We start from the raw sequence: 65,878 nt of genomic DNA, 5'->3' as shown, positions 1-65,878 counted from the left end.
TGCAGAAAGATGATTTTATTTAGGTAGAGAAAGAGAAGGAAAGAAGAGAAAGGCTTCCACGAACAGTGTGGAAGGGGATTCCAGAGGGAAAATCCCAACTTAATGTCTTAGAAGCAGAGACTGTTAAAGCAGAAAGGATCACCTAACGAAGTGTTTGAAGATCACCTAATGAAGTGTTCTCAACCCGGACATGTGTTAAGAATCACCGCAAGAGCCTGTTAAAAATGCAGATTCCTGGACTTTTGGACTTTACCTGTCCTCTACCCTCTTACAGTCCGATTCAATAAATCTGAGTGGACCTTGAAATCTGAATTTTTCATAGGAACGTCCACATTTGCCTGAATAATTCTGATGCAGATAGACCATGGACCACACCGAGAAATACTGATCTATTGGCTTCATCCTTTCATCAGGAGAAACTGAGGTAATGTGAGTCCCCTGGAACTACTCCTTGGAAGTAGAAGGGAGGCTGACCCAGGAACTGATAATGAGCAATGTGAAGTAATGATGCAATGGAAAGAGCATTTGACTGAGAGCTGGGGGCCCTGGGTTCAATTTCAGGCTTTACCATCTTGCAGCTGAGTCACTTCATTTCCATAAATGGATTTTCTCAACTGTAAAATGCAGGACAATATATACTTCATAGGCTTATTGTGAGGACAGGCAATTCAAAAGATTTGGCAGACGACTGGCACTAGAGACACTTAATAAAGAGATTAACGGGATTGTTTTGAATGCCTTTCTACTACGTTTATCTATTCTCTTATTTTCATTTTTATTATCTTGAGACAGAGTCTCACTATCTCGCCCAGGCTGGAGTGCAGTGGAACAATCAGGGCTCACTGTAGCCTTGATTTCCCAACCTCCCGAAGCCCAAGAGATCCTCTTGACTCAGCCTCCCAAGTAGCTCAGACCACAGGCATGCACCACTACAGCCAGCTAATTTTTAAAAATTTTTGTCTCCCTATGTTGCCCAAGCTTGTCTTGAACTCCTGGGCTTCCCAAAGTGCTAGAATTACAGGCATGAGCCTCCATGCCCAGCCTATTCTGTACTTTTAAACAAATACCTGCAATTGCCAGGCACTCAGCTAGGAACCGTCTCACCTACATAAAGTATATGATCTAGTGTGGCAGATAGCCATTAATTATTCAAAGAAGAAGTAATAATAATAGTTGTTATTATTATTATCACTATAATTCTGAGATAAGCTCTCACTCTGTCACCCAGGCTAGAGTGCAGTAGAGCAATAATGGCTCACTGTAGTCTAGCTGGGACTACAGACACACATCACCACAACCAGATAATTTTTAATTTTTCTGTTCTGGAAACAGGGTCTCACTGCTGCCCAGGCTGGTCTCGAATTCCTGGTCTCAAGCGATCCTCCTGCCTCAGCTTCCCAAAGTGCTAGGTTTACAGGTGTGAGCCACTGTGCCTGGCCCAAACAACAAATTATAATTGTTAGAAATGCTACCAAGAGAAAATATAGGGTGTGTTTTGAATAATACGAGGACTCGAACCTAGTCTGCAGATAAATAAAATGTTCCTGAGGAAATGACTCAAAGGATGAGTAGGATTTAGTCTGTCAGAAATTCCACATGAATCAGGAAAGAGCTTGGCAACAGGAGAAATGAAAAGACCAAAAGCCAGCATGGCTGGAGTGGAGCAAGCAGAGGAGAATGGCACAAGCTGAAGCCGATGGTGGTTATTATTTCCAGAGAAGCCTTTCTCTTTTCCTGACTTGGTAATTATTTGAAAATCTGTATCTTTTCCTGAATCCTTATATTATCTGTCAATTTTCTTTCCATTTTAATAGTCAAAAGTCTTATTATAGTAACATTTCCTCAAAGCTAATATACATTTTTCACTATTTTGACATTCAGAAATAGGGATGGTCTAATAATACAGGTTTAAACAAAAACTTGCTATTTAACAAGTTGTTTCAAGCAGGAATGTAAGTTGAACCCTCACAAACTTACCAGTGCTTGGAAAATATCTATTCTAATGTCATCATGTAATTATTTAGCATAATTACATGATGTAGCATAATTTCATTAAATTTTAGTTTGTGTTAGTTAAACTTGGAACACTGCTATTACTTAAAGTGACTTCAAAAATTCCTCTCTGATCCAGAAGTAAAACAAAATATTATAGTTAGGAGGTTCTGATTTTGGGGAAGATGAAATAGATACATTCTACCCTGGCAGTTGTAAAACCTGGACAGAATGCACAGGGCAGGCATTTGAGGACTCTGTCTTCCTGCTACTTGGCCCTGGATACATGCAGTCATGATAAGTACATAGCAGAATGGGGTAAGTGAAACCTCAGGTTTTCGGTGAGAGGACCTAAAAGGGGAGCATCAGGGGACAGGAACGTATCAAACATCACAGAGAGAGACAAGCTCAGGAGAGCAATGCCATAATGCCCGGGTTCACCCCTGAGCTGTGCATGCATGGATCTGATGCTACATAGCATACCATAGGCTTGCGTACTGCGATATGGGATAAAGAGATAAACCATATCCAGATCCAAGACTGTCCACTGAGTATGAACAACTGGAAGAGGTCTGAATAGCATTGCAAAGGCTTTGAAAACTGAACTGACATTGGAACCACAGCCACAAAGACAGGTCACAATTTGTGGCTTTAATCCAGCTGGGTCATTTGCAAGCTAAAATGAAAGTATGAATATTCTCCATATGATTTAAACAAGATCTAGACATGTATAATATTCAAAATGTTTAGTATTTAATCCAAAATTACTCAGCATACAAAGAACCAGGAAAATCTCAATCTTCAGGAGAAAAAGCAGTCAACAGATGCCAATGAAGAGGGAACATAAATGTTGAAATTGTTAAAGACTTTAAGCTAGGCATTATAAAATGCTTCAAGAAGTAAAGGTGAACACTCTTGAAATGAATGGAAAGTATCAACAAACAAATAGAAGACATAAAGAGAAACCAAATGCAAATGTTAGAGCTGAGAGTATAATAACCAAAATAAAAAATTCACTAATGGACTTAATGACAGAATACAGATGACATAGGAAAGAGTTAATGAACTTGAAAATAGACCCATAGAAATTATCTAATCCAAATAAGAGAAAAAGATTTTTTTTTTAAATGAGCATGGCAACATACAGTGGCTCATGCCTGTAATCCCAACATTTTAGGAGGCCAAGGTGTGAGGATCGCTTGAACCCAGGAGTTTAAGACCAGCCTGGGCAACATAGTAAGACCCTGTGTCTACAAAAACAGAAAATTAGCTGGGTGTGGTGGCATGTGCCTATGGGTCTAGCTACTCAGGAGGCTTTGCCAGAGCCCAGAGATCAAGGCTGCAGTGAGCCATGATTGCACCATTGCACTCTAGCCTGAGCAACAGAGTGAGACCTTGTAGAAAGGAAAGAGAGAAAGAGACAGAAGGAAAGAAGGGAGGAAGGAGAGAAGGAAGGAAGGAAGGAAGGAAGAAAGGAAGAAAGGAAGGAGAAAAGAAAAAAAGAAAAAGTCAATTCAGAATTCTACATTCAGTCAAAATATATTTTAGATAAAAGTAAAATAACTACATTCTCAGAAGAAAGAAAATTAAGAGAGTTCACTGCCAGCAGACTTGCCCTAAAAGAATTTCTGAAGATAGTGACTCAGCAATAAAAAAAAACTTCCCACAAATAAAAGCCCAGGCTTAAATGATTTTCATGATGTATTCTTCCAAATATTTAACAAAATATTAACTCCAATCCTTTACAAACTCACCCAAAAATATAAAAAGGAGGGAACATTTCCCCACTCATTTTATGAGACCAAAATTATGACACAAAAAGAGACAAAGATATCAGATAAAGAGAAAACCACAGACCAACATCTCTTATGAACATAGACATAAAAATCCTCAGCAAAATATTAACAAACCAAATCCAACAATATATGAACAAGACTATACATAATGGCAAGTAAGATTTATCCCAGGAATGCAAGGTTGGTTCAACATTAAAAATCAATCAATATAACACATCATGTTAAGAAAATAGGAGTGAACACCACATGATCATCTCAGCAAACGTAGAAAATGTATTCTACAAATTAAAAACATTCAACAAACTAAGAACAGAAGGGAACCTCCTCAACCTGATTAGGGCATTAACAAAAAACCTTCAACTAACATCATACTTAATGGCAGAAGACTGAAAGCTTTGCCCCTAAGATCTGAAATAAGACCAGGATACCTTCTCTTGTCACTTCTATTTAACATTATACTAGAGATTCTAGCCAAGTCATTTGGGCTAAATAAATAAATAAATAAAAAGCATCCAGATTGGAATGGAAGACGTAATCTATTTTCTGATGTTATGATTGTCTATATGTAAAATCATAAGGAATCCACAAAAAACACTTTAGATCCATTAAACAAGACTAAAGGGTTACAAGATTTAAGCTCAATATACAAAAATCAATTGTATTTCCATACACTTGCAATGAACAATCTGAAAATAAAAATAAGAAAACATTTAATTTAAAATAGCATTAAGAAACCACACAAAGCCATTTATATGAAATGCCAAGAATAAAGAAAATCCACATAGATGGAAAGTAGATTAGTGGTTGCCATGAAGGAGTGACTGCTAATGGGTGCAGCGTTTCCTTTTATTTTTTTTGAGATGGAGTCTCACTCTGTCACCCAGGCTGGAATACAGTGGCGCGATCTTGGCTCACTGAAACCTCCACCTCCCAGCTTCAGGTGATTCTCTTGCCTTAGCCTCCTGAGGGGTACAGGGTTCCTTTTTGAGGTAGAGAAAATACTCCCGAATCAGATATTTGTGATGATTTCACAATCTTGTGATAACATTAATACTAAAAAATAACTAATTGTACACTAAAGGTAAATTTTATACTATATGAATTATGCTTCAATTTTATAAAGAAGACTATACTTAGGAATAAATTTTTAAAAACTATATACAAATTTCCTAGCTCTAGCTGCTGAAAGAACCTGGGGGAAGCAGCATCCCCCAGTCACAGTAAGCACATCAGCACCCAAATCTTAGTTTCTAAATACTCTTTTCCATTAAAAGGAACAAGCACTCCTTGGAGAAATGCCTGATTCTAAGACTGGAGCTGGGAAAGAAAGCATAAGATTACCTGGAATACCCTATAAATAACGAAGTATAGAATGAGGGGAATGAAGGAGACATATCAAAAGGACACAAGAGCCATATTGAAGGAGTTAGTCAACTTGTGTTGGCCAGGACAACTCCAGGACAATTTGAGCATCAAAATAAATAGTTAATTATAATTTATTCAAAAAATATATGAATTCATATATATTGATATAAATAAATGAATTAGTTAATAACTGGCACAGAAGAGAAAGCTCTATATTACCACAGAATGCCAATAAGTAGTAATAACCTACTAATTAATAAGTAGAAAATACTTTTTCATTAACTTTATGCTGGAGGAACCAGGCATACATCAGTTATACCAAGTACTGAAAGTTAACACCACCAGCAATGGGACAAAGCAACATACTGTGCCTCCTGACATGATGCACTGAGAAGAACAAATAATTATTCCTGTTGTGTTTCTGCCAAAGTTGCACCTACTCACAAAGAAACAACAGACAAACTCAAATTGAGAGACAGTCCAAAAAAACAACTGGCCTGTTATCTTCAAATGTCAAGATATCAGAGAGTAAGGAAAGATTGATGAACAGTACCAGATGGAAGAACACTAAATAGATATGAAAACTAAGCATACCAATAGTCCTGGATAGGATCCTAGATTGACAACACATTTAATTGGTACAATCAAGGAAATTTGAAGAAGGTATGTGGACTAGAGTTATTAGTATTTTATCAATGTCAGTTGCCTAATATTGGTGGTTATATTGTGGTTTTGTAGAAGGTCTCTAAGAATCTTATGGGTGTACCTTATATTTTAACCATGAAAAAAACGCTTCTAAGAATCTAAGGCCTGGCTGGGCATGGTGGCTCATACCTGTAATCCCAGCACTTTGGGAGGCCAAGGTAGGGGGATTACTTGAGACCAGGAATTCAACACCAGCCTGGGCAACATGGTGAAACCCTGTCTCTACAAAAAAAATACAAAAATAAGCTGTGCATGGTGGCATGTGTCTGTAGTCCCAACTACTCAGGAGGCTGAGGCAGGAGGATCACTTGAGCCCAGGGGTTCAAGACTATAGTGAGTTGTGATCATGCCACTGCACTCCAGCCTAGCAACAGAGCAAGACCCTATCTCTAAAGAAATTAAAAGACTTTTAAGACTGTTGTACCACCACCCTAAGTCTCAGCCCAAGTTAGAGAAGGGCAAATCTTGGGAAGAAATATAGATACGGTTTTTGTCTAACGGAAATAAAATTTTTTTTTTTTTTTTTTTTTTGAGACGGAGTTTCGCTCTTGTTACCCAGGCTGGAGTGCAATGGCGCGATCTCGGCTCACCGCAACCTCTGCTTCCTGGGTTCAGGCAATTCTCCTGCCTCAGCCTCCTGAGTAGCTGGGATTACAGGCACGCGCCACCATGCCCAGCTGATTTTTTGTATTTTTAGTAGAGACGGGGTTTCACCATGTTGACCAGGATGGTCTCGATCTCTTGACCTCGTGATCCACCCGCCTCGGCCTCCCAAAGTGCTGGGATTACAGGCGTGAGCCACCGTGCCCGGCCCGGAAATAAAATTTATAAACCCTCAAAAGTTTTAAGATTATTTTATTAAGAGAAGTACTGCCCACATGGGCCAAAGAGAGAGTTAATACAAAACAGATAACTTTTGGTTCCTTTATCAGTTTCCTACTGTTGCTGAAACAAATGACCACAAACACAGTGGCTTAAAACAATACATATATTGTCTTATAGTCCTGGGGTTCAGAAGTCTGAAATTGGTTTCACTGGACTAAACTCAAGGTGTCAGCAGATCTCTGTTCCTTTTGGAGGCCCCAGAGGAGAACCTGTTTCCTTGCCTTTCCAGCTTCTAGAAGCTGTTCACAATCCTTGACTGGTGGCCTCTTCTTCCACCTTTAAAGTCAGCAATATAGTGTTAAATATCTTTGAATCTTTCTGACTTTGCTTCCATTGTCACATCTCTTTCTACAAATTTTAAGGACCCTCATGATTGCATTGAGACTACCAAGATAAACAAGCATAATTCTCCAGTGTCAAGATCCTTAACTTAATCACATCTGTAAAGTCTCTTGTGCCATATAAGGTAACACAATCATGGGTTTTGGGAATTAAGACATGCACATCTGTGGAGGGAGGACATGATTCTGCCTACCACAGTCCCTAATCTTCTGTGGTGAGAACACCTTCTATAAGAAGGCTACTCAGTTGAAAAGGGTATGTGCAAGCTAGGAGCCTTGAAGCTTAGGCTTCAAAACCTTCTAGGTAAATCTGCCTCTGTAGTGATTAAGAATATGGAATCAGGATCCACATGACCTGTGTTCAAGTCCCTTTTCTCTACTACTTACTATGTATGTTGATTGAATTGATGTTACAGATTGGGTTCTCTAGAAACAGAGGCTCAGATAGAGTTTCAGGTGCAAGATGCTTATTAGAGATCAGCATCTACGAAAGGGAAAGGAAGCAGGAAAAGGTAGAGGAAGAAGTCAAAGAGGCTTGATGAAGCTTTGATCAAGGTAGCAGGCACACTGGAGCTAGTATTGCCTGTAAGAATTGTCTCGTGACGGGCCAAAATTGTTAGGCCTTGAATCCCTTACCTTGCTCCGTTGCTGGATTACAGCTGCCCCAGGAAGGAAATTTCCCTAGGTAAGACTGCTTTCTGCTGTAGGACGGACCCTAAAGCAGCTGACCACTAAAGACTCTTCTGATCACATTCCGTGCAGCTGTGCAACAAGTCCTTCCTTGAAGGGGGATCTGTGTGGTACATCTCCAAGTCCACACAAACAGTGGTGTGCTGGAGCTGCTCACCCCAGCTCATAAGAGCTGTTAGCATCTTAATCTAGCCACAGTCAGTGATGACACCTTCGCATATTGAAATCAGCCGCTGTGGGAGAATTGACACCACAGAAATTGGCAAATGCCACAAATCAGAAATTTTATGTTTTCCTGGAGAGCTGGTTTACCAGCACACCTCGAATGTAATCTACAAGTGATTAAACATTGAGTAGGTTATTGATTGTCCCTACAACTCAGTTTTCTCATCAGCAAAGTAGGGCCAATAATACTATATGAATACTAATGCTACCTAGGCTATAGGGTCAGCATGAGAATTAAATGAGTTAATGCATGCAAAATACTCTGGACAGAAAGTAAATGAGTTAATACATGTAAAAATACTCTGGATGGTGCCTGCCACACAGGAAACACTCAGTAAGTATTAACAACTATGTTTACTGCTGCCATTGTTATTACAATTATTGCCACCTTAAAAACTTTCACTGGATTTTCATAGAGGATGAGCACCTAAATTTCTTAATATGACATGCAAAGACCCTTCACAATCTGATAGTTTCAAGCACAAGGAACTTTTCATCATTTCTGGAACTCAAACTGTTTTCCACCACCTCCAAACCTTGTCACGCACAGGTACCTTCTGCCAGGAAAGCCCACGCCTTCCTTGCCTGTCGACTTCTAATTATTTTCATCCTTTTGAACCAGCGCACATCGCCTCCTCTGTGAAGCCCTCTTCACCCCCTACATCAGGGTCCCTTCTTCATTGTTGCCATAGCACATTGCACAACCCTCAGTTACCCTGACACTACTTTACTGTGATTACTTGTTTACATATCTGTCTCCTCCTTTGAGTCCAGGATTGCATTTGCTATTTCTCTGCGTATTCAGCACAGTAACATGGGTGCTAATAAATATTTGTTGAATGAATGAACATTGCCTGGGAAATGCATGGGGGGTGGGTAATAGAGTAAGTAGCCTAATAGGTTATAATAATAACAATATTTTTGTTTGCTTAAGTGATTCTAGGCATACTGTTTAAAGCAGTGACTTTAGGACCCCAGAGTTTCAGGTTCTGTAAGTCCTAGATCCTGACAAAGTCCTATTCATCCTTCAGATGACTCAGATGTCCGGCCTTTTTTGAGGGTTTTCCTCCTTGCTGCCCTCTTGACGCTCTTTGCCTGCGCAGCTATTCCCATACTCATAATTGACTCTCTTGGAGGTCCCCGTGGGGATCCAGTGGCGTTTGTGTATTCCCACTCCATGGTCCAGAGGGGCGGATATTTTGGGGGATGCTGTCACCATAGTGTTACTATTTGGGGATGGTCAAGGCCTTAGACCTGTAAATTCATCGCTCACCCAGCCCCCGCCTCAATTTCCCCTAGTATGAGGGTCATAGTGGAAATACCTTCCCAGAGTCACGGTTTAGTGGAGGGCGGCGGACACTGAGGTAGCAAGAAGCCCCCACGCATTCCGAGGAGCTGAGGAGAGCTAGGCGAGGCGTCGAAACAGGGAAGCAGTCAGGACGCGTGCAAGGAAGGAGTCAAGGGGCTTCCTCTGGCCCCGACCCGTCGCCTCAGCCGCCCTGGGTGGGGCGAGTCTGGGCTGCTGAGGCGACGGGCCGGGAGGGGGCGGGGGAGGGGGCGGGGCGGGCCAAGGCGGGAGCGTCTGGCGCCGCGGCTAGGACTGTCTGAGGGGAACCCCGCGAGCGCCGGCGATGGGTCCCGGGGCGCGGCTGGCGGCGCTGCTGGCGGTGCTGGTCCTCGGGACAGGAGACCCAGAAAGGGTTGCGGCGCGGGGCGACACGTTCTCGGCCCTGACCAGTGTGGCTCGCGCCCTGGCGCCGGAGCGCCAGCTGCTGGGGCTGCTGCGGCGGTACCTGCGCGAGGAGAAGGCGCGGCTGCGGGACCTGACTAGGTGAGGGCACGGTGGGTGGGAGCGACCGAGGGGCCTCAGTGAGAGACATTGTGCCACAGGGTGGGGGGAGACTCAGGTTGAGTGTGACATTGTCTTGCTGAATGGGACCTCAGACCCACTGTCGCACCATGCGACTAAGACACTGTGGCGTGGGTTGGGGTGTGGCTCCAACAGTGTTACCCCCTAGACCCATTGTCACCCTGTGTGGGACCCCAACGCTCCATGGCATGAGGTAGTAGCAAGGATTGGGTCACACTCTGTGGGACAGCAGACTCCAACACAGTGACACCCTCCAGATCCAGCATCACACAGCAGAGTCGATACACTGTGGAAGAGTGGGGTGGGGTGACACCTCACAAGGTGCTGTGTGAAGCTCTGTGGGCTCCAGGCCCTGTGTCACACTGACACAGACACAGTGGACAGTGCTGTGACAGAGACACTGTGAGAGTGAGGTGGAGAGAATACGGTGACACTGTAGCTACCCAAGTCTTGACCTTTCAAGGGGTGATCGTCAAACACCACATGACTCAGTGAGCTGATGTTTACTGTGAGGAGTTAGGTGACAGTCTTCCACTATGTGTGAAATTTACATGTCATTGGGACTGGGTGGGCACGACACTGTGGATATCATAGTCTGTATGTGAATGATGCTGAGTAACTGTACAGGTCACTACATGAATTATGCTTCAGTTCATTAATTCATACAACACATAATTTTTTTTTTTTGAGTGCCTACTAAGAGCCAGGCAGTGTTCCAGGCACTGGGGATAAAATGGTGAACAAGAGCCAACTCTGCCCTCAAGGAGTTTGGGTCTGTAGCACCATGACTGTTAATCAGAGATGCCCACCGCCCTCTGTCTTCAGTTCTTCCTTCTCTTTACACATGTAGAAGCTCTCTAAATACTAAATAAACGATAACTGAGATGTTACATGTGTGTCAACGTATTTGACATCAGAAAATCACTGTGAAAAAACATACTGGCTGCAGAAGATACTGAGTGTAGCACACAGCAGCAGATTCTCAGCTAATATTGTTTTGCTATACGATCAACAAATTCTAGTGCTGCACACTGTGGCATAAAAGATTATTAGGCTTGGGATGCTGAGGCACTATAGTCATGTATCAACTTTGTCAGTGTCCAACTATGAAAGATAAATGATTGTATATGATACCATCTGTATGAATATGTGCTGTGCCTTCTCTGCTTGGGACATCGAGAAGGCTACAACACTGTGAGAAAGAGTGGTTGTGACCACGTCACTATTTGGATATATTAATATTGTATTTATATCATGTGACCTTGTGGAGCTAAGACAGCACAACACACTGCTTTTAAAACTTTGCATGAGTGTATGTATGTGATAGTAATACTGATTCTAGGGTGACATGAGAAGAAGGTATGTGGAATAGGGAGTGACTCTGAGGCCCAGTGTGACTCCAAATCCATTGTCACCCTGTGTGAAACTTTGAGACCCCATGACTGTGAGAGAAAGCCATGTAGAAGAGAAGCATTTTGTGGGTGGAGGTTTTTGCAAGACATCTTGTTAATAGTGACTGAATGAGGTAATTTGGTGCTTGTCCTTAAGTATGTGGCTTGCATATAAACAATTTGAAATAGTGTGACAATGTACAATATATTTATGTATTAATTTTAACAATAAATGATGATCATTTCAATAATTATTGTCTCTCTTTGGGATAGCATAGCTGTCCAGTTTTCTGTGGGTCCATGTTGACAGAGCCAAATGTTTTCCTTTTGTTCATAGTCCAGAGTCATTGGAGTCCAAGCTTATTGGTGGAAATAGGACAGACCTTGTTCTCTTTGATTTCGGAGCCCAGCATGCTCCCTGCTACCCATGCTTGTTCTCATAACAGTAATCTCTTTCTTTGGGTAGCTCAGATGGAGACAGGAGTAGGAGGTCAGAATCCCTGTGCTGGTCTTTCAGGTAACATTCTCAAATGAGAGCACGCAAAGCTTTTTGGCCAAAGCACCTGGCCAACCCCATTCCCCCATGTTGGTCTCCTTCACTGTCTTTTCACCATTGTCATTGTCACAACTTTGTCAGAGCAGGAAGTCTCGTACAAACCATATCTCATTTGATTCTGTCACACACAATGCTTTAAAATAGATTTGTATTATACTGTTAACTCTTGAGAAATCAGTTAAAACCCAAGAAAACTAACGTTTAGTGGCTTACCCAAGATTGTATTACTAAATTTAGTAGGTAGCAAATCCAGGACTAGAACACAGTTATTTTGATTATTTATCCAACTTTTTTCCCATTATGCTGTGTTGTCCCTACCACTTCCTTTATCTATTATACCAAGACATAGACCAAGCCCATAACTAATTGAGGTTTTATAATTATCACAGTACATGGTGGTTTTCAGGAGTTTAACAGACCTCTCTCTATTTGAATCATTGGCTCTGATCTTGGACAAGTTACTTTGCCTCTTTGAACTTTAGTTTCCTAATCTGTAAAATGATAATAAAAATAGTACCTACCTCCATAGGGTTGTTGGAAGGATTAAGAGTACCATGTAACATTATTTATCATTGTGCCTGGCATGGAACAATTGCTGGACAAATGCTAAGTCTTTATGCTTACTATTTATTTTATTTTAAGACCAACTAGAGAAAATAGGCCCCACAATTGGCCCTAAGTATTAACTAGGATTGTGACAGCCTAGATAATAAACAAATCAGAAAAAGTTCTATTTTCTCAGGTGAGTTATGAACAGTTAATTTTGTAGTTTAGTTTGATATTTTGAAGACTGGCATTCTATCATTCTGTTCTCTAGTGACTTCTCTAAAACCCAGTGAAATGTTCGCTTTTTAAGAGACAGGGCCTTGCTCTGTCACCCAGGCTAGAGTGCAGTGGCTCTATCATAGCTCACTCTAACCTCAAACCCCTGGCTCCAGTTATCCTCCTGCCTGAGTCTACCAAGTATTTGGGACTATGGGTGTGCACTACCATGTGTGGATAGGGTTTTTTGTTTTGTTTTGTTTTGTTCTGTTGGTAGAGACAGGGTCTTGCTATCTTGCCCAAACTGGTCTTGAACTCCTGGCCTGAAGTGATTCTCCCCCTTTGGCCTCCCAAAGTGTTGGGATTGCAAGCATGAGCTACCACGCCCAGCCTTTATGTTTGCTTTTTAAAACAAGAATTTTGGCAGTTCCTGATAATTTTTCTATACTCCCAATCTGGCGATTTTATGTAACTTGAGAGGTTATTTCCAAGGCTCTCAGTTGATATAGAAAAATACAATATTTTTGAGGTTGAAACTACTCCCTACTCCAAGTTAATGAATAAAAATTATACTTGTTAGAGTATATATAGTTATATACTAGCATGGTACATATACTAGTTATATATATAAAGAGAGTTTACCCTAGCTTTTGTTGTTGCTGTTTTTGCAGTTTAAAACATTACCAAGAGTGAAAGAGAAGTGTCCACAGCAATTATTTCTGTGCTAAGGATTAAGCATTAAGAATGTTCCAGAAGAACTGAGACAAAACCATTTCTGAATTCCAAAGACAAAAATGTATTGACATGAAATAACCCATGTATTGTGGTTGGATAACCTGCCCAGGCTATGCTTAATGCAGGGATTGGGTTGCAAATTTTATGTGCAGATTCTTAAAGGAAAGGATCTGATTTTCCATTCTCAGCAGTATTTGTTAAAGCAAAAAGACATTTAGGAAACCCTGAGGTTTGAATTCAGCATCCAGTAACTCAGTTTCCAGTCTCTGGATACCGCTATGTGCTCAAAGGCTGGGCATAGGGCCAACTTCTGGATTCTAAGCCAACCTCAGTTACCCGTTGAGAGATTTTTTTGTTTGTTTGTGTGACAGAAAAATTGCATGTCTAAACACTGGATTGAATTGATGTGCTGCAATAGAGATCAAACCCCTGACCTAAACAAATCAACTCCAGAATGCAAAGAGGGGTGCTAAGAGAACAGGGAAGTAGACAGCACTTTTGATGCATGACTTGGGGAAAATATTCACCTCTCTGCCTTACCACTTTGCCTTTGTGCCTCAGTTTCCTCAGATGTCTATAAATGAGTCCTCAATCTAATAAGGAAATCTTTTTATTCAGTTGTGGAAAGGGCGATGGGAAGAAACAATAGAACATGCATGCTGAAAAGATCCACAGAAATCTTCTAGACTAGACCAGTTCTTTCTTTCTGTTTTTTCTTTTTTCTTTTTTTTTTTTGAGATGGAGTTTTGCTCTTTCTGCCCAGGCTGGAGTGCAATGGCGTGATCTCGGCTCACTGCAACCTCCACTTCCCGAGTTCAAGCGATTCTCCTACCTCAGCCTCCCAAGTAGCTGGGATTACAGGCATGCACCACCACACCTGGCTAATTTTTTGTATTTTTAGTAGAGATGGGGTTTCACCATGTTGGTCAGCTGGTCTTGAACTCCAGACTCCAGGTGATCCACCCACCTCGGCCTCCCAAAGTGCTGGGATTACAGGGATGAGCCACCACGCCCGGCCCCAGTTCTTTCATTTTACGGAGGAAGAAACAGCAATAGTTGAAGGCTGGGTCAAAATTCAAGTCTCCCCCAAGCTCCTTCATATCCAGCTGTCTTATAAAATCACTGCCCTCTGAGCCTTAAGTGTTCCTGGACACCTATTCTTTAAACTGGACTCAAGCCCAAGTCTCCACTTGTAAGTTTTTTCATCTAGCGGTGGAATGTCTTTCCCTAAGTAGTTCCATATGGAGCTGAAGCAGGAAACAGTGGGTAGTAAAGATCCCACACCCTGGAGGCTGGTTTCCTTTCAAAACCCTAGAGCTGCAACTCACAGACTGCCTTGTCTTTGGGATCAGAGACACCCTGGGACTTGACAGGGTTCCCATTTCCCCACTGGGAGACCCAGGTCCAGGTTCTTTTCCCTTAGTTTATGTTGAATTGAACATTCGGCTCCTTGGAAACCTCGAGACAATCATCTTGTATTTCAGGCTTCATTTCATAGTTGAGGACCTTACTCGTTAGAAATCCTCAGATCAGACTCTGCTTGTAGGGGTTGAAATTCTACCACCCTGCCACTTCCTGTATTTTTCACTTTCATCTCTGTCTCTTCATGGAAGGCTCTCACTCTTGCCAAAGGATTCATAGTCTCCTGTGCTCTTGCACACATTCATTTTTTTTCACTTTGCACAAACTCTTTTTTTCTCTACTTCCATTCTTGTTATATTGTTTTTGAAGTTAATAATTTTAAAATGAGGGCGAAAACTCTTAGAGAGCAGAAATAGAACTCTTAGAGAGCAGGAATAGTACCCTGAATCTGCCCTGTTATTGATAATAAATTTCAGTAATATAAATTCCATCGGTGTTTTAGAAATGGAATTAGCCATAGTATACTAGGAAACAGCATCTTTTGCCTATATGAATATTCTTGAAGGACACTGGAGAAGAGAAATTAACTAGAAAGATGATCATTTCAGGCCCTACCATTTCTGCCTTTTTTTGCAATTGTTGCCAAGCTAGAAAAGTTGGAAGTATGCTGGACAACGCTACCTCTTATTCTCTTTTATAGTCATCATAACTTCCTAAACTCCTGTCTTGAACGCAGCCCATTCTCTGCCCCCACTGTCGCTGTCATGGTTCAGACTCTCCTTGTCTTGTGCTTGCAGTTTTGAAGTGGTCTCCTCCCTACCCTCTCACACATTTATATATGTGAGCAAGTCATAGCTTTAACAGCCACTCTCACTTAAAGCCTTCTCTAATCTGCTCTGGCCAAATTAATCATCCCCTCTCTGTCCTCCCCACTAAGCCTTGTTCTTAAATCTGGTATTACATCTATAATGTAATTATTTGTGTCTTTCTTACTAAACTGTGGATCCTTGAGACCAAGATTGTTTCCTTATTCAGAATTTTGTCCCTAGCCCCTAGGAGAGTATATGTCATTCATTCTTTCATAGAAATATATATTGAATTTAGGTATAAAGTGATGAGAAAAAGTTATTTTCTTGTCCTTGAAATTCTTGAGCATTGGACCCCGTCTTGCCTTTGTATCCCTAGCATCTAGTGTGGAGTCTGACATCTAGCAAATAACTAGTGTAGACTGACTTACTACAAATGTATGTCAAGCCTCTGTGCCTTTGTACACAAGGTTCCTGTTGGCTCAAAAAACACTCTTCTCTTTGTTCTAGCTCCACAGGAAACCATATAGCATAATGAGCTGAGAACCCAGGTTTAGGAGTCAGTCAGACTTGGATTCCATCCTGGCTTTGCCCTTTACTGACAGTGGGGCTTTGTTTCAGTTTCCTCTTCTGTGAAATGAGTAAAATTAAATCTACACTAAGGGTATGTCGGAAGGTGGGGGGCAATTAAATGAGACAGTCTATTTAGAGCACTCAACAGGCCAATACATGGTAGGAGCTCAATAAGTAATAGCTTTTCTTTTTCTTTTTTTTTTTTAGACAGAGTCTCCCTCTGTTGCCAGGCTAGAGTGCAGTGGCACGATCTCAGCTCACTGCAACTTCTGCCTCCCGGCTTCAAGCGATTCTCCTGCCTCAGCCTCCTGAGTAGCTGCGACTACAGGCGCACGCCACCCCACCCAACTATTTTTTGTTTTTTCAGTAGAGATGGGGTTCGAGCTCCTGACCTCGCAATCCGCCCACCTCAGCCTCCCAAGTACTGGGACTACAGGCGCGAGCCACCGCGCCCAGCCAGCTTTCAATATTTAAACAAATCCTTCAAGATTCAGATCAAATGCCATCTCTTAGAAGTCCTTCCTTCCCTCCCCCTTCTAACTCCCACCTGGGTGAGCTGCACTGCCTAGACACTGGTGCAGCGTTATATGCTAACTTCTTTCATAGCACAGAGGTCCCCAACCCCTGGGCCAGGGAGCAGGTACCAGTCCATGGCCTGTTAGGAAGTGGGCCGCCCAGCAAGAGGTGAGTGGTGGGCAAGGGAACATTACTGCCTGAGCTCCGCCTTCTGTCAGATCCGCGGCAGCGGAGCGTGAACGCTATTGTGAACTGCGCATGCGAGGGATCTAGGTTGCGTGCTTCTTAGGAGAATCTAACTGGTGATGATCTGAGGTGGAACAGTTTCATCCCAAAGCCATCCTCCCCACCCCCCCGGTCTGTGGAAAAAATGTTTTCCAAGAAACTGGTCTCTGGTGCCAAAAAGTTTGGAGACCACTGTATAGCACATATCACAGTGGTTATAATTAATTTAATAGTGTTTTTAAGTTTTTACCAGATAATAAGTATTGCATATACAGTGATGACAGGATTAGAAGACTTTGTGATCCCTTTGAGAGCTGGACCCTCTCTTGCCTTTATATCTCTAGCATGGTGCCTGACTTATAGTAATTGATTAACACAGACTGACTCATTCAATGAACAAAAGAGTGGACCCTACTTTTGTTGTATTTGTAATTTTCACATTCTTTGTGCTTGCATGGCTTTTTGGTTGGACTATTATGTGAATCTCAAGAGGTTCAGCATGTCAATCTTAGCTACTCTTAATGTACACACACCATGCCAGGCTTCCCTACATGTAGTGGTTGTATCAGGAGGTGAGATCATTCTACTCCTCTCTTTCAGATTCTATGAAAAGGTACTTTCTTTGCATGAGGATTCAACAACCCCTGTGGGTAACCCTCTGCTTGCATTTACTCTCATCAAACGCCTGCAGTCTGACTGGAGAAATGTGGTACATAGTCTGGAGGCCAGTGAGAACATCCGAGGTAATGAGAAGGAGGGCTGGAGGGTAAGAGAGAAGATTCTATCTCCTGACACAGTGGTAAGGAGAGAGATTCTGTTGGGATATTATTTCAAAGGGTAATGGAGTGGGTGGATATTACTTGATATCCTTAGCTCTAGCTAGCACAAAAAATTAGGCTCCCTTGGTAATCGATTTATATGATTATACATTGGAAAGCACTTTCATTTCAATTGTCTCATTTGATGTTCACTCCAATCCTGTGAAGTACAAGATAAATCATTCCGTTTATGTATGTGTAGAAAATAATGGTCTTCTAGTAGTTTCCGTTTCATTAAGTTGTCACTACTGTGTCATCTATAGTGAGATCACTTTCCTAATTTATTCTACTCTGTGCTTTAAGAAGTTTGTTGATGTCTAGGCATGGTTGTTCATACCTGTAATCCAGCACTTTGAGAGGCTGAGGCAGGCTGATCACCTGAGGTCAGGAGTTCCAGACCAGCCTAGCCAACATGGTGAAACCCCGTCTCGGCTAAAAACACAAAAATTAGCCGAGTATGGTGGCACATGCCTATAATCCCAGCTACTCAGGAAGCTGAGGCAAGAGAATCACTTAAACCTGGGAGGCAGAGGTTGCAGTGAGCCAAGATCAAGCCACTGCACGCCAGCCTGGGTGACAGAGTGAGACTTTGTCTCAAAGAAAAAAAAGTGTTGACTTTTGGGCTGGGCGCAGTGACTCATGCCTGTAATCTCAGCACTTTGGGAGATTAAAGTGGGCAGATCGCTTGAGCTTAGGAGTTCAAGACCAGCCTGGGCAATATAGTGAAACCCCGTCTCTATTAAAAATACAAAAATTAGCCAGGCATGGTGGCACATGCCTGTAGACTTGGGAAACTGAGGCATGAGAATCCCTTGAACCAGGGAGGTGAAGGGTCCAGTGAGCTGAGATTGCACCACTGCACTCCAGCCTGGGCGACTGAGCAAGACCCTGTCTCAAAAAGAAAAAACAAAAAAGAAGTTTGTTGACTTGGGAAGTTAACATTGAGAAGAGGCTGGGCACAGTTGCTCATGCCTATAATCTCAACACTTTGGGAGGCTGAGTTGGAAGGATCACTTGAGGCCAGGAGTTTGTGATCAGCTTGGGCAATATAGTGAGACCCTGCTCTACAAAAACAATTATTTAAATTAGATGGATGTGATGTGTGCCTGAAGTCCTACCCTGCTTGAGCCCAGTAATTCAAGATTGCAGTGAGCTGCGCTCATGCCACTGTGCTCCAGCTTGGGCAACAGAACAAGATCCTATCTCTATTAAAAGAAAGATAAGAGGGAAGGGGAGGCGAGGGGAGGGGAGGGGAAAAGTTGTCTCCCTAAAGGGCAAGACTCCTGGAAACATACAGGATAGGACAATATGATAAAGCTGTGTGCCTTAATTTTTACTCCTCATTCACTCATTCTGAATGTTCCTCATTCAGAAAATTGTATTAAGTATCCACTCTGTGCCACAGAGACAAATCCAATTTGGTCTCATTAAATATTTGAACAGGTGGTCATGCCTTATATGTATTAAATGCTCACCACCTGTTTCTTGAATGGCAGGTTGACGTTTTTACTACTTTTATAGCTCTGAAGGATGGCTATGAGAAGGTGGAGCAAGACCTTCCAGCCTTTGAGGACCTTGAGGGAGCAGCAAGGGCCCTGATGCGGCTGCAGGACGTGTACATGCTCAATGTGAAAGGCCTGGCCCGAGGTGTCTTTCAAAGAGTCACTGGCTCTGCCATCACTGACCTGTACAGCCCCAAACGGCTCTTCTCTCTCACAGGGGATGATTGCTTCCAAGTCGGCAAGGTAACAATATTCAGAGAGAGGGCCAGTTGTTTGGCTATAGTTTCTTATGGATAAAATAACTATGTCCCGATTGCTTTTACTTCTTTTTAATACTTAAACTTGGAAATTTGATATTATTTCCATTTTCAGAGAAAGAAAACAAGATTCATAGAGAGGAAATAACTTGCCCTAATATTATACAATTTTAAGTGCAGAACTAAAGCTTGAACCCAGTCTTTTGACTCCAAATCTCAGGCCCTCTCCATAATAACTAAGGTGATTATATACTTAGGACACTCTTGAGATTGAAAGGGGTGTTATTAATTATGCTAGGACAACAGACATGAACTGGGGAAAACTGCCCTTTGGTCACCCTGACTATAGCACCCTGCCAGTGCATGAACAGATGGGTTGAAAGGGAAAGCAGGGGAAAGGGAGGGCAAGGTTGGGGAAAAGGATAAGAGATGGTGGTAGAAAGGTAGGATCATGGAAGCAGTCTCCTGAGACTTTCTGGAATCCAACACAACATTTCCTAAGCATTTAGAAATACAAAATTAAAGTTGTGTCCAAAATCTAAGGTCATTCACTTTAACATTACTTGAGGAATTAGACTTCAGGAACACCCTCATCCCCATTTGTGGTATTTAACTGATCTTTGATTGTAAGTTGTAATCACACTTGAGATCATTTTATAATATACTTTTGCCAGCCTTTGCCTTAAAAAGCAATGGCGCAAACCCTTTTTAATTTTGAACTTGCTTATTTCAGTAAGGGGTATTTTTCCTGACTCCTACAGTATTCGTCACCAGATCTGGGAGTAGGTCTCATGTGTCCTGATTCCAAGTTTTGGGAGTCAATCTTTCAAATTAAGGCAGAATGGGTTGCTTGAGTCTCTCTACATGCTGTTTTCTCTTTTCTGGGATCCTGAGCGGTATCAGAGCGCAATTATCATGTTCATGGCTGATTTAAATTTAAGCCAGGTAATATAGTTTGCTGTATGGTACTAACATATGCTTCATTAATGAGGCCTTTCTGAAAGTAAAACCGTTGAAAATTTAGTAAGTCACTTCCTGAAAGTCTTACTGGCAATTTTTCTTTCGGTATTTATTTACTTATTTTGAGACATAAAACTTTTCAAATTTAAGAAAAGAATATAAAATAATATAACAAGCAATTATATCTATTATTGTAATGAATATATATTCAAATTTTGCTTTGTTTCTTTCTTTAATATTTAAAACAACACGTTTCATACAGCTAAAACCCCACTCATCCTCCCCACCACCCACCACCCCACTCCTTCTGCTGCATCCTTGCCCAGATAGCCACAATCCTGAATCATATAGTATGTGCCCTTCTGAGTCCAGCTTCTTTCACTCAGCACATTATATCCGTGGAATTCATCCATATTGTATCATTTATTAGTAGTTCATTTCTTTTATTGCTGAGTAGTATTCCATTCTATGAATATGCCACAAACTGTTGATCCAGTCTTCTGTTAACAGATGCTTGGATTGCTTCTAGTTTGGGCTACTGTTAATAAAACTGCTATTAACATCCTTTTATGTCCTTCTATGGACATTTATTCTTATTTTCTTAGATGAATACCTGGGAGTGATATTGCCAAGTCACAGAATAAACTTCACTAATTATCAACACATGGCCAAATTTGTTTCATCTACACTTCCCCAATTCCTTCTTCTATAGATTATTTTAAAGCCTTTCTAGTTTATGAAATTCTTTTTTTTTTTCCTTAGGGTTTTGCTCTGCCATCTAGGCTGGAGTGCGGTGGCACAATCATGGCTCACTGCAGCCTTGATCAAAGTGATCCTCCCACCTGGGAGGTCTCAAGTGATCCTCCCACCTCAGCCTCCTGAGTAGCTAGGACTACAGATGTGCCTCCTGCTAATTTTTAGTAAGGGTCTCACTGTGCTGCCCAGGATGGTCTCAAACTCCTAGCCTCAAGTGATCCTCCTGCCTAGCCTCCCAAAGCACTGAGATTACAGGCATAAACCACTCCGCCTAGCCTATCTTCTGAAATTCTTAATTGTCTAATTCTGTCATCATACTATTGTGTCTGTTGATTCTTGCTCATGATAGATTATTTCCTAATATAATTTGTCATGTTTGGGAGCTTATTTTCAGCAGGACATTTTCCCCCTAAGAAAATCAATGTGTCCAGAGTTGTAGGAATATCCCTCCAGAGAGTTTTAGGTTTTCTTCTTCCAGAAACTCTGGTGCTATCATTGGCCTTAGATATATTTTTATATTTATTTATTGACCTAGGAGTTCCTTGACCATATGAATATTGCAGATTTAATCCCTATACTCACATGAGGTAGAGGCTCAAAATTGAGAATATTCTTACACAGAGCTAGGCAGAAACAAACAAATCTTCTTGTCTCATTAAGCCAGCAGGCAATTTTTTTTTCTGGTCTACCTTTTATTTTAAGGTGCAGTTTTTTATGGAATCTAGTTTCATGAAGTTGTCCTAGTTCCAGCTCCTGGGCTTGGGGCAAGTCTAAGGACAGCTCATCTTCTATCCTCAAATGGGCATTATAATGCAAGGTTACTGAACACCAAGGTTACTATGATTAACACCCACCCCCATCCTAGGGAACATCAGTATCCACTCATAAGCTTATGGTTTGGGCTTTTAGCCCTTTTTGTTTCTGGTACCTGATAGTCTCTGTTTTTTTCTTGAAACTATATAATAAAATGCTTTTTATAGTTTATTCAAAATGTCTGAGTGTTTGTATTTGGAAGGATTCCAGCTGTTTCAGTCTACCATATTGCCAGGACTTGAAGTTACTCATGGAAACTTTAAACAAATTAACTTGGCAGGAAAAGTTCAGTCATTTTTAGCATTTTTCAGCTTAACCTTTTTACAAACAGGACTTGAGGTACAGAAAAATAAAACAACAGGTTAATGGCAGACCTGAAGGAAACATGATTTATTATTTAGTCCGCAGAATTGTAGTATCTCTAGGATTTTTCCCTGTCAGAAAGTTACACCCTAATTAGATCATCTAAGAGTTCTTCCTAGTCTGTAACTTTACAGTTCCATGTGGTCTCCAATATCAACTTCCAGGAAATTCCACTTGCAGCTCTGGTATTGTAGTTAACTGTAAACTATGAAGAGACAGGAGCTATGTCTGGTACATGTTGCCATGTTGCCAGTATTCCAGCATTTAATACAGAACAGATTCATTGAGCTTCCACAGCACTCCCATGTCAGCCTTCATTATGGTGTCTAATGCATTGTGTTACAATTACTGGCCTACTCACATACCCCCTCTTGATTTATGCTCTTGAAGGACAGGGCCAGCAGGTACATAATAAATACTTAGTAAATATTGAATGAATGAACGAATGTAATCCATTCTTCACATTGCTACCAGCAATATCTTCCTAAAAATAATAACATTCAAGACTGTCATTTACTTAGCCTATGCTGCTGTTTCAAGTTTACTTTTTGCTTCTCTTCACCCTAGCTATAGCCATGATGGACTACTTGAACACATTCTTGCTTTAGATTTCTGTTTTTGCCGTTTCTTCTTCTTAAAAGGCTTTTTTTTCCAATCTCTGCTCACTGAAATCCTTTTCCTTCTTCAAGGAAGGCCCATCTCAGATGCCATCTCCTGCATGATGCTTTCTGAGATTCCCAAGTCTCCTCCCTTCTCTGTGCCACCACAGCATAATATGCATTTTCCTTGGTGCACTCATGACATTCTGCCCCAAATTAGAGTTACTTGAGGTCATGTTCTCTTCTCCTTCAGATTATAAATTTCTTAAATTCAAGATCCCTTATGTGTCCTCTCCACCTAGTACTATGCATTGTATATAGTAGATGCTTAATAAATTGAATTAAAATTAATTTGAAAGTAAACCTGCCTTTTTGGGTTCCAAAGGCCCTTTTACTCTTTGAATTGTCTTTTTCTTTTTCTACCTGTGGAATAAGGCTTTGACGATGGTACTTGTGTTCCATGTAGGTGGCCTATGACATGGGGGATTATTACCATGCCATTCCATGGCTAGAGGAGGCTGTCAGTCTCTTCCGAGGATCTTACGGAGAGTGGAAGACAGAGGATGAAGCAAGTCTAGAAGATGCCTTGGATCACTTGGCCTTTGCCTGTTTCCAGGTAAGGGAGTAAGTGAAGCTCACTGCTTTTATTAAACTAAGTGTAATCCTTTATAGCTGCTTTACAGTTTCTAAGCATTTTCACGTCTTCATCTGTTTCATCTTCCCAATTGGACTAAATGTGAGTCAACCAGGGCAGTTATTTTATCATTTTCATATATCACATGGGAGTAAACTAAGTCTCCAAAAGTCTCTTGTTACAAAACCCATAGACCTAGGACTAGACTCTTAGTTCAGTGCTCTTTTCAATGCATTGACTATTTTACAATCATTATTTCCCATATAGGAGGCAGTCTCTCACCTGTCGCAGCAGCTGCTTTATTCACAAATAGTTAGTGGGTTCACAGCAAATGTCAATCACTCTTTTGTGCTCTTGGCCACTCATAATTCTTCACAGGTATTACCCACGATATTGCCATGAACAAAGAAGTTTGATTATTAGCTTTTCCCATCTGCAGCTGAGTCTAACTGTAATGTGGCTCGTGTCTGGTTAGAGCTGGAGACACTGTTTTGTGATACCAGCCACAGTGCCTCCTCCAGGTGTTATTTTTCCTTGGCACAGTTGATCTACTTACTCCCTGTTATGCCTCATGTAGGAGTTCGTTTCCGTAAATATAGCAGCAGCCAATAAACAAAACTAATTAATAATTGGGTACGATATAGCTTTTGTATAGGTAACCCCATTTCCTACCCAAATTGTATAGTCTTCAAGGGTAGGCTGCAGAAATCTCCATGGAACTAGTTCCCTAGAGTTTCCAAAACTAGCAAACCATTTCTGCTCCCTACATTTTTTTTTCTTTCTTCCTTTTCTTGAGAAAGGGGAGGAGGATGTGGGTGGTCCAAACCCATGTGTTGCTGCCCAAACAGATTTCCTCTCAGTGCAGCACTCTTCCTTTCATGTAAGTTGCCGGTGAATGGATATTTGTTGTAAAACTGTGTATGTGCTCTTCCTAACTCTCCTGCTGAATTGCTGTGTATTAAAGCCAAAATAGAATAATTGTGATGTAACAAAGGGTGAGAAGTTATTGAGTTTTAATAGAGGAAGGAAATGGAGAATCGATGTGGAAAGACTCAGAGAAGACAAACTAAAGCAGCTTACCCTGAAAGATGGGGTTTCTAATGCTGTACCCAATTATTGATTAATTTTGTTTTGTTTCCATCTAACTATGATAGCTTGAATTTCTCTTCTACTCACTTAACATATCCTGCTTTGTCTATTTATTTTACAAGTCTATTTATTTTACAAGTTCTATTTATTTTACAAGGCGCAGCTCGAATGTCACCTACTTTGTGAAGTCTTCCTGAGTTCTCCTCACTCCCCAGGCTTTCCTCCTTGGTGCTCTTACAGCATGTTTTTGTTCCCCAGTAACAGAACACATAGGGCATTATCTCATAGATGATTTATGTTCCCCCTCACCCTCCAGTAACTTAGAGGTAAATATCCCAATGGACCTTTCATTATCATATAAAATTTAACGTATTTTATTATTTCATCATATATTTTAGTTAAAAAAATTTTGGTAGCAGCTAATTAATGAGACATAGTAGAGTATAGTGGTTAAGCTATGGGCCCTAGAATCAGACAGACCAGGGTTCAAATGCTGTGCAAACATGGGCAACTTATTTACCTTCCCTGGACCTCAGTTTTCTTGTCTGTAAAAGAGGAATAATAACAATGCTCACCTCAAATGGGTTGCTGTGCAGATTGAGTGAGCTAATATAGGCAAAGCCCTTAACAGAATGCATGCATGGCACATGCTACTTATTGGATAAATGGCAGCTCTTATTACATGATACACTACATGTGTATGTTCTCTTTTCATTTAATGTTATTTAGTGTACCTATTTCCAACTAACCTTAACTGAGACACCAAAAGTAACTCTTTGTTCTTCGTAAAATATAATTTTACTTCATTACAAGACTCCCAAGTTTTAAAAATATGTGAAATTGTATTTTGGTTCTTTTCATCTCATGAAGAGTTTGAAAAGCTATATGACCTTGAGTTAATACCTGACATTACAAGATATTCATAGATTACTCAAGTATTCCTTGTTGAATATAGAACAGAGTAATTCATGATATCAAAGAATTAGAAACAATCAATTCGTCCAACAATAGTGGAATGGTTAGGTTCTCTGTGGTGTATCTTCTGGGTGGAATAAAACTCAGCCATTAAAAATACTGTCTGTGAAGATTATGTAATGATTTTATAAAAATACTCCTGATAACAATATAGAGTGAAACAATCAGGATGTGAAAAGTATGAAAATATGCTTATAACTTCATAAAAACTATATATTATCCAAAATGCTTTAGTGCCTGGATTTTGATGTAGTAATTTTTTCCATTTCTCATATGTTTTATAATGTGCTTATTATTGCTTTATCATTAAAAGTGAATTGTTAATATGCTAAAGTAAAATGATTGGAATGAAATACATTTCTATCAGTTAATCATCATTTGGAAGCACCGAGAAGAGGACTGCCGGACACCTATCTGGGATTCTGTTCCCCAGATTTGTCTGGAAAGCTCTGTTTCCTTTTGACTATGTTGAGCCCAAGGTTGAATGGCTGCAGGGAGAGTTAATTCCTGTGCACTGGGCAATGTTTCCGTTTTAGTTATTTCTTTGCCTCCCCCAACTAATTTTGTAGACTCTGGGAAGAACTGAATCTGGAGAACAAATTATATTTTTACTAGCGTTTTTATAGTTCCATATTAGGTTAAATATATTTAACTTTGGTAATATTATTAAATATAACCAAATAACAACACCCTGCAATTAAGTGGTTTTGCACACTTTAAGATTTGAGGGCACTTTTAAGAAGGTTTATTTTCATTTATTTTCCTACCTTGCCTGGTTAGGATGGTCATAAGTCATTTGTAAATGAGGAGACTGGTGAGACCTGATCTGCAGCAAGGCCACAGGTCCTCTGCATTTCTGGTCTGCCGTTTCTTTCAATGAGCCTTGTTATCTACTTAAGGTAAGAATATTTAGGTTTTTAAAAAACCCATTTAATGGTTTGTTCAGAGGAGATATCCTCAGTGAAGTTAATGCTTTCTTTTCCTTTTCTTTCTTTCTTTTTCTTTTTTAACAGGCAGGAAATGTTTCGTGTGCCCTCAGCCTTTCCCGGGAGTTTCTTCTCTACAGTACGTAATGAATAAAAGATAAGCCAGCCACGGGTCTGACTTATGGGAAACTCCCTTCTGCTCCCGGCCTTTAATTCCTGCAAGAGAAATACAGCTATCTATCTGTATTACCTTTTTTTTTTTTTTTTTTGAGATGGCATCTCACCTCACTCTGTCACCCAGGCTAGAATGCAGTGGTGCGATCTTGGCTCACTGCAACCTCTGCTTCCGAGCTTCAAGAGATTGTCCTGCCTCAGCTTCCTGAGTAGCTGGGATTACAGGCACCCACCACCATGCCTGCCTAATTTTTGTATTTTTAGTAAAACAGGGTTTCACCATGTTGCCCAGGCTTATCTTGAACTCCTGACCTCAAGTGATTCCCCTGCCTTGGCCTCTCAAAGTGCTAGAATTACAGGCATGAGCCACTGTGCCCAGCCCTATCTTTATTATTTTAATTTCATAAACCAGGTCACATTTCAAATTTTGATGAAATCTTATATACTGTTCAATGCATCAGGGGGAATTTTGAAGTTAGTTGGAAAATGCTGAGAAGATATCAACCTGTCCCTTCCCTCCTCCACCCATTAGTGTTGCTTCAGTGGAAACAAGTCCAGGAGTGGGAGCCAGTTTCTTCAGAAACATTTTAAAGACCCAGGTTTTGGAAGCAGACCCAAAAATGAATGAAATGAGTGTGCCCTGTGTATGCAAGGAGAGTAACTCAGCAGGATTATTCACTTCGGCTGCTCACAGATATCAGTTTTTCCCTTTAAACCAGATCTCACTCTGCAATGCAAGCATCCCACCTGGGCAGTAGGTCACAGAATTCAGCGTCAACCCCCTTCAGGGAGTGCCTTGCTGACAACAAAATGAGTTAAACAGGAGGGAGATGCTTTCTAACTCACCTATCTGCTTGGAAATGTTTGCTTCAAAGTTACATGTATGTATTTGCTTAACATTTTAGTGGTAGATGGCTTCCTAGGTTTTTCTTTAATACAGTATTTGTTTTGCTTTGTTTTTGGTTTTTGGGATGTGGTTTTTGTTTGGTTTTGTTTTTTGAGAGTCTCATTCTATTGCCTAGGCTGAGTGCAGTGGTGTGATCTTGGCTCATACAGCCTCCACCTCCCAGTTTCAAGTGATTGTTGTGCCTCAGCCTCCCAAGTAGCTGGGATTACAGGCATATGCCACCATGCCCAGCTAATTTTTGTATTTTTAGTGGAGATGAGTTTCTGCCATGTTGGCCAGACTGGTCTCAAACTCCTGGCCTTAAGTGATCCACCTGCCTTGGCCTCCCAAAGTGCTGGGATTACAGGCATGAGTATTTAGTATTTAGATACTAAAATCAGATACAAAATCCCTATTTTGTTTTAATACTTATAAAGTATTTCATGTAGGACTCTACAATTGCATGTATTCATAACTTTTTAATGAATCAATGTAGTAACATTATTCCCTTCTGATAATTTAGCAAACAGTAGAATAAGGAAGTAGCTGTATATCTGCAAAAACATGAGTAATTAGTGGTAAAAACAAAATTATAACACAACCTTCCTTTATTTCTTTGTGCTTGATCTATTAAAATCTTTGCTATCCACCCAAATTGTGTGCTTTTATAGGTGGCTAATAGAACATGGCAAGTTGAGATTCCCAGTTTCATTTCTGGCTTTGCAATATTTTCACTGGGGTTTGGGCTTGTAATTTCCATTCTCCAAAACTTCATTTCTCCTCTTGTTAAAACAGAATGGTAATTTCTGCCTCTTCCTTTCCTCCCTTGCCAGGGTGATGGTTGTGGTTAGAAGCACACTGGGTGCCTCAGAGAAAGATGCTTTGGGAGCATTAGAACAATTCAGCATCTCCTTCTGAGATGCATTGAGAGTCAGGCAAAGAGGCCAGCAAGGCCACAGGTAGCTCTGCCAATCCATGGGGCATCTTGCAGTCAAAGTAGGCACAAACAAGACACAATATTTATTGGGTTTTCCAAGGCCTATGGGAATCCAGCCTAGAGCCAAAGTCTAGAGTCCCACTGCCCCACGCTTATTTGCCCTGGGTCTGAGCCAGTTAGGAGATTTGAAAGCTCTAGTGGAGCCAAGAATGAATTGGCTTCCAATTTTCTAAGCAAGAATAGATTGGGTTCTTTTGCAATAGGCTTTGGCTTTCTGGACTTCTTTCATTGCACTTACTTATCATGTTTTGTTGTAAGTGATAATTTAATGTCCCTTTTCTCCATTAGACTCTAAACTCTGGGAGGTCAGCCTGTAGCACAGTACCTGGTACATAGTAGATATTCACTGAAGATTTACTGATGGGTTGGTGAATAAACGAATGAATGAATTAAGCTTCATCTTCCCCATAGGGAGGTCAACCACCTGGAGCCCTATCCCAGAGCAGCCATCCTCCTGATCCCTTGGCCTAAGAGTTTTAAGCTCCACTTTGCTTCCCAAAGCCCTTTGCACCTTCAGATCTACCAGGACCAAGTCAGTCTTTTTAAAAATACCAGGTACTCTCCTGGGAGTGAGGGCCTTGCATCCTCCTGTGTGTTGACATGAGGAGTTACTCAGGAGATCCATTTGCCCATCCCATGTAGCAGTGAAGCTGGAGGAAACCTTGGTGGCACTCCTTGAGGCCAGCATTTGTTAATCTCTATTTTGTATTCCCTTCTCTGATTTCTTCCAGGCCCAGATAATAAGAGGATTGCCAGGAATGTCTTGAAATATGAAAGGCTCTTGGCAGAGAGCCCTAACCAGGTGGTAGCTGAGGCTGTCATCCAGAGGCCCAATATACCCCACCTGCAGACCAGAGACACCTATGAGGGGCTATGTCAGACACTGGGTTCCCAGGTAGGATTCCTTAGGGAAACAGAAAGGGGGAGAGACCTGGCTAGAGAGTGAGAAGCTAGAATTGGGACAGCATGAGGGGAAAGAGCTGATGTATTATTAAAAACAATAAAGCTCACTTGGGCAGCATCAGAGTGATCACATTCTATATCTCTTGCCTTCCAATTTTTTTTTTTTTTTGAGACAGAGTTTCACTCCATAGCCCAGGCTGGAGTGCAATGGCTCCATCTCCAGTCACTGCAACCTCTGCCTCCCAGGTTCAAGCAATTCTCCTGTCTCAGCCTCCCAAGTAGCTGGGACTACAGGCGCATGCCACCATGCCCAGCTAATTTTTGTATTTTTAATAGAGATGAGATTTCACCATGTTGGTCAGGCTGGTCTCAAGCTGCTGATCTCACATGATCCACCTGCCTCAGCCTCCCAAAATGCTGGGATTACAGGCACATTCCAATTTTTTAATGCCATAGTTCCCCTAAGTTGCATTTTGCTCTTAGACCCTTCTTCTCTTATGCTGATCCTATTCTTTCTTTCCAGCCCACTCTCTACCAGATCCCTAGCCTCTACTGTTCCTATGAGATCAATTCCAACCCTTACCTGCTGCTCCAGCCCATCCAGAAGGAGGTCCTCCACCTGGAGCCTTACATTGCTCTCTACCATGACTTTGTCAGTGACTCAGAGGCTCAGAAAATTAGAGAACTTGCAGAACCATGGGTGAGTGTCCTGAGAACCTGCCAGTAATTTCTCTTTGTGTCTTCACATGCCTAGAGTTCAGGAGTGTGAGAATAGGCAACTTGAACAACTAAGACACCTCAGAGAACCAAGGAGTTCAGAATGCCAACCATTCCATAAAACTAATCCATGGTGGAAAAAAGTCACAATAGTGGTTGCCTCTGGAGGGAAAGGATTAACTGGATGAGATGCAAGAGGAGTCTCTGGGGTATTGAAAATGTGCTGTCAATATCTTGTTAGGGATATGATACATGTGGCTGTATGCATTTGTCAAAACTCACCAAATGGTCCACTTGAGACCTGTGCATATCATTGTGTGTAAATTTAACCTAAAAAAAGACAAATAAAAAAGAACACTTCCAACATGTTAACCATTCCATATAATTGGTAGAAGGGGAAAAATGGGTGAAATGACAGGGGCAAGTAGTAAAATCCTAGCACATATTTACAGAGTTAGAGTAGAAAGGTCGACTTCATTATTTTGTTAAAAAGGAAGTTGAGGCCCAGAGAGGATAAGGGACTTGTTAAGGTCACACATGTAACTAGAGCCACAGCTAGAACTTAGAGGTACAGTAGTCCCCCCTTATTTGCAATTTTACTTTCTGTGGTTTAAGTTACACTCAGTGTAGTACAATAAGATATTTTGAGAGAGAGGGATCACATTCACATAACTTTTATTACAGTATATATTTATTCTATTTTATTATCGTTAATCTCTTTCTGTGCCTCATGTATGGATTTATAAATAATAACATAATTATAAATTAAACTTTGTAATTTAATTATAATATGATTATAATTTAGCTATAAAAAGAACCAAAGGAGGTCAGAGTGGTCAGGGCTAGTGGCCCAATGGAGATACAGGGCTTCAACTGAGTCTTGAAGGACAGGCAGGATGTGGTGAGCGAGAGGTGATGAGCAAGCGTGCTTTGGGAAAGGGACAGTGACTAGGAAGCAGGGATATTCAACACAAGCCACTGAGGCATCTGTCTTCAGTTCCCAGGGGGGAGTCACTATCATGTGAGCTCAGGGCTGAATCTACCACAGACCAGACAGGCAACAGTAGCCCCAGAGAGATGCTTCTAGGAGAAGGAAGTGTGGCAAGGTCTGTGCATGCCAAATGGATGACATGGCCATGAACATTTAAGTCAACATCTCTGGGTGGGTCAGTTCTCCTGTTACCATGATAACAGGGCTGTTCTAAGGAAAAATTTAGTTATAATTCAGTTATAATGTAATTATTATTACAATTAAATTACAATCATGATTAAATTAAATTTTTATTAAAGCCGCCCCACACACTCTCTTCACTCTGAGACCCAACTTGACAGAGCAGCCTCTGTATAGGACATTGCCAGTCTCATGGAAGAGGAAAAAGACAAATGGCAAACATGAGCTGGGCTCATAAAGCTTCTGCACGGAAGTGCCAGATGTTACTTCCACCCGTGTGTCATTGGTCAGAGCAAAGCATGTGGCCATCCGGTCAACAGAAAGGCTCTAAATCTTCCACAGGGAAAGCACTGCAAGTTACCAAGCCAAGCTGGATGTCAATGGGAAGAGGACATTTCATCCTCCCACTAGGAAGTGTGCTAAATATATATTTTTAAATGAAATGCACCTCTATAAGCATGTTGTCTCTTTAAAGATGGCACATTAATATTGCCTCAGAATTATTGCTGTCAAGCCAGACATTGTTACCTTAACGTGTGCAGTTCATCCAGGCAGCCATTAGTCATTCATCAATAGAATAGAGCCCACTGTGTGCTAGACACTGGCCTGGTGCTGGGCTTTTACAGTGAGATGAAGTATTGGTTCTTTCCTCTTAGGAACTTAGTACATAATGGGGGAAAACATAAATTTACACTACGCTGGGATATATGCTGTCATAAAGGTGTGTACAGAGAGTTGTGCTATGCACATAAAAAAGCGAGGCTTCCTCTGAAGAAAGGCAATTGGGTAAAGAACAGGTGGGGAACAGGAAGAATCAGGGAAGGCTTCACTGTGGGGGTGACATCTATCAGAGAAAGAAGGTGGCAAAGGGTATTCCAGAAAGACAAAACAGTATGTGTAAGGGCCTGATATGTGGTATGTTCAGAGACTGGGCAGATGCTTGGTGGCTAAAGTGTACAAGAAGGGATGGGGGCAAGAGGTGATAGGAGATGAGGCTAGATGTGAGACACCATTAGCAGATGCTATAAATGCCATGCTGGGGAGTTTGGATATTATCCTGTAGGCAGCAAGAGAGCTGTTGGACAGTTTTAATGAAAGAGTTGCATGATCATGTCTGATTTTTAAGGAAGACTGTGACAGCAGATATGGATTGGAGGGAGAAGGGAAGCAATCATCATTTCATCTAAAAGCCTCTCCAGGAAAGTCTAGAATCTTTGCACAGAAGTCTTTTGAGATGATTAAGCCTCATTGGTGAATTGGAGCAAACAGGTTCAGCTTTGCAGTGAACCAGTAGTAGCATTTGGCCAGCAGCTGCTTTTTCCTTAGGACAGTCCCGTTGCCATAGTAATGGGAGAAGTGACCCACCCAGAGACGTTGATTTAAATGTTCATGGCCAGATTGTCCATTTGGCATGCACAGACCTTGCTACACTTCTTTCCCCTACAAGCATCTCTCTGGGGCTGCTGCTGCCTGTCTTGTCTGTGGCTCTCCCAGGAATAAGCCCTGGGCTTACTTGGTAGTGGTTCTTCCATGGGAACTGAAGACAGATGCCTCAGTGGCTTGTGTTGAATATCTCTGCTTCCTAGTCACTGTCCCTTCCCCAAAGCACACTCACTCATCACCTCTCTCTCTTTCTTGCCATATCCTGCCCATCTTTGAAGACTCAGTTGAAGCCCTGTACCTTCATTGGGCCCACTAGCCCTGACCACTCTGGCCTCCTTTTGTTCTTTTTCAGAGCACTTTTTGAAGCCATGTACAATTACTTATTCCTCCTCTAAACTCTAAGCTTTTTCTCACTGGTTGGTACTTAACTTTTAAATGTATTCTACTGTTTATGTGTTGTCTGATATCACTGACAGTTTCATGGGTCAGCATCCTGTCTCCCCAGTCAGACTGTAAACTAGCAGGCATCATCTTTCTGCAAATGCTTTGCCCAATGTTCTGCCCATTACTGCCAGAGTTATCTTTAAAAGGTCAGGTGTGACCACTTAAGCCCTTGCTGAAACTCTTTAATGGGTCACTTTTGCCCTCAAGTGCTTACAAGGCTCCGTGGCCTGGCCACTGCCAACCCCTTCCACCTCATCTGCCCTAGCACTGATGCTCTAGCTGCACACTCTTCTTTCTGCCTGGAACGCACTGCTCTTGACTTCTCACCTGTATGATTCCAGTGTGTCTTGTGAACATCCTGGAAAGACTTCCTGTCCCTCATAAGAGTGGGCTATGTGCCCCTTGCTATATTTCCACTGCATTCTATACTTACCTATTGTGGCCCCATTAGGTGACTTAGGGTCAGGGACATTGTCTGGGATAACAGATTGTTTTTCCATTGCCTAGCACAGTGCTTAGCACAACTTAGACCAACCAGTGCCTAGCACAGTGCTTAGCACAACTTAGACCAACCAATAAATATTTGTTCCAAAAAACTAGTGACTGGTAGGTGGACAATTCATGATTGTTAAAGGAATTAAGCATAAGGTGGCTCCTTAATTTAGGGTGGGGGGGATTCTTTAGGGGGCTTTTTTGAAACCACTGATTTTGCCCTAAAAGAACAGAAGGGAGCATCTCTCTTCCATGAGTCTCTCCTCTACAAATGGCTCGGGAGAGGACACCAGGGACAATAGATTTCCTGCTTTGTAAGATTGTAGAGCCACATGATGAGAGGAATTTGCAAGAACATGTTGTTCATGTGCTGCATTTTATAGATGGGGAAACTGGCCCAAGGAAAGGAAGAGGCTTTTCTCAGACTGTCTACCTGGTTTAGCAGGAGGGACAATGATGTTATGGAAGCTTCAGGGAAGGGAAAGAGTTTCTGTCTGCGTAGCTCATTGCACTGCTCTGCCTGCCTGAGAAGCACCAGAGCTGGGTCTGAGCCCCATGAGTGCCTTTAAGCGCAGTTCCCTGTTTAATTCATTCATTTGTTCATTTAACCAGTACTAAGCACCTACTCCCTTGTCAGGCATTCTCTGGACCCTGGGGATCTAGCACTGGAAAAAGGCAAAGTCCTTGCCCTCATGGAGCTGATATTCTGATGACAGAGGCAGAAGTAGACACCTTTACCCTTATGTAAATAAATAATATTTCTCTTTCTGTTCCTAGATTTTGCAATTAGGAGGCACTTTATTTAAAAATAATTTAGGCCCAGTACAGTGGCTCATGCCTATAATCCCAGCACTTTGGGAGGCCAAGGTGGGAGGATCCCTTGAGACCAGAAGTTCAATACCAGCCTGTGCAACAAAACAAGACCCCATATCTACAAAAACATTTTTAAAATCCAGGTTTGGTGGCATGTGCCTATGGTCCCAGCTATTTGGGAGGCTAAAGTGAGAGGATTGCTTGAGTCTAGAAGTTGGAAGCTGTAGTGAGCTATGATCATACTACTGCACTCCAGCCTGGGCAACAGAGCAAGACCCTGTCTCTAAAGATAATGATAATAATTTAAACTCTATACCTAGACATTCAGAACAAAAGAGAGACATTTAGTTAAACTAGTGATATCAAACCTGTTGCTGTCTTTTCATAATCAAGGCAGTTGCAGCTATCAGAATGTCACAAGTACCCTCAACATCTGTAACTATTATATATCAATTTTTTAAAAAGTAGTTGTAGCAAAAACAGATTCTGAGTCTCTGTAAGGAAAGGCTTTCGTTAGGATATTCAAAAGGAGCAGGCTGCCTCTGAGTGTAGAGGATTTCCTTTTGCTGGAGGTATTCATTTAATTCAACAAACGTGAAGTGCTTACCATAGGTCAGGCCCTATGTCTGACCCTGGAAAACAAAGATGGGTGAGAAATAGCCTCTGTTCTTACCTAACTCACAGTCTTGCAGATACAAAAGGGATTCAATTAACAGTTAAATTCAACTCAGCAAACTTTTATTGGGTGCTTACTGTCGACCACACACAGTGCTAAAGGTTATTTTCAACTCTACGATCTTTGGTCACTTATGATCTTTTATTTTCAGGATTGATAGCTGTCACTAATTAGTCCCACATGCAAAATGTCCTCTAATTAGGGAGGAACTGGTGTCTGTCATGTTTATGCTTAATAGAGGAGCATGTCTGTGGAAGTGACAAGCCATTCCTTTTGCATCATAACCACTTGGACTTTGTCTTACATCCTTCCCACCAGCTACAGAGATCAGTTGTGGCATCAGGGGAGAAGCAGTTACAAGTGGAGTACCGCATCAGCAAAAGGTAAGAAGGGCCCTTCCTTGGTCATACCTGCTGCCCACCCTTGGGCCTGTAACATGGCTGACTGCCAGGTCAGCAACAGCCATTCAGGGACTGTCAGCAACAGCCATTCAGGCTGGAGGTGGAGAATTCCTAGTTCACATTTATAGCTGTACATTCTTTTCAAGAGTAAGAAGTTTCAACTTTCCTTTCCCAGGTTGTTAGATCATCCGATGATTTAACTAGAAGGCTATTCAAGAGAGACTTAGAAGAGCTCCTCTGCCCTAAACCAAAAAATAAGTCTAAGTTGTTCTCCTAAACAGTATTTCTTTCCCAGAAAATATAGTCCTGTCCATGTTTGTAATTTACAAATTCCATTCCCACCTCCTGACTCATATTCAAAGCACGACTTGCCAACAATGAGACCAGAAGGAGGAATAGACTCTCTGGCTCTGATGGCTTCTCTAGAGGGGCAGATTCAGCTGTGAGAGCCCAGCTTTATCCAACTCCTCCAGCCCTGCCCACCACCCACTGCAGCCCTTTACTTGCATCCACCAAAGACATGTGAGACAGTGACGTCAGCATCCTTGGGGAGAGGCCAGACCTCAGGATGGAGATTAGTTTGTGCTGTCTGGGAAAGGAGGCGAGTGATGAAAGCTGTGATTCAGAATCATTTGGCTTAACTTACTTGGTCTGGTATATTAAGGGCCTTTCATATTAATAGTTATTCTCTAAACTGTGAAGGGTCTGTATGACCTCAGCTTCATTGCTTTTTCTAATCTTTCTGATATTTTAGTGTCAGAGAGAAAATTCAGCCTTAGATTAATTGCTTCTAGGGGAGCAGGTGGTATTTTCTTCCCTTTTCAGAACAAGAAACTACTTTATCTTTCTCCACTTGCATTACTCTTCAACTCTTTGACTTTTGGTTCTGTCCTCACAACTTCACTGGAGTTGGTCTCCCAGAGGTCACCAGGAAACTCCTAATTGCCAAATAATTTTCCTGCTCACACACCTTCACTGACCATTATCCATAAAGTTAAGTCCAGATTCCATATCACAGTGTTTTCAGCTTTCTACATCATGTCCTGAGCCTGCTTCTCCAGCCGTATCTCCCGTTACTTCTTCCTATCTACTTATGTATAATTTATTGCCACACCTCCCTGTCTGTGCTTGTGTTGTTTCTTCAGGCTGGAATACTCCTACATCTTTTCCATCTATTGAAATTTTATGCACCCTTGAAAATTTGGCTTAAATGTCACCATCTTGAGTGCCCCACTAGAATGAACCTCTTCCTCTGTGCTCCTCAGCACCAAAGTCTCTTTCTCATGTTTTCACTATACCTCACTTTGTTCTTAGTTACATTTGTGTTTGTCCTTTCCCCCATAATCCATGAGCTCTTAGAAGGCAATAGCTCTGTCTTGGGGATCTCTGTAAACCTGAGAGCATGTGGCATAACACTCTGCTTGCACTTTATTTGAGAGAATGAACACATGAACCCATCAAAAACAGAGCAAAGAAATTGTCGTTCATATCATGCCAAGGCTCTTCCTTCAGAGCTGTATTGTTTCTCCAGGAGACCTGGAGAGTACTTTGGGGAGTACTTCCTCATTTCCCAGGGACGTAAATTCTGATTCCAAAATTGCCACTTTGTCAGAACCTCAACAAGACATTCAGGAAGAGACCAAACTCTGCCGTTTGGCCTTTGCCCTATTCTGGTTTGTCTTGCAGTAAAGCAGAGATTTTCCTGTGTTTAACAGTAACACTAATGTATAATTCACAAAGCGTCTTTGTAAGCATTGCCTCTCAGAATCTTTCCAAGTCTGTGAAGTAGATATTGTTATCATCCCAATTTTATAGACAGCACACTGACCCTTATAAGGTTAATGGTTGGGCCAGTTGTGGTGGCTCATGCCTGTCACCTCACCAGTTCACTTTGTTCTCTACCTCAACAATATTGAGATACAAAGAGGAATACAACACAACACCTACCTTTAAAATTGTTATGTTGTAGAGACATCTGAACAGAGGGACCTGGGTACTCTGGGAAAAGCTTGGGATTTAGAGAAATGTGACCAGTCCCTGATCCCCTGTGATCCTAAACCAACTACTTAACCATTAACCTCTCTCTTTTTTTTTTTTTTTTTTTTGAGACAAACTTTCACTCTTGTTGCTCAGGCTGGATTGCAATGGCACAATCTTGGCTCACTGCAACCTCCACCTCCCAGGTTCAAGCGATTCTCCCTAGTAGCTAGGATTATAGGCACCCACCACCATGCCCAGCTAATTTTTTGTATTTTTAGTAGAGATGGGGTTTCACTGTGTTGGCCAGACTGGTCTCGAACTCCTGACCTCAGGTGATCCACCTGTGTCAACCTATGAAAGTGGTGAGATTACAGGTGTGAGCAACCGCGCCTGGTGGTTGAGGGATGAGTAGGTATTAGACACTGATGTCTGTTTTCCCTTCCTCTCTTCCTTCCTTCCAATCTTCCTTCTGGCAATTAACGTAATTCATTTGTTTTTTCATTCATTCAGGGACATCATTTAATCATTTCAGGCATCAGATCACTGATGTTCCAATCTGTGGTGTGTTTTAGTGCCTGGCTGAAGGACACCGTTGACCCAATGCTGGTGACCCTCAACCACCGCATTGCTGCCCTCACAGGCCTTGATGTCCGGCCTCCCTATGCAGAGTATCTGCAGGTGGTGAACTATGGCATCGGAGGGCACTATGAGCCTCACTTTGACCACGCTACGGTAATGGTGGAGTCAATGACAAATCCCCTGGGGTAGGGAGCCAGGACATTATTTATTTCTCTGAGGCAGAGCTCTTGTAGGCTCTCAGGGAATACTAAGTGAAATTTTAGAACAAAGCTTCTTGTTCCAGAAATATCTGAAAGCCTTAGTTTCAAGCATATTGTTGCTGACTCATTTTCTTGTCTGCCACCATCCACCTTCTAAAATTTGCTGGTGAGGGAAGAATGTGGCATGTCATGGAGTCATCTGACTGCTTCATTCAGGGACTTCCTAGTGAGGGTTGTCCTTCCTCCAGTCACTCTTCTATCCTTATGATCTCAACTGGCCATCTTTGCTGACAATAGCAAATAATTTTTTTTAAGATTTTAGATTCATGGGGTATGTGTGTTTGTTTTTAATTTATGTATTTATTTATGTATTTTTTTTCTTTATAAGACAGGATCTTGCTCTGTTGCCCAGGCTGCAATGCAACGGCACCATCATAGCTCACTGCAGCCTTGAACTCCTGGGCTAAGCGATCCTCCCATCTCGGCCTCCCAAGTAGCTAGGACTATACCTGGCTAATTAAAAAAATTTTTTTTTTTTTTTGTAGAGACAAGGTCTTGCTATGTTGCCCAAGCTGGTTTTGAACTCCTGGGCTCAAGTGATCCTCCCACTTCAGTCTCCCAAAGTGCTGACATTACAGGAGTGAGCCACGGCACCCAGCCATGCTTGTTATATGGGTATTGCATGTGTAATGGTGGGGACTACATTTCTAGCGTACCCATCACCCAAAGATTGAACGTTGTACCTGATACGTAATTTTTCAACTCTCACTCCCCTTTCATCCTCCCCCACTTTGGAGTTCCCAGTGTTTACTACCTCCATCTTTTTTTTTTTTTTTTTTTTTTTTTTTTTTTTTTTTTTTTTTTTTTTTTTTTTTTTTTTTTTTTTTTTTTTTGAGACGGAGTTTCGCTCTTGTTGCCCAGGCTGGAGTGCAATGGCGCGATCTCGGCTCACCGCAACCTCCGCCTCCCAGGTTCAGGCAATTCTCCTGCCTCAGCCTCCTGAGTAGCTGGGATTACAGGCACGCACCACCATGCCCAGCTAATTTTTTGTATTTTTAGTAGAGACGGGGTTTCACCATGTTGACCAGGATGGTCTCGATCTCTTGACCTCGTGATCCACCCGCCTCCGCCTCCCACAGTGCTGGGATTACAGGCTTGAGCCACCGCGCCCGGCCACTACCTCCATCTTTATGTCCATGTGTACCCATTGTTTAGCTCCGTCTTATAAGTGAGAACGTGCAATATCTTATCTTCTGCTTTTTAGTTAGTTCACTTAGGAGCCTCCAGCTCCATCCATGTTGCTGCAAAGGAAATGACTTCACTCTTTTTATGGCTGCATAGTATTCCATTATGTATATATACACCACATTTTCTTTATCAAGTCAACCATTGATGGACATTTAGGTTGGTTCCATGACATTGCTGTTATGAATAGTGCTGCAATAAATATATGAGTTCAGGTGTTTTTCCTTTAATATAATACTTTCTTTTCCTTTGGGTAGATACCCAGTAGTAATTTTTGAGGATTAAAATGACCCCTCCGAAACTGATCTATAGATTGAACCCCAACTTTATAAAAATTCCAGGAGGTTTATTTTTATAGAAATTAACAAGCTGATCCTAAAATGTATATGGAAATGCAAAAAACCTAGAGCAGCCAAAACAATTTTGAAAAAGAACAAATTGGAGGACACACACTACCTGATCTCAAAACTTAGTATAGAGCTACAAGAATCAAGGCAGTGTGGTACCAGTGTAAGGAGCGGTCAATGGAACAGAACAAAGTCCAGAAACAAACCAACACATTTATGATCAATTGGCTTTGACAAAGTTGCCAAGGAAATTCAGTGAAGAAGATAAAATTTTTTCAATAGATGGTATTGGAACAAATTAAAATCCTTTGCTTTTCAAAAAAGCACCATTAGAAAAGGAAAAGACAAGCTGCCAACTAGGAAAAAATATTTGTAAATTGTATATTTGGTAATGAACTTGTATCCAAAATACCTATAAAACTTTTATAACTCAGTAATAAGATAATTCAGTTTCTTGTGGACAAAAAATTATTTGAATAGGTGCTTCTCCAAAGAGGATAAATGAATGGCTAAGAAGCATATGGACAGATGCTCAACGTCATTAGAGAAATGAGATAACACTCGACTCTCTTATGATGGCTACAATAAAATAAGATTATACCAAGTGTTGGTGAGGATGTGGAGGAACTGGAGCTCTCATACACTGCTAGTGGGAATGGAAAATTATACAGACACTTTGGAAAAAAGTTTTACAGTTTCTTAAGAAGTTAAAGGTTCACCTACTTGTGGTCCAGCCATTTTACTCCTATGTATTTTATCCAAAAGAAAAAGAAAATATGTCTCTACAAACACTTGTACACAAAAGTTCATAGTAGCTTTATTTGTAATAACTAAGAATTGGAAACAGGCCAGATGTCTGTCAACAGGTGAATGGATAAACAAATTTTGATATATCTGCACAATGGAATGCTATAGAGAGAAAGCAGATAAGTGAGTTGCCTGAGATTGGAGGTAGAAGCAGGGATTGACACTGACTTGTATGAGGGAACTTCTGAGCAGATGGAAGTGTTCTGTGTTCCAAACCTCAGTTATGGGAATTACTGGACAACTGTTTATTTACTAAAACTCATTGAACAGTACGCTTACAAAGGATGAATTTTATGGTATGAAAATCATATCTCAAACTGTTCCATGTCAAAAAAAAAGAGTATGTCTCTTCAGCAAGTAATTGGAACTCTGGACTTATGGTTTGATATTCCTATAGAATAATTATCTGTAATATATATTAATTTCTGTATTTCACAGAGAATTAAAAGGTGAAATTAACCCCTCATATACTACTTTCACTACTGACAAGTAGCCATTTGGTTAGTATACAGTTCTTTTATATAAATATCTAATAAATTATTTTTAAAAATTGTATTGAGTACCTGCCAGCAAAGACAGGCACATACCTCAGAGCTATATCCCATCCTTGATGCCCCCATTTTACTTCTATGTGTATTAATAGTGGAATCCTTGCTGTCCCACTGGTGCCATCTGCATAAAATAATGATATGTTCTGTTTTCTTCTTAGTCACCAAACAGCCCCCTCTACAGAATGAAGTCTGGAAACCGAGTTGCAACATTTATGATCTATGTGAGTCTTGCTCTGGGCTTCTTACTTCATGACTATTTATAGCTCTGCTTTATTTTCTAGTTTTCAAAGCAATTTCACATATTGATTTTATCTGGTACTCAGTGCAAAAAATCTCCAGGAATTTTGCAAATTTCAGACAGCATTTTTGATAGGCACTATAGGAGATGTGAAGAAATACAAGACAAGTTTTCTACCTTCAAAGTGCTGACAGTGTGTAAATCTAAATATGACCTTGGTATGGACAGTGGATTAGGATGGGAAGTGGAGTTCCACTGAACGACAAGAGATAGAGGGACTTGAACAATGCAAGAGGAAGATATGAGAGTTTGTGTCCCTGAGGTTTCATGAACTAGTCAATGTTGAAAAACAACCTGTAGATGAGGTTGTGGAGCTGTGGGAAGAGAGAGGGAGGAGGAATGAGGCAGCAGATTTATGAGAGGGAAGAACAGAGACACTGAGAGGAATTCAGTGAGTGCTGCCTGTGATAGTCAGTGAAAATTCTCTTCCTTATCTCTCTATAAAATCGTCAGTAAAATCTCCATGACACCCCTTTCAAAATAAAACAGTAAATTGTACTTCTCTCCTAACTCCTGGCCTGATCAGGATTTGGTCCCAGTCTGTATCATCTCACCTATCCCCTTCCCTTCAGATCATGTGGGTTTACTTCCTTCTCTATGGCCAAGCCATAATTCCAGTCACCTGTCACTGGAAGAGATTGTTAGAAGTAATCGCTTATTAGAAGAGATATCTTACTGTTAACCGAAGAGACAAACATATTATGTATAAGGGCTCTATATAAAAACCAAAGATAAAGTCCTTGTTTCAGGCTCCTTAGAATAGCAGACATCCCCTACCCCAGCTTTCCCTCTTCTGTGAGGACTGTCTCTGGTCTCCACAGTACAGCCAAGGAAGGGCAGTCAGAGGCCAGCATTCTGTGTATTCTTTAATGCCAGCAATTCCAATATGTTTCTCCATGTGGCTCAGTTTTGTACTTCCTGTGGAACTGAAAGGCTTCCATTTACAATGGTGCCTGGCCTCTGTAGTGGTCATTCTGATCGTTCTGAAGTCAGCTATCAGGCAGGGGACATATCTTGGAGCTGCAGCTGGTTGCATCTCTGGTTGATCACTCCAACTGTCATGGGAGGTCGCATGCAGTGAAAGAATGAACTACTGCCAAAAAAAAAAAAAGGGCATCTAGGGTACAATATATCTCTGTTCTTTATCCTCTTAGTATCTCCTATGGCTGGTTCCCTGGTTACAGGGCCTCAGTTACTATGGTGAAGGTAGCCCAGTAATTTTAAGTGGCAAAAGCAAGTGTGTGTGTGTGTGTGTGTGTGTGTGTGTGTGCGCGCGTGCGTGTGCGTGCGTGCATGCACATACTCTTGCACAGTTTCACATATATGTGCATGCATGTGCATTTGAGCTTTAGGTATTTGAGACACAGTGGAATGGAATGCACTTTGGGTTTGGAGTCAGTTGACTTAATGCAGATTCTGCCACTTACTATGTAGCCTCAGCACAAATTACATCTATTATTTGAGCTCACTTTTTGCCCCATGCCTCCTCACAGTGTTGTTGTGAGGATCTGATGAGATAATGTAAGAAGGGATGTCACTCTGGAAAGTTTCGTACTATATGTTTCTGTCATTGTATCCCACAGAGCAATTAAAGGAAAGGGCCTCATAAAGGGGAAGCAGTATTGTGGGACCTGGGAAGTGCTAAATTATGTCCAAGGCTTTCATCTTCATATTGGGATTTCTCAAGACAAACATTTCTCAAGACAAATGTTAAGGTTTGTGTGAAAGTTAAGAGTGATATTTTTGGGAGAAAATAATCTTTAAGAAGTACAGAGGATTGAGTTGAAGTCCAGTTGGTGATTTTCTGCTCAGATTGGGCATAAGACCAGTCCCAAGCTGGGTGTGTTGGCATGCACCTGCAGTCCAAGCTACTTGGCAGGCTGAGGCAGGTGGATCACTTGAACCCAGAAGTTTGAGTCCAGTCTGGGCAACATAGTGAGACCCTGTCTCTACTAAAAAAAAAAAAAAAAAAAAAAAGCCCCAGTACAAAGCAGTAGAAGGTATACAGAGGGAAGATTTACCTCCCTTCCCCACTGTTCTCACAGCCCATGCTGTGCTCACGAGTTTCATTGCATGCAGAATACGACTTTCTTTTTAATGTGTTGGATATGTCATTCCTTTCCACTGTATTGTAAAACCACAGGTAAAAGAATGCAGGAAAGTGCAGGTGACCCATTCTTGACAAGGTCTAGAATAGAATTATGTGATTTGTTAGTTACCTGAACACAGGGAGCCAATTGTTGTTCTCATCAGCTTTCCCAGTGTGCTACAGGAGGAGCCAAGGAATGCTAACAGTTACCACTGCCATTTCCATGTTTCGAATCACCACGTCAGTTCACTTGGATCTACCAAGGGCCAGCATCCTACCTCCTATAGCTCTTGCTCTATAACACAAATAAATGTACTGGGATCTGACTGCCTTAAGATTAAAGAGCATGAACCTTCTGGCAGATAGTGCTAGGCAAGGTGAGGTAAAACTGGCACTCTTGTGTGATGTAACTGCTGAAAAAATAATTTAGCAATATGTATCAGGAGTATGAAACTTACATATATCCTTTTGACCCAGTAATACTAGTGCTAAAACTCTTTCCTATGAAAATAATCCAAAATGCAAAGCAATTTTTTTCATTAAGTTGTTCAGTGCAGTGTTGTTTATAATAGCAAATATTTGGATATGACCTAAATTTCCAAAGGCGTAGCATAATGGTATGAGCAGGAACTTTGTAGTCACATGTCACTGGCTCAGCTCAAATCCTGGCTCTGTCACAGAAGAGTCATGTGACCGTTTATAAAGTGCTTAAGCTCTCTAAGACTTGGTTTCTTCATCTGTAAAATGTGAAGAATTAAAAACAATAACAATTGTAACTCCTAGGATTGTTGTGAGGAATAAAAGATAATATATTTGTAAGGATGTAGTGTAATGTCTAGCATATAGTCAGTGCTCAATAAATGTCAACCATCACTATGTAAACGGTAACTTTTTTTCTGGATGGACATTGATAAGTATCAATAGTAAGGATAGTATTTCTAAAATACTTTCCTCTTTTAGAAAAGTTTGCAATTATTATATATTTCTGTGACAACCAGAAAAAAAAAACCTTCACATTAAGAAAATATATCTATAATCTTACAACAGACCAGTGATGAAACTCCTTAGCTTAGGTTCTCTGGAGAGGAGTGGCGTGATCTGGAGAATATGTCAAAGGTGTAATAAGTAGTTCCTATGATGCCTAGCTTTCAAAACAAATCATAATCTAAACTGGTTTTCAAGCCACAAGTCATGATCCATTATAGGTTGTGAGATTAATTTAATGGTTCTGATGAACATTTAAGAAAACTACACTAGAATAGAATAAAATAAAATAGAAAAGATCACAAGCTATCTCAGATAGTAAGAATGCTTTATGAAAATTGTATTTCAGGGTGTGTGTGTGTGTGTGTGTGTGTGTGTGTGTGTGAGACTTGGGTCATGATTTGAAATGTATTTTTTCCTAAGGGCCTTAGTCAAAAAAGTTTGAATCTACTAATTGTAGCCCTCAAAAAGGATGTTAGCTAGGTGGGAAAATAAAGGAGGAATACCAAAACAAACACCAGTGCCGTTGAGTAGGCTCTGAAAGTTCCTAAGTTGGATCATTGTCTTTCAAGTATTTCTCTCAGAGTCTAATAGAAGTCTAGGGGAAGGAATCTATGCAGAAATGACATCGTACGACCGTAGGGAAGTTGGTGGCTATTTTAACTCCGGCTTCTTCCTCTGGTCTTGTAGCTGAGCTCAGTTGAAGCTGGAGGAGCCACAGCCTTCATCTATGCCAACTTGAGCGTGCCTGTGGTTAAGGTGAGTGGGGCCCTGGTCCCACAGGATGGGGTTGAGGGAGTACAGTGCTAACCCCCTAACCTTCATGTTGTCTGTGCTTGCAAGCCCATTCCTGGGAGGTGGACCAAAAAGAGGTCTTTCCTGATTCCCAGAATCACAGATGAACCCACAGTCTTCTTTACTACCACACGTATCCTTGTCACTTGTGCCTCTATTTGTTGTTTTATTTACACTTATATTGCAGGTAGATGATTACACATCTGTATTCCCTGTCACAGTACAGCTCCTCAAGATAAGAGCTCTGTTTTATTTACTTTGAATCCTCTACAGCATCCAGTTCCTTCGGTCATTAGTTCAGTCCACATTGAAAGCCAGGGGCACAGAGACTGCAGAGGAAAATTCATAGCCCGTCGATCTAGGAGTTTACAGAGATGTCAGCAGGCATCATGGCAGTGCAATAGGGATTTGGAAAGGATAGGCACCGAGAAAAACCAAGTGTAAGAGGTTTGCTTCATGAATATTTCCTCCAAATTTCAGATCAGTTCAACTCCCTGGCAGCCCTTACCTAATTCAGTAATGAAATGATGAGAACTACATGAGATCATTCCTGTAAAGCAGGTAGTACAGTGCCTGGTGCATCCTAAGCAGCTGATAAATCAATGCCAGGTATCTCTGAATGCTAGGAATTTGGCGCCATTTGCAGGCTTGGGAACATAGAGGCTGGCAATGCATCCTGGAAGGTTTCATGACCTGGGTTTTGTCTACTTTGAGGGCCAAGGTTAAAGTAATTTGACTACAGTAAGTAGATAGGGCAAAGAAGCAGTGTATGGGGGAAAAACATACAGGATTTAGCATCAGAACACCTGGGCTTGAGTCCTCACTTGGCTCCTTCTTCTGTTGCGTTATTTAAAGGCCTGAGCCTCCAGTTCATTGCTAAGAAAATGGGGATTATGATACTGCCTACTCCCTGAAGGTGTTAGTTATAAGTGGCTAAGGGAGAAAAAGCTTCTGAGTTAATGACGTGCTCAGCTGTATGGAGTATTTTGTTCCACCATGTGGTTTTGTTGGGTGTTTTCTCCTCAGTGATCCAATGACAAATGTGCTCACCTTTCTCCCAGCACTCACCAAACTGTCTTGTTCAGGTCTGTTTTATGTCTGTTTCTTGTGAGCTCCTGGAGAGCAGAACTGGATATGATTTGTCTCTGCATCCCCAGGACCTGGGGTGCAGTGGACTCTGTCAGTGACCCATGCATGAATGAGTAAATGGCAACTTATGCCATTTTGCAGCATTTTATGCATGCATTGCTCCCAGACTGCATGAAGAGGTTCTTAAATGACATGCCTGCATTTGTCCTTAGTGTATGCTTCCTGAGGACTGAGGTTCTGGACTGACCCCCCCTGGGGGTGGGCCCTCTTGTTTCAGAATGCAGCGCTGTTTTGGTGGAACCTGCACAGGAGTGGTGAAGGGGACAGTGACACACTTCATGCTGGCTGTCCTGTCCTGGTGGGAAATAAGTGGGGTAAGTCCTGCCTTTCTGGGCATGAGAAGAGGGTACAGGGTACAGAGTAGAGTGAAACAGGGAATCGGTGGGACCTAGCACAGCCTTCCCATTCCAAATGCTTCATTACAGTGCCACATTATATTGAGAAGATCAGATTATGAATCAGGTGCCCCAGCAGATTGGGAGCCCATAACAGGCAGGGGTTCCTGTTACAGGGTAAGTGTCGGTAAAGGTTTGTTCACTTGACCAGATACGCCTTGATTCCTGAGTACTGCCAGAAAGGAATATGGTATCCCATCCCCACTCTACCCCAAGGAAAGAAGTGTCAAGCCATTGCCTTTGCCGTTTAGTGCTCCCCATGAGGAAGTGGAAAAACATAGAAGAGATAAATAAGCTGATGGACGTGTTTATGTCACATATATGTCCAGGAGCACTTAGCTCTGAAGACAAAGAAGTGGAAGGGGGCTCATGAGCTGAGATGGAGGCTGCCAGGAGATGCCACCCTTTTTTCTCTCAGTACTCTGGAATGGCTTCATGGGGGACATGGGCTTTTAAAATGAAGGATGAGTGACCCTAGTTCCCAAATGTTTGAAAATGAGTTTACAGGAGACAGGACTTGCCAGATTTTTTCCAGAGGACAACGTCTTCTTTGCTATTTATCTGCTGGAAGAAACAGCTTGTAGTCTAGTAGTGAGGCCAGGACTAGGATGGGCAAATGAGTTGCCTAGGATGCAGAATTTAAGGCGGTGCTCACACAACCCTGTGAGTGTGCATCGGTTTGCAGCACTGCTGCTGTCCACTCTGCTGAGCCTGCTGTCTCCTTCTTCCCCGTCCTCTCCCAGTGGCCAACAAGTGGATACATGAGTATGGACAGGAATTCCGCAGACCCTGCAGCTCCAGCCCTGAAGACTGAACTGTTGGCAGAGAGAAGCTGGTGGAGTCCTGCGGCTTTCCAGAGAAGCCAGGAGCCAAAAGCTGGGGTAGGAGAGGAGAAAGAAGAGCAGCCTCCTGGAGGAAGGCCTTGTTAGCTTTGCCTGTGCCTTGAAATCAGAGGCAGGGGAGAGGTCGTTACCAGGGAACACTGAGAGTGTACATTTGATCTGCTCCAGCCATGGGAGTCAGAATAGAATGCACAGTACAAAGGAAGGGGGAGTGGAGGCCTAAGAGGGAAGTTTCAGGAGCTCAGATACTCTCTGTTGGGAACAGGACATCTTGACAGTTTCAGGTTTGATCAATGGGACTTTTGCCACTTTGAACCTTAACCACAGGGACCAAGAAGTGGCAATGAGGACACCTGTGGGAGGGGCTAGCCTGACTCCCACAACTTTAAGCCCTTCTCCCCACTGCCTTCTGCTGCAGGCCAAGCAGGGAGTGTCCCCCTCCCAGAAGCATATCCCAGATGAGTAGTACATCATATGATGATTTTTTATTTAAGTTGAAAGTGACCTTCTTTTCTTTTTATATGATGGTTTTTTAAAATGCAGTCATTAAAAATGTTTACAAATCATTTTTCCCAACTGAGAATATTTTTACATTATAATGCCAAGTTAAAAAAAGGCAGAGTACAGTTGGCCCTCCACATCCATGTGTACTCCATCTGTGGATTCCACCTCAGATTGAAAATATTTGAAAAAAAAAAACCATGGATAACAACAGGCTTTATTCTGTACATGCTCAGCACAGATGCAATAGATGATATTGTACTCCCTAAACAATACAGTATAACATCTTCTTATATAGCATTTAAATTGTGGTGGGTATTATAAGTAATCTAGAGGTGACAAAGTATCTGGGAGATGTGTGCAGATTGCAGGTAATATACAAATACTACACCATTTTATACAAGAGACTTGAACATCTGTAGATTCTGATATCCTCTTGAAGTCCTGGAACCGACTCCCCATGGATGCTGAGGGATGACTGTAGAGCATTTTACTTATGCCATAATCTCAGTGTAGCTCACCTCCCACTACTGTCCCCAGCTATGTTCCAGACTGGAATTCTTTCTTGTCCCCATCACCACCATGTTCATCACCACCACCATCACTCCCACCTCACAGGCCTTGGCATTTGCCATCCCCAAAGTCTCCCCACTGCTGAGCTCTTCCTCATTCCACTCAATGCAGTGGCTCAATGTTACCTCACAGAGCTTCTGTGACCATAACACCACTCAGCCACTTTCTTTCATATGAACTGACTTTATTTTCTTCAAAACACTTATCGGGATTGAAATGATTTTGTTCATTTGTTTAATTTTGGTCAGTTGCCTTCTTTGCAGGGAAAGTGCTTTGTGGCTGTGCTGTACTTCGTAAATGCCTCTATTCCAGCTCTCAGGTCACTGAATGTCAATGTTTATGTATTTGCCAGGCTGCTCCCACTAGGCTCTGGGTTCCTCATTCCTCTTGGTAGCCCCAGCAGAAGGTCTGCTTCAACATAAGTAGGCATTCAGTAGTTCTGCAAAGGCATCCTTTGAGCTGTGCTCTGGAGGACAGGTATACTTTTTATAAGCAGGGTATGATAGAAGTGTTTTCCAGCAGAAGGCCTAGCAGGGACTAAAGCTGCATGTATGGGTGATTGTGATATTTGGGTACTTGTGCCAAGATAACATTTCAGGCCACTTGGCTCAGGCTCCTCCACAGGGCTGTGGGCATGGTCTTGCTTACAAGGAAACCACACAGTGCAAGGACTGGGTGGTTGGGTGCCCGCTGTCTCTGCCCCTTCCCCGCAAGCCTGTAGGACTTCAGCTTCCCAGAGCTCTATGGCCCCAAGGGAGAGCCTCTGATGTTCTAATACCCAGCTTCCTCAGAGTCTGAAGTACACCTTGTCACATTCCCAGGATTTCTGCAGAACACACCAGGATTCTGGAAATCCTCTTACTAAATTACCGTCACTACTCACAACCTGCCTTCTCCAGTTCCAAGAGGAACAGGCCTGAGAAAAGGCAGAAAGTGACTGTCTGCAGGGGAGGCTGTTCTGTTTTCTTCATAGAACCTGGACTTCTCAGATTTACAGGATGGGTCTGAGCTAATCAGAGCAATGGCAGCATTCTAAGAGCTTCATGCATTAAATATTTAATGCTCATTCCAACCCTATGAGGTCAATACAGTTATCTCCATTTTACATATAAGGAGGCAAATTTATAGAGTTAAGTCACTTGTTCAGAGTACCACAGACTGGCCCCCAAATCTTGTGCTTTTAACAATGTTTGACATGGGGCTATTATCAAACATCTTGACCAGATGACTGAGACTCAGGAAAGTCTGGCTGCAAATTAATAACTGCTTAATAAGCATTCCTCAGGGGCAGGTCCTAGGCTCAGTGGGTGCTGTGGGGATACAGAGGATGCAGCCCTGGAAGCTGGTTCAGTAGGGGAGTAAGACAAAATGCATCCTTAGTTCAGTGTCATGTAAGCACAATATGAAAATCTTGTATGCAGGAAGAGATGAATTACCACTGAATGCTGCCATCAAGAGGGAGGAGAGCCTTGTGATTTAGGGTAGTTGAGAAAGCCTCATTTGTTTATTCAAGTCATACTGAGTATGCACAAAGTGCATACTCAGTGCCAGACCCTTGCTGGCACTAGGGAGGGAAAGGAGAATTAGATGCTGACCCTGCACATAGAAATGGAGATAGACCGTCAAATCATCATGAGACCATGTGGCCACGAGTGGAGACATAAACAGGTTGCATTAAGAGGCTTCCCCAACCCCTGGAAGTTTCACGGGAAGGGAGGACTTGAGCAAGTCTTGAAGATAAGGAGGGTCCCTAGAGGCTGAGAAGGAGAGACCAGTCTGGGCATGTACTAGGGGGCATGCTGTAGGGATAGTAACACCTTACTTTTGGCCAGCACTTTATTTTCTTTCTTTTTTTCTTTCTTTTTCTTTTCTTTCTTTCTTTTCTTTTCTTTCTCCTTCCCTCCTTCCTTCCCTCCTTCCTTCCTTCCTTTCTTTTCTTTCTTTCTTTTTTCTTTCCTTCCTTTCCTTCCTTTCCTTCCCTTTCCCTCCCTCCCTCCCTCCCTCCCTTCCTTCCTTCCTCCCTCTCTCCCTGCCCCTCTCTCTTTCTCTCTTTCTTGCTTTCTCTCTTTCCTTCTTTCTTTTCAGAGCCTTGCTCTGTCGCCCAGGCTACAGTACAGTGGTGCGATCTCAGCTCACAGCAACCTCCACCTTCCAGGTTTAAGCAATTCTCCGCCCCAGCCTCCCAAGTAGCTGGGATTACAGGCGTGTTGCCATCATGCTCGGCTAAGTTTTTTGGTTTTTTTTTGTATTTTTATTAGAGATGAGATTTCACCACGTTGGCCAGGCTGGTCTTGAACTCCTGACCTCGTGATCCACCTGCCTCGGCCTCCCAAAGTGCTGGGATTACAGGCATGAGCCACCATGCCGGCCACCACGTTCATTTTCAAAACACTTTACCACTCCACTTGAACTTCACCTCCCCAGGGAGGAGAGCATAGCAGGTACTGTGGAAAACAAGGTGGGAATGGTTAGTCGTTTCTTGGGGCTTCATGGTAGAGTTGGGGCTGGTCTGTATCCCTCACCAGTGCTCTTTCCACCAGACAGCTTTCAAAGCCATGTCGCTCCTAGAGTAGAAAGAACTAATGCTTATATTTGAACTAATTATTATATTTGCCTAATTTTATATTTTCACTAGTCTCCATGCCCTCTGAATCTGACTGTCCTGATAGAAAGTGGTATGGTGTTGGGCCCCGCTTAGTAGATAGATGGCTAATTCTAAGTAGGGTCAACTGTGGCTTAGGGCATTGATTTCTTATAATTTTGTTTCTTTCTTTCTCTGAACTCCTAAGCTCAAGTGATCCTCCCACCTCAGCCTCCCAAGTGCTAGGATTACAGGCATTAGTCACTGCACCCAGCCTGTTTCTTTCTTTCTTGCACTGTTCTGTGAGCTGTTTTCCAACAGCCTTGTCCAACCTTGACTTCTGGCATTTTCCTGTATATCACTTGCAAGCCTCATTCCAGATAATATTCTTTACATTAAAGTCTGTTATTACCATTAGTAACCACAGCATTTATGTTAGGCCAGTCACTGTGCTGAGAACTTAGGTGTATTTGTCTCCTTTAATCCTCAAAATGAGATGAGTACTATTATGCTCATTTTATAGAGAGGGAAACTGAGGCAGAGAAAGTATAACTTGTCTGAAGTCATCCAAGTACAAAATGACAGAGGCAGGATTCAAATCCATGTCAATCTGTCACCAAACACCTTAACTAGCCCTCTGTTGTCTGCATTCCATGTTATTCTGCTGTCATTGCTGTGCTCCCATTAGCAATAATCTTTTCGAGCCAACTGTTTTAGGGGAAGGGGCGTCTCCAACATTTTCCCAGGTGTTGAAAAGGTCTATCCCTTGTGCCACTGTTGCCCAGTGGTTAAGAACTCTTGTCAGATGTCGATGTCTGTTGAATTTAGGAATGAGTCAGTTCCACAGATGTATGATGGTGATCATTTGCTGAGTGACCTGCCCATGCTAGCTGCTCCATGAGAATCCAGGAAAAGAAGACAGCCTGCTCACCGCCCTTCCTTAAGGCAGAATTGGTACATGCCCAAATGTAAGCAAGAATTGGATAGAATCAAGTGGGAGGTTGTGTGCTGTTCATCCTAAGGATTGTGGGAGCTTAGAGAGAGGGCAGGGCCCTATGGCCAGAATATGCTGAGGGTGTCCACGTTGGAGCTCCAGGAATACACGGAAAGAGTAAGAATGTGTGCCTGTGAAGCGCAGGGTGCAGCAGCCACCCCCCTTTTCCCTTTCACGCACAGCAGAGAGCTGTCTGAGGGTGTTGAGACCTGTCTGAAGCAAGAGCGTGTTGATTCTGGGGGACTCTTGTCCAGTAATGCCAACAGCAGCACAAACTGCCTTTTTATGGAACCACTGAAAGAGTCTCCTGTTGGGGGCCTTGGCTGCTCAAGCTGGGAGAAGCCAAAGGAGCCTGTGTGTAGGGGCTGGAGTGAGGAGAGAGAGAGTCATTTACCTGTAGATTGCTGTGTACTCAGTAGTAACTATGAAATTGGCTAAGGGCTAGGGGGAGGAAACAAACATTTGTGCCTACTCTTTCCATGGATCACTCTCCTGTATCATATTCACAATTATCATCCCTTTTGGCAAAGGAGGAAAGTGGGGTTTAAAGAAAAGATGTCACTGAGGTCACACAGCCAGAGGCAGAGCCAGAATCTGGAGCTTGGGGGGTCTCCCCCTTCCCTTAGCTGCATCTAACCTCTTTCTGGACTTTTCTCTTTTCCCCATTGTGGACCCCCAACAATTTTCTCCCCCTTCGGAATCAGAGCCTGCCTCTTTCCCTTCTTCCTCTCTGCCACATCCCTCTTTCATATTCATTTCCTTGGTCATAGGACCCCTCCAATCAAGTGCTTGATCTACTAATTCTCTCTAAGGCTTGAGTGACAGAGTTTCCCTGTCCTTGCCAGGGGCATATTTGCATTAGAAATAGGTAGTGTGGTGAAATGAAAGATTATCTCAAAGGAATGAGGTCCTAGGGGTGGATTCTAGGCACCAGGATGCCTGGGTGGTAACAGTGTTTTTGGTTAAGGGTTCAAGGGCATAGCTCAGATGCAACCCCATAGATAATTTCTACCATCTTTAAAGCTCACCATATTTTCAGATGGAGTATAACTATAAAATAATGACCACCACATCGCCTGTTCATCTGCTTATCACCTTATGGGGCTGGAGGGCAGTAGTTGGTTCCTCGCCCCAGAAAAGTAAAGCAACTTGCCCATAATTACACAGTATGTCAGTGTCAGCTCAAGACTAGAAGCAAGGTTTCCTGGCTCAGAGATCCATGCTTTTTCCAAAGTGCCATAGGTGCCTCTTGGAACAGATGCACAGTGGGCAAATGATGGTACCAACCCTTGATGGCGTTTTAATGGGCACAGACTGCAGTGTGGCCTGTCATTTATTCATTCAGCTAAGCATTCCTGATGTTGCCTCTATGCCAGGACCTTTGCTGGGGCTGAGGCTGCTGGGATGACTGATTGAGTCTCTGACCTTGAAGAGCTCCCAGAAAAGAGAACCCACAATGACTATACTAGTGAAATACTAGTGAAAATGCTGACATATATGAAAATAGTTACAACCCCAGTGAAATACTAGTGAAAAGAGGGACATATAAAATGAAAAGAGGGACATATAAAAAAAGAGGGACATATAAAGCAGAAAAATGCCTAGGCAGATAGGTTCGGGTCCCCAGTGAAACCCTACCTTCAAGCCAAAGATGGTTTAAAGCCTAACTACAAGTCCCAGGTAAATCCATGGACCAGATTGAGAACTTGTTTTCCCATTCAGTACACTTTGCTCTGATTGCTCCCTACCTTTCACCTATTTTACATATACCTACCTTTTCCTAATTGGTTTTTTACACGTGCCCACGTTTGAGTGATGTCTTTGCTTTAAACTTTTTTACATACTCACAAACCAATCAGTACATACTCCCCATTCTAAGCCCATAAAAAGCCCCAGCCCCAGAGAGAGAGAGAAAGCACCTGGCTGCAGGGGTGGAGGACCACCCCCCACTTCTACTCTCCACCAAGAGCTGTTCCATCACTCAATAAAATTCTTCTCTGCCCATCCTCATGCTTCAAATTGTTAGCATATCCTCATTCTTCTTGGACAGAGGGCAAGAGCTCAAGAACCCCTGAATCCAGGTACCAGCTATAGCACCAAACAACTACAACCATCTGATCTTTGACAAACCTGACAAAAACAAGCAATGGGGAAAGGATTTCCTATTTAATAAATGGTGCTGGGAAAACTGGCTAGCCATATGCAGAAAGCTGAAACTGGATCCCTTCCTTATACCTTATACAAAAATTAACTCTAGATAGATTAAAGATTGAAACATTAGGCCTAACACCATAAAAACTCTAGAAGAAAGCCTAGGCAATACCATTCAGGACATAGGCATGGGCAAGGACTTCATGACAAAAACACAAAAAGCAATGGCAACAAAAGCCAAAATAGACAAATGGAATCTAATTAAACTTAAGAGCTTCTGCACAGCAAAAGAAACTATCAATAGAGTGAACTGTTAACCAACAGAATGGGAAAAAATTTTTGCAATCTAGCCATCTGACAAAGGGCTAATATCCAGAATCTATGGAGAACTTAAACAAATTTACAAGAAAAAACAACCCCATCAAAAAGTGGGCAAAGGATATGAATAGACATTTTTCAAAAGAAGATATTTATGCAGCCAACAAACATATGAAAAAAAGCTAATCATCAATGGTCATTAGAGAAATGCAAATCAAAACCACATTGAGATACCACCTCACGCCAGTTAGAATGGTGATCATTAAAAAATCAGGAGACAACAGATGCTGGAGAGGATGTGGAGAAAAAGGAACACTTTTACACTGCTGGTGGGAGTGTAAATGAGTTCAACCATTGTAGAAGACAGTGTGGTGATTCCTCAAGGATCTAGAACGAGAAATACCATTTGACCCAGCAATCCCATTACTGAGTATATAACCAAAGGATTATAAATCATTCTATTATAAAGAAACATGCACATGTATGTTTATTGCCGCACTGTTCACAACAGTAAAGACTTGGAACCAAACCAAATGCCCATCAATGATAGACTGGATAAAGAGATTGTGGCACACATACACCACGGAATACTATGCAGCCATAAAAATCGATGAGTTCATGTCCTTTGCAGGGACATTGATGAAACTGGAAACCATCATTCTCAGCAAACTGACACAAGAACAGAAAATCAAACACTGCATGTTCTCACTCATAAGTGGGTGTTGAACAATGAGAACACATGGACACAGGGAGGGGGGAACATCACACACCAGGCCCTGTTGGGGGTGAGGGGCTGGGGAGGAATAGCAGGGAGTGGGAGGATTGGGGAGGGATAGCATTTGAAGAAATACCTAATGTAGATGGCAGGGCAATGGATGCAGCAAACCATCACCATGGCACGTGTATACCTGTGTAACAAATCATCACGATCTGCACATGTACCCCAGAACTTAAATATAATAAATAAAATAATATTTTTAAGTTTTTTTTTTTTTTTTTTTTGAGACAGACTCTTGCTCTTGTTGCCCAGGCTGGAGTTCAATGGCATGATCTCGGCTCACTGCAGCCTCTGCCTCCTGGGTTCAAGAGATTCTCTTGCCTCAGCCTCCCAGGCAGCTGGGATGACAGGCACTGCCACCACAGCCTGACTAATTTTTGTATTTTTAGTAGAGTCGGGGTTTTGCCATGTTGGCCAGGCTGGTCTCAAACTCCTGATCTCGTGATCCGTCAATCTTGGCCTCTCAAAGTGCTGGGATTACAGGCCGAAAGTTTTTTGAGAAGAACATTCCTAGGTCAGCCCCAGGGGCACACCAGCTTCCATTAATTCTGCCTGAGCGGCCCCACAGAGCAGGAGTAGGAAAGCAGACCAGCACACCTGGGGTGGGATGGCTTTGCCTTGGTCTCCTCTCCTTTTTGGGATTCCCAGTCAGGATGAATTAATCCCCTTGTCTTTTAGCACCATGGCATTTACTATTTTTCACCTTGCCTACTGCAGGCAGCAGATTTTACTTGGATACTGAGGTCTCGTTTAACTCTCATAACACCTATCAAATTAGGGATTATCACCCCATCTGGGGACACAGAACCTGAAGTTTTGAAGGAAGCGATGTGCCAGAGGTCACCCGCTGGTGGGAGGCTGAACTGAGCTTGAAGCATTCCTCTCATCATCAGGCCTCGTCCTCCACGCCCCTGCCGCACCCCTCCTCTCCATCTGCTTTGGTGTGGGATTAAAAAGGCACTGATCTGGAAGTCAGGTCACCTGAGCTCTAGTCCAGATTGTGTTACTGTATGACCCTGGACAAACCACTTTCCTTGACAGAGACTCGAATTCCTCATCTGTAGGAAGTGCTGATTTGTCTGCCCTCCCCATTCCAGAGGAGTTATGAGGTATTAAAGGTAGTAAATATGCTTTATAAATGGTACAGATTGTATTGTGTCAGTTATTCTATGCTTGTTTGATTAGTCACTCCATAAATCATTATGGAATGACATCACTGTCATTAATCAGGAAGAAATGTTCTCCCTCGACACTCAGTTCACTCCTCAGTCACCTATTCCCTGCACCTGCAATAGGCCAGCCTTTCTACTAGTCTCAGGTTCCAAGGTTTTGCCTGGCTATGGGCTGGAGTTTTCTAGCAAACTGCTGGGAGAGGAAGCCAGCTTGAGGAATAAGGGAGCCTCTTGAGTTGACATAACTTTCTGAGCCCTGGCCCCAGACTGAGAATGTGTTGATTCTGGCTGCTGATGGGGTGGCCAGCTGGAGCGGCAGAGTTGGCTCCAAGATTGCAAACAAAACAGTGACTGCAGGGGAGTGTGACTGCCTTTTGCTTTCTCTGCTGCTAGTGTAGGCACTCTTCTTGCTTTTCTCTTGGTAAAATCTTGACCTTTCACTTCCAACCCCCGCTTCTCATGACAGGCCCCCGAATCCAACTTAAAGGTTCTTGGCCCCTCACTCTTGAAATCCAACTAGTTTCTTTCTTGTTCATTAAACCTCCGAAACATTGAGATTATCTTGTTCTCTCAGACCGGTGGCCACTGTCCTATTTAAGTATACCTGTGTCTTTTACCTGCCTGACTACAACTGTCCCTTTACTGACCTCTTGGCCTCGTGTCTGACACCTACCAATCCATCTACACAGGCTACCAGAGTGACTTTCCTTTACAAAAAAGACCTGACCTTGTCACATCCTGCGTATTAGCTTCTGGAAACTCCTAATTCTTGCCAATTAAGGCCTTTGTGCCTTGACTCCCACCTCCTCTCTTGGTTCTTCTCCTGTCTCGGCCCATATTCCAGCCAGTCATCTTCCTAGGCTGACTTTCTAGGTTCCAGCGCTTGTGTATGGTGTTAGTGCTTGTCTACCTGAAATGTCTTGTCCTTCCTCCTCCACTTCCACTTTATGATACTTCAAGGCTCAACTCAAATGCTACCTCTTGGCTGGGCACAGTGGCTCACACCTGTAATCCCAGCACTTTGGGAGGCCGAGGCAGGCAGATCACTTGAGGTCAGGAGTTTGAGACCAGCCTGATGAACATGGCAAAACCCCGTCTCTACTAAAAATACAAAAATTAGCTGGGTGTGGTGGCAGGCACCTGTAACCCCAATTACTCAGGAGGCTGAGGCAGGAGAATTGCTTGAACCTGTGAGGCAGAGGTTGTAGTGAGCCAAGATCATGCCACTGCACTCCAGCCTGGGTGACAGAGGGAGGCTCTGTCTCAAAAAAAAAGATAAATAAAATAAATAAAAATTGCTACCTCTTGTGAAACCATCCCTGGCCTGTTTCCAAATAGGTTTGTTGCTCCCCACCCCCAACCTTCTTACCACGTGGTCACTATTTCTATCACTGTCTCTCTAGATAATGAGTTCATTTTAAGGACCTCATTATTTACCTCTGTCTACAAAGTACATTGGATGCCTAGCACATACTGGGTGCTTGGGTTTGCTTAATAAGCAAATAAATGATCCTAATAATATGGTAAGAGCATGGGGCTACAAAGTCATGCCCCATTCCCCTCATGCCTTTTTCTTGAGTCCTCCCAGTCTGAAGATTCTCCCTGTCTCCCATCAGATCTGTCTGCCTCCAAAATTTGCCTACCTTCCTTTTTGGGGAAGGAGTTTCCCTTGGACATTCACTACTGTCTATGTGACAGAATGTTGGTTTGACCCAAAACATGCTCCTTGCTTTGTGGCAATCCTTCATTCAAAGATCCTGGGGTCTCCTTCTTTATACCCTTCCTGAGTTCATACATGCTGATCTTTAGGCTCTGCAAGGACACTGTTATGACCAACACATAGTAAGTGCTCATTAAAGCCATGCTAAGTGAACACATGAATGGTCTCTTCTCTACTGGGGTGTAATGGAATGCTCAGTAGACTTGGAATCAGAAGACAAGGTGGGGCAACCCTGGCCGTGGCTAGGGGCAAGCCATTTCAAATCTCTCAGCTTTCACTTCCTTGCCTTTAAATCGAGGATAATGCCTATACTTCACAAAGATACAAAGGATGGAGATGAAAGTGCCTAAAACACAACCAACCACAAAGCTCACGAGCATTTCATTCATTCTCAGCCTCCTCCATCAAGTGTAGAGGCTTCGTCTCCATGGTCATCCTCCTCTGCTCTTTTAAGTCAGGTATCTGGGCCAAAATGACTTCTGCCCAGGGTCCCTTGTAGCATCCAGGAGCAGCATGATTTGGAAACAAGCCAGCTTTGAATTCTGACACTGTCACTCAATTCCAAGCGGTAGGAATTTGGACCTGGAACATAACAAAACCTACCTCATAGCGTTGCTGTGAGGATTAAATGAGATGTGTGTCAAGTGAATTAGATGATACTCAAAATTTGGTAACCATTATGACTTTCACCTGGCGAACCTGAGTGCCCCTGAAAACACCACAAGTGATCATGCTGCCCTCCTGTGGACAAAAGGGCACACAGTCCAGCAAAGGCACCGGCAAAGGGTTCCCATGAGAGAAATCAACCACACATAAGGAGCTTCTCTCTCCTCTACTAGGGAGCTCATTCATTACCCTAAAATATTTAGTCATCAACTAAACCAGACATTTTCAGACATTGATGCACGTGTTAAAATGCAGATCAGTTCTGATTCAATAGGTCTTGGGATGAGGACACAATTCTCACAAACTTCCAGGAGATACTGTTGCTACTGGCCCACAGACTGCCCTGAGGAAAGGTCTTAACTATAATATAGTAATGTAATAGTGTCCTAACAGGACTACTTATTAAGTGTCTACCATGTGCCAGTTACTGAGAAAGCCAGTTAACCTAGTTTAACTTGTATATTCCTCAAGACTCTGTGGGGTAGGTACTGTTTATCTCCATTTTTCAGATGAGTAAAGTACAGCACAGAAAGTTAGTTTGTTGCCACACTATACAGCATAAGGGGTGGGCCTTGGGTTCTAATTTAGACAGCCTGGCCCCAAAGCCTGCTATGAAGAAGTCTCCAACAGTGTGTGGAGGACCACCTAGGGAAGGAGGAGGGCAGCGAAGGTTCTGAAATGATCACAGTGAGAGATGATGAGGCCTAAGCTAGGGCAGTGGCTGTGGGATGGAAAAGAGGGGACATGGAAGAGAATGAACAGGATTTGGTGGTAGAACTGATGTGGGTATAAGAGAAGTAGTTCACTGTGCATATCTTGTTTGGACAACTGGAGGGATGGTGATACCTATCACGTACTGAGCCAGGAAACACTGGAGGAAGAGCAAGTTTCATGGGGAAGGCGGGTTCAGCTTTAGAAACAAGTCAATATGAACTGGTTTTTGGTCATCTGGGAGAGACAAGAGAAGGTAGCTGGGCCTAACTGTTCAGAGCTCAGGAGATGATTTGCATTGTGGATTGTTTCACATAAGTGAAGCTATGGTGACTGAGATCTTATGGACAGTACACAGATCACCCTGCTCTGGACCAGTCGACACAGCCAGTAATTAGGAGAGATGGAACTGGAATCCTGTCGTGGGTGCAGTGGAGGGTGGCTCTGACCATCCCACTGGGCATTCTGGATCAGGGGAACAGGCAGAGCATAACATACTGAAAGGCAATAGGCAAAGGGGTTTCTGGAGTTCCAGGACAACTAAGTCCAATGAGCTGTCCCCTGTCCTTATGTCAGCAGAAATAAGGACAACTCCACAGAGAAAGACCAGGCCAATAAAGGTTGGGAGATATTTATTTTCTTTAAACAAGGTCATAAATAACAAAAAACAAAGTAGGTCCCAGACTCCGGACCGTGCAGCAGGACAGGGGTGGGAAGTTGTTGAGTGGAAAGGTGGAGGGGGCTACACATCACCTAAGACAGTCACAGAAAAGATGGGCTTCAGGACACTGCCCCTTCCTGCCCTTGGAAATGGCGTGCCTGGGCAATAGGGACAGGCCTCAGTGCTGTGTCGAGGCAGCTGGAAGAAGGCAAAGACTGGGATGCCAGGTTGTAACGTTTCTATGTGGAGTGATGTGAAATCCACAAATAGCAAAGAGAAGCTGTAGGTTTGAAGAGGCAAGAGGGCACTGTACACCTCCAGGAACCAGTTATGAAAATGGTTGAATTTGATTAAAAACAATTCCATAAGTTTTAGCCTGTGGCTTTGTGCATGGGCTGTATTGGTTGCTCTGCGGCAGGTGAGGGCTCAAGGGGACCCTGGAGCAGCCTGGCCTCAGCCCAGGGCAGGTGCCCAGACATGTGGGAGTGGGACAGTGGGCTCTCCCAGATGGGAGGCCATGTGCTTGGACTGGCTGGACCTGATTTTCAGGCTGGTTTCTTGTCATGCTATGCACTACCACCTCTCCCTGTATCTGAGGATGGGATCTTGGCCTCTCTTGGTCTTCCAAACCTGGAAGAGTAAGACTGGGATAAGATGGTACCTGACTAGTATTTTATTTCAGAGGGAAAAATAAGGACCACCTGATGCACTGTCCATCCCATGAGGTAGGGCTGGACCATGCCAAGACAATTTCAAGGAATGGAGGTCCCTGAGCCTGGGAAGACATTTGGACTCAGGTGCATCGCCTAATACTAGGAATAGGGGCTCAGTATGGCAAATCTGGAGGCTTCACCCTAAGCAATGCAGGGAGAACAGGCAGGATCTACCCCAGTATAGGGAAGGGTAAGGAGCAGGGGAGTCCTAGACTGGGGAAGCCGATGTTGGTCAAGGGCCCTGGAAAACAATGCTTTTGGCAGAATACATGAAAAGGTTGGGGTGCCTGTCTACAGGGAGCCAGTGTCACATGGCTGGGCACGATGGGAAGGAGGAGACAGCGCGGCATCACAGTGGCCTCTGGTGCGATGCATTTACAACAGAGCTCAATGTTGAGGGAGGGGTGGACGGCAGGTCACTAACAGCCAGGAAACACACTGCAGAAGAAGGTAAAACAAATGTAACTATCAATAGCTTTCCCTTGCTTAACCTGTCTCCTCCAGGAAGCCCTCCCTAATGACCACCAAGGCCCTTGCAAATCTGTCCCATCTCACAGCCCTGACCAGAGCTAGACCCAGGGTCTGCTTTCAGTGTACTGCTCATTTGACCAAGGCTCCAAATGGTCTAAGGGCCCCTGTCAAACACTGTTTAGGAAGAGAAGTTAAGTCTTTATTGTTGGTTCCTGGGATCCATCAATGGTCAGTTGTTAGAGGGATGGCTCAGCATAGGAGTGTTGCTTCTGTGATTCACTGTACCAGGGTCCTGCCATCATCTCCAGTGCTTACCCTGCCCTGACACTCTCATCTCTCAGGCCCTGGAATTCAGCATTCTCTAAGGCAGAAGCCGTTTCTTTTTCTTCAATATTTCTTCTTCAAACTTTCTGAGAGTAGGGAACAAGTTCCCCAAAACCCTCACCAAAATCAGAGAAGAGACTTTCCAATGGTAGGAATGACTCCTCATCAGGGTTGCAGGCTCCCTGAGGATCAAAGGCCTCCTGCAGTACAGACTAGGAGCTGGCTGAGGTGGGCCAGGACCAGCTAGTTTGGGTCAACATGCCTCTCTCTTCTTTCTCCTCAACAAAGAGCCCAACTGTGTTTTCCTAATCAGATGAAGAGCTTCCTAGGATGAGAGGCCTGGCCCTGTTTCTTCCTCTAGACCAACAGTTCTCACTGGGGGAAATTTTGCCCCCCTTGAGGTATTTGGTAAAATCTGGAGACATTTCTGGTTGTCAGAACTGTGTGTGGGAGGGGTGCTACTGGTATCAGGTGGGTAAAAGCCAGGGATACTGCTAAACATCCTATAACACACAGGGCAGTCCCCAAAATAAAGAATTATCCACCTCAAAATGTCAATAGCACTGAGGTTGAAAACCCTGCTTTAGAACTTCCAGGATCACACCTGTAGAATGACTAATATTCTGCCAGCTTTGGAAAGGGAGGGAAAGCAAGCCTGGCAGAGGCACCCATTTCATTCCCAGCTGGCCATGGGAAGACACTGCAACACTGTATAAAACTCTGCTCTAGGCCAGGCACGGTGTCTCATGCCTGTAATCCCAACACTTTAGGAGGCCGATGCAGGTGGATCACTTGAGGCCAGGAGTTCAAGACCAGACCTGCCAATATGGCAAAACCCCATCTCTACTAAAAAAACATAAAAATTAGCCAGGCATGGTAGGGCATGCCTGTAATCCCAGCTACTTGGGTGGCTGAGGCATGAGGATCACTTGAGCCCAGGTGGCAGAGGTTGCAGTAAGCCAAGATCATGCCACAGCTCTCCTGCCTGGGCGATGGAATGAGACTCCATCTCAGAAAAAAAAAAAAAAAAGCCCAGCTCCATGGCCTGCCCAGCTTTCCTTGGCAGCGGGGCAGGAGAGGGCAAATAAAACTTCTCTAAGAGCCTGGAAAAGTACTGATTCCTATCCCAGCCTCCTCAAAGGGGCATGTCAAGAAGAAATGCACATCACAGTGGGCACAATTTAATCACAGCCTTAGCATCAACCCACTGGATCACAGCACAAAGAAGCAACCAACCATGGTTTTGTAGAAACAGACATGCCAGGCTCTTTGTTGAAGAAGAGGAAGAAGAAGAAGAAGAAGAAAGGCATGGTGACCAAACCAGGCCAGGGGTAAGTCAGGGATATTTATAGTCCTGCAAGTATCTGTTTGTTGGAGTTGGCCAGCACTGCTAGGGTTCTTAAACCCTTAGACCGCCTTACCACTGGAATCCACCGATGGGTTCTGCAAACCTGTGCCGGATCAGGAAAGTGGCAACAGCTTCAGCTACCTGGAAAAGGGAGAGATATTCCAAGCTGTATGAAGGTTAGTGACGGGGCTGAGCCTTGGGCTGTGGGCTTCTGTTAGATGGTTAGGCACTATGGTGCCCTCATGCCACCCACAGGTCTGAGTGGCTTTAAATTAAAAGGACCTAGACCCTCCCTAGCAGAGCTAGGAGACTCCTCCCCACCATCCTTGTCAGGGATAGCTCCAGAGAGCTCAAGAGGAATGACATGAAGGGCTTATTTATCCCCTTAGAGTTACAAAATGGTGTTTTCCCATAGGAGAAGCCCGTATTAATTCCTTAACCATTTCTGTGGTTTAGGGAGTCGTTTCTACCCTAATCATCCCTCTTTCATCTGGCTTTTGGGAGTATTGGAGAAGTAGAACTTAAGATCTTAACCACAGGGCCCTGGGATGAAACAGCAGAGTACCAGTAGCTCCTCAGCACATACACACAAAGCCAATGCCATAAGCAGCTGCCAGGGAGAGTTTGGAGAGCTGGTGCAATTGCATCTACATAGGCTCCACAGCAGCTGTTGCAGGCAATGCAGGCTGAGACTCAGGGACTTGTCTTCTGTGGCATCCAGGGTTATTCTCACAGTTGTCTTTCTACAGTCATTGAGCACCAGACTCACCTTGTCAGGGGCATCCTCATGGACCGCATGGCCACACTGGGGTAGGACCTGCATCTGGAACTTCCCTGGGGGGGAAATCAAAGCAAGGCAACTTCAGGGACTAAAAGAGCCCTCTCTTTACTACTGCTGCAGCCTCACAGGCTATTCCAGGAGCCCAGGACCTCCCCATTTTCAACCTCACCTCAATACTCTGGACCCAATTATCAAGTCTTTGCTGAGGATGGTAATACATGTAATTGTAACCTTGTGCCAATCATTTCCCTTTACTTTTTCCTTCTGTCCTATTTAGTGTACATTTACTTTGGGCCAGGGACATGTAGAAGAAACAGTTCTTGTCCTCAGGGGATTTACAGTTCAGTAGGGGAGTAAAACACAAAAACCAGCATTTTAATGCAGTATGTCATTCCTATGATAAAACAGGACATATGGGGCTGTAAGAGCGTAAGAAAGGGAGCTTCACAATCCAAGAGAGACCCAGGAAGGAAAGAAGGCTTGAAATGGCTAGGAATAAAAGCAGCTTGGCATGATGCTTATAAGAGTGGTTAACAATGAAGCTGGAGAGGTAAGCAGGGGCCATACCATTACGGATTTTGTAAACTATGTTAAGGACTCAAAATTTATTATTACAATAATAAGTTACCATTTGAGCACTAAACCATGCACCTGGCTTTGTACTAAGCACTTTCTCAGACTGTCTTACAGAACAATGTAAGCTCATACCTAATGTGACAATGATTAAAAATGAACAGAGATGACTGATAAAGAAGATCCCTAAGGAAACTAAAGAATATGAGACCCAGAGCCCCCATAGTTAGAGAGAGCAGATTTTCTCAGTTTCAGATTCTCTATTTATAAAATAAAGGAATGGGCTTGAAAGTTCTTCTGGTCATTACATTCTGTGGTTCTTACCCCAGTTACACAGGATTCAAAAAGTGTTCAGTGTATTTATTCTTCTATCCATTTTTAAAGTTGATTCTCAAAATCTACCCTATAAAATTATGCACAAAAATACTAAAATTCTTTTTTGAGGTGATGAAACTCAATCATGAGGTCATGATTAGTGAAGTGATTTGCCCAAGGCCACTTGGTTAATTAGTAGAGGAATAAGATGATCCCATTTAGTAAAGTCCAGCCTGTGCCCCTCCTCTTGCAGTAAGCTGCCTCTCTCTGAGTGCTCGAGCCTAGTCACCTCACCCTTCTAGGTCCTTAAAGTACTGTTGTTAATGCATTTGGATCCAAACACAGAGCAGCACATGGCCCTCTTGTAAGTTTCAAGTAAGTTTACATTTTACATGCCACTGGTGCTTGCTGCCCCAGGAGTGTGTCATTTCCATAAGAACAGGGGATGAGGCTGGGTGCAGTGATTTACACCAGTGATCCCAGCACAACGTGGGTGGATCACAAGGTCAAGAGATCAAGACCATCCTGGCTAATATGGTGAAACCTTGTCTCTACTAAAAATACAAAAAAATTAGTTGGGTGTGGTACCGTGTGCCTGTAGTCTCAGTTACTTGGGAGGCTGAGGCAGGAGAATCACTGGAACCTGGGAGACGGAGGTTGCAATGAGCCAAGATTGTGCCATTGCACTCCAGCCTGGCAATAGAGCAAGACTCCATCTCAAA

The 65,878-nt window shown here is 42.7% G+C and overlaps 2 protein-coding genes across 4 annotated transcripts in view; one reads left to right on the top strand and one right to left on the bottom strand.

The window, feature by feature from the left end:
* Positions 1-9,570: 9,570 nt before the first annotated feature.
* On the top strand, positions 9,571-48,373 carry P4HA3 (prolyl 4-hydroxylase subunit alpha 3). The gene is made up of 13 exons (XM_017532979.1): positions 9,571-9,830; positions 17,396-17,538; positions 19,135-19,358; positions 23,330-23,479; positions 26,575-26,626; positions 29,276-29,439; positions 29,971-30,147; positions 35,462-35,526; positions 38,097-38,256; positions 41,412-41,474; positions 45,315-45,383; positions 46,786-46,882; positions 47,707-48,373. Exons 1-13 carry the CDS (start codon positions 9,631-9,633, stop codon positions 47,775-47,777), a joined length of 1,635 nt encoding a protein of 544 aa, XP_017388468.1. The 5' UTR covers positions 9,571-9,630; the 3' UTR covers positions 47,778-48,373.
* Positions 48,374-60,582: 12,209 nt separating this feature from the next.
* Positions 60,583-65,878, bottom strand: part of PPME1 (protein phosphatase methylesterase 1) — a 74,894-nt gene continuing 69,598 nt past the window's right edge. For 2 of the 3 annotated variants that reach the window (XM_017532977.2, XM_017532978.2), the window contains exons 12-14: positions 64,257-64,321; positions 63,561-63,628; positions 60,586-61,782 (exon numbers count right to left, since the gene is read on the bottom strand). In XM_017532977.2, the coding sequence (XP_017388466.1) occupies positions 61,764-61,782; positions 63,561-63,628; positions 64,257-64,321 (152 nt within the window). In that variant the 3' untranslated portion in view covers positions 60,586-61,763. Of the gene's footprint in view, positions 61,783-63,560; positions 64,322-65,878 lie in introns of all 3 variants that reach the window. The other variant, XR_001826573.2, reaches the window with a different exon arrangement.

The sequence above is a fragment of the Cebus imitator genome, unplaced genomic scaffold (genome assembly GCF_001604975.1).
Source record: "Cebus imitator isolate Cc_AM_T3 unplaced genomic scaffold, Cebus_imitator-1.0 Scaffold79, whole genome shotgun sequence".
Classification (NCBI taxonomy): domain Eukaryota; kingdom Metazoa; phylum Chordata; class Mammalia; order Primates; family Cebidae; genus Cebus; species Cebus imitator.
Note: the sequence above shows the minus strand (reverse complement) of the source record. Positions and strands in the feature narration are given on the sequence as shown.

What these genes read in the sequence shown, in the direction of transcription:
- P4HA3 (XM_017532979.1), top strand. Translation starts at nt 9,631, where the DNA reads ATGGGTCCCGGGGCGCGGCTGGCGGCGCTGCTGGCGGTGCTGGTCCTC. An exon ending in CTCACTTTGACCACGCTACG is followed by an intron (nt 38,257 to 41,411) that starts GTAATGGTGGAG and finishes TTTTCTTCTTAG; the next exon opens with TCACCAAACAGCCCCCTCTA. An exon ending in TGAGCGTGCCTGTGGTTAAG is followed by an intron (nt 45,384 to 46,785) that starts GTGAGTGGGGCC and finishes CTCTTGTTTCAG; the next exon opens with AATGCAGCGCTGTTTTGGTG.